The sequence below is a fragment of the Meriones unguiculatus genome, chromosome 2, assembly GCF_030254825.1.
Source record: "Meriones unguiculatus strain TT.TT164.6M chromosome 2, Bangor_MerUng_6.1, whole genome shotgun sequence".
Lineage (NCBI taxonomy): Eukaryota > Metazoa > Chordata > Mammalia > Rodentia > Muridae > Meriones > Meriones unguiculatus.
The window spans coordinates 181832351-181904439 of record NC_083350.1 but is presented as its reverse complement, the minus strand read 5'-3'; positions in this window follow the sequence as shown (position 1 = coordinate 181904439).

The window sequence follows — 72089 nt, the reverse complement described above, 5'->3', positions numbered from 1 at the left end:
ATGCAAATAGATCCATACATACACCCTGCAAAAAGCTAAATTGCAGGTGAATCAAAGACCTCAACATAAAACCAGAGACACTAAACTTTTTAGAAGGAAAAGAGAGGAAGAGCCTGGAACTCATTGGCACAGGAGACAACTTTCTGAAGAGAACACCAACAGCACAGGTTCTAAGATCAGCAATCAATAAATGGGGCCTCATGCAACTGAAAAGCAAAGGACACTGTCATCAGAACAAAATGACAGCTTACAGATTGGGAAAGAATCATCACCAAACCTATATCTGACTGAGGGCTAATATCCAGAATATATAAAGAATTCAAGAAGTTAAACAGCAACAAATCAAGTAAATCAATTTAAAAATGGGATAAAGAGCTAAACAAGAATTCTCAATATAGGAATATCAAATGGCAGAGAAACACTTAAAGAAATGCTCAACATCTTTAGTCATTAAGGAATTGCAAATAAAAAAATATCCTTAGTTTCCACCTTACACCCATCAGAATGGCTAAAATAAAAATCTCAAGTGATTACAGAAGCCCTGCACAGAAGTAGTCCATGGCAGCTCAGCCTACAAGTGGGTTCCCTAGTAATGGAAACAGAGACTGGTTCTGAGGTGAACTCAGTGGCAGGCTCTTTGATCACTTTGCCCTGAGTTGGGAGTAGGTCTACCAGGCCACAGAGGAAGACAATCCAGCCAGTCCTGACAAGACTTGCTAGGTTAGAGTCAGAGGGAAGAAGAGGAGGATCTCCCCTATCAGTTGACTTGGGGAATGGCATGGGAGGAGATGAAGGTGGACAGGTGGGATTGGGAAGGAATGTGGGAGGGGGCTACCTCTGGGATACAAAGTGAATAAACTCTAATTAATAAAAAATTAAAATATATATACACATTTAAAAAAAAATCTCAAGTGACAACACATGTTGGAGAGGATGGGGAGAAAGGGAAGCCTTTCTTACAAAGTGGTTGTAAACTTGTACAACCACTTTGGAAATCAATCTGGCTATTTTTCAGAACAGTAGGAATAGAACTACCTCAAGATTCAGCAATACCACTCCTAGGCATATATCCAAAATTTGCTTAAGTATACAACAAGGACATTTGCTCAACCATGTTTGTAGCAGCTTTATTCATAACAGCCAGAATCTGTAAACAACCCAGATGCCCCTCAGTTGAATGGATACAGCAATTGTGGTGCATTTACACAGTGGAATACCACTCAGCAATTAAAAACAAGGAAATCATGAAATTTGCTGGCAAATGGTGGGAATTAGAAAAGATCATCTTGAGGGAGGCATCCCAGAAGCAGAAAGACACACATGGCATATACTCACTTATAAATGGAATTAGACATATAATATAGGATAAACATACTAAAATCTGCACACCTTATGAAGCTAAGTAATAAGGAGGAAACTGGGTAAGATGCTCAATCCTCATTCAGAAAGGCAAATGGAATAGACCTCAGAAAAGGGAGAAAATGGGGAACAGAACAGGAGCCTACCACGGAGGACCTCTGAAAGTCTATCAAGCAGGGTATTGAAGCAGATGCTGAGACTCATAGCCAAACTTTGGGCAGAGTGCAGGGAATCTTATGAAAGAAGGGGGAGACAGAAAGAACTGGTGGGAACAGGAGCTCCACCAGGAGAACAACAGAACCAAAAATACGGCACAGAGGTCATTTCTGAGGCTGATACTCCAACCAATGACTATGCATGCAGATAACCTAGAACCTCTGTACAGATGTAGTCCACAGCAGGTCAGTATTCAAGTGGGTTCTCTAATAACGGGAATAGTGACTGTCTCTGGAATGAACTCCTTGGCTGGCTCTTTGATCACCTCCCTCTAATGGGGGAACAATTTTACCAGACCACTTAGGAAGACAATGCACTCAGTCCTGATGAGACCTGATAGGTTAGACTCAGATGGAAGGGGAGGAGGACCTCGACTATCAGTGGACTGGGGGAGGTGGATGGGAGAAGAAGAAAGAGGGAGGGTGGGATTGGGAGGGAATAAGGGAAAGGGCCACAGCTGGGATACCAAATGAATAAATTGTAATAAATGAAAAAAATAAATTTAAAAAATTAAAAAAATAATTGTTTTATGTTACTCCACCCTTATTTTCCCCTGCCACAGATGGCTTCTTTGCCATTCTTCTAAATCATTTCTCTATACCTCATGTACAGCTTCCATGGTCTACTATCTAATTTCATGTCCTATATCCACTCCAATGTTATTTTTCTGAAATTTTACCAGTAGAGTATGTTAAATGTACTATCTATTAAGTGTATATTTTGACACCTTTAACACTATATATTAATATATATTTTGACACTTTTAACAAATTCCATAGCCATAAGCTTGTGGATTTATTTTGGCATCATCCATTAATTCCATTGGTATGTATGTCTGCTTAAACTCAGTTAAATGCAGGCTTTGTCACTGTGGCTTTGTAGCATGATTTGAATGTTATTATTCTTTTTAATTGCTATTGATTTGATTATATATGTTTTATTTAATATAATGTTTTTGTAGTTCTGTGAAAAGTGGACTTGGACTTTAGAATTGAAATAAATTTATTCACTATATATGAAAACAGTATTTTCACAAAATTAATTTTGTCAATCAAGGAGAATAAAATTTATCTCCATTGTCACTACCTATTTTCTTTTAGTCATACTTCAAATACTTATTTGATAAGGTCTTTCGCACACATGGTAGGTTTATTTCTAGGTACTTTATTTTTGATAAAGCTAATGTGAGTGGAATATTTTCCTTAATTTCATTTGCATTAGGTTTGTTTTTGGTTGGATTGACAGCTACTCTTGTCTTTATGTTGATTTTATATCCTACAATGTAACCGAAAGTGGGTCTTAAATTCAAAATCTTTCTGATAGAGTCTGTAGAATCTTCCGCATTTAAAAAATCATGTCATTTGTACTAAAGGTAACTTTTTTCTTTTCCGATTTTTATCTCTTTGGCATCTTATTCTTCTCTTTTTACTCTAAATGTTCAAGAACAAGGTAGTGGATACCCATCTCTCATTATAAATTTTAAAGACAATTTTTCCATTTTCACCTTTAGCATAATATTGTTTATAGATATTTCAGTTATTATTTTGATGTATGTTCTGTCTATTTATGACATCTTCAGAAATTTTAATCAGGAAGCATTCTTAATATTTTCAAATGCTTTTTATTTTTATGTATATATCATGTGGTTTTGTTCTTTAAATTTATTACATTTTAGTTTTTTAGAAATAATTTATTTTCATTTTATGTGCATTGCCGTTTGCCTATGTTTATATCTGTCGGGGTTAGTTCTAGGATTTATGGACAGTTGTGAGCTGCTATATTCTGGGAACTGAACCCAGTTTCTCTGGAAGAATACTCAGTGCTCTTAAATGTTGAACAAGCCCCCTTAAATTTATTTTTATAGTAAACTACATTGATTTGCATATGTCAACCTATCTTGCATCCTAAGAATAAAACTTTCTTATCCACCACACTTTTTAATGTGTTCTTCCATTAGATTCACTGTAATTTCCAGGGAACTTTTGTGTTTGTATTCACAAGGGATATTACTTTTTCTTTTCTTCTTGTTTCATTTTCTTTTGATATTGAGATAGTATTGACTTCATCATAGTATTTCTTCTCTTGTATTTTAGGCTAGTAGCTAGAGAAGTTTTGAAACTATGCATTTCCTAAAATATGATAGCGTTTAGTAAAGAATCCATTTGGTTGTCAACTTTCATTTTGCTGGAGACTTTTAATTACTTATTTAATTTCGTTACTCATTGTCCTTCTATTGAAATCATTTATATATTATAGCTTTATTTTATGAAGGTCAGATATGTTTAGCAATTTATGAATCTCATTTAAACTTCCCAGCTTTTGGAATAAATGTTTTCCAAGTATACCTTAATGACCTTCATGGTTTTATTAGAGCTTATGGTAAGAACTTCTTATCCTTTTCAGTTTCATGAATGTTGGCATTCTCTCTGTTCCTCATGTTAGCTTGAATAGAGATTTGCTAACCCTTCTATAATTTTTATTTTTAAAATGTACTCTGCCTGCAGAAATATCTGAGTCAAGTGTGTGCCTGGTGTTCTTGGAGGTCATATGTGGACATTAAATCTATACTTATAGACAGTTATGAGAAACCATTTTGAATCTGAGAATTGACCAAGGAAATGCAAGCTGTGCTTTTAACTTCATCTCCCTAGTCCAAGGTTTGATAACCTTGTTAACCTTTTCCAAGAACTGAGTCTGATTGGTTTACTATATTGTTCTTTTAATCTCTAATTTAGTAACTGATGTTCCAAAGGATGTTCCTATTTTCTCAGAATTACCTAATTTGGTTTTGGTTTATTGTTGTTTTTCCATATTATTAAGGATGAATATTAAGCTGTTTATTTGAGATCCTTTTGATTTTAAAAATATATTATCTGTGCCAGCATATGATTTAATGTATTCATGTGCACTAATTGCATGCTGGTAATTGAGGAGGCCAAAAGAGGCATCATATCTCCTGGAAAAAAGTTAGAGGAAGAACTAAATCACTGTATTTGAGAGCTGGGAACTGAACTCTGCAAGGTCTTCTGCAAGAGCAATGAGTACTTTTAACCACAGAACGACTTCCCAATCCTGCTCATTCAATATTTTTTTTCAATGCAGTTAATTCAGGAACATTGAACAATCATTTGACCCTGGGGAAAGCCAGCCCACAGCTTAAATAGCCTCTGGGTAGCCAACCCCAGCATGCCACGTGGGCAATGCAGATAGGCCCACATACATGGAAGCAAGCCAGATCCTCAGCCTTAGTCAAATATGGAGTTGTTTGTGACAGAGAGCACTCACCATCGGGAAGGTGGAAGGCAGAAACCAGCTCCATCTTTAAGGCATAGCATTCCGCAGCTCTCTACAGTTCCCCCTTTTTGTTTTAGACGCATCAGGCAAGAGTAGAGGTCTGATCTCTGATATTAGAAATAAATTGGGACTTTGTACTGATGTTCATTTAGGTGTCATCCACCTAAAGAGAATCAGACCCGTCCAATACCTTTTTCTCAGAGGCGGGACCTGGGGCATCAACACATGCAATCAGACATGCTCTTCTCTGGGTCCAAAGCGGCTGACCCTGAGTGCAGTTCTTAGCCTCGCATCCTGAGCGTATCATTTTAGCTTTTTATGGTAGCCAACCATGCTTGGGGAGAATGTCCTGCTTCAATGGCTGTAAAGGCCTGAATGATCATGGCTGCATTACGCTGTTGTGAGACTCTAATCTTGCATATGTACCACAGGCAAACCAAGGAGACCAACACCAGAAGGCCTGCTAACACTCCCATGCCTGCCCATTCCTTCAGATGATTCATGGCTGCAGCAATCCATGTTGATAATCCTGTGGCTAGTCCTGCGTCCACTCTGGTAGAATTTACTGTGATAATGGCCACTCTCAGCTATTCCATCGTAGTATCGAATTCTCCAGTCCAATTACCTAAAATATAGCTAGACAATTGTTTAGACAGATTTGCAGCACAGGAAAAATTCTCATGTTGTATGCTAGTGACACAAAGTCCAGCATATTTTCATTGATAGCCAGGTTGAGCGATTTGCCATAGGGTATCAATTTGCTCCTGCACGAGGTCAATCCTCTGATTGAACACCATCAAGCCACCTTTTAGTTGAGCATTAATTTCTTTTTGTACATCAAAGGCATGAGCTACATTGGCTAAAAGATTATTCAGGGTCTGAGCAGTCTGCACAGTATGACTAATGGCTAATGCCGCCTTGGTAGCTCCAACAGCCACCAATGAGATGGCAGTAACAATGGCGGCTGTAATTCCAAGATCCTTTTTCTTTTTTTTTTTTTTTTACACTTTATTCATTCTGCATCCCCCCATAAGCCCCACCCTCCTCCCCTCCCAATCCCACCCTCCCTCCTCCCTCTGCTTGCATGCCACTCCCCAAGTCCACTAATAGGGGAGATTCTCCTCTCCTTTCTGATCTTAGTCTGTCAGTTCACATCAAAAGTGGCTGCATTGTCCTCTACTATGGCCTGGTAAGGCTGCTCCCCCCTAGAGGAAGGTGATCAAAGAGCAGGCCAATCAGAAGATCCCTTTTCTGTCTGAAGAGAGTCATAGCGTGAGGGGCATCAACGGGCACAGGCACCCAGCGAGGCATGCGAGTAACCAGCTAGTAAATTTACTAGCATTCCAGCATTGGGCAAAAAAGCAAGTATCATCACCACAATTACTTGGCTCTATCTGGCTAATAATGAATAAAAATGGGGGATATAAACAAACAGGTGTGGGCTTATAGGAAATATTATGAGAAGCCTTAACCCCCTCGTTGGAACATCTTGCATCAGTTCTAGAACTAGCAGTGGTGGTGTCCGAGGTCTGAGTAGGTTCAGGAGACCATTGCCCCCAGGCGCGAGACGTGCTCCATGCAAATTGACTAACTCCATGTTTTCCTCCACTTTTGAAAGTCATTTAAGGTTCTTAAATTATTTTTCCCTTTTTTTAAATTTTTCATCAATTACACTTTATTCATTCTGCATCCCCCATAAACCCCTCTCTCCTCCCCTCCCAATCCCAATCCCACCCCCCCTGCTTCCTCTGCATGCATGCCACTCTCCAAGTCCACTGATAGGGGAGGTTCTCCTCTCCTTTCTGATCTTAGTCCATCAGTTCACATCAAAAGTGGCTGCATTGTCCTCTACTATGGCCTGGTAAGGTTACTCCCCCCCAGGGGGAGGTGATCAAAGAGCAGGCCAATCAGATTATGTCAGAGGCAGTCCCTTTTCACATTACTATGTAACCCAATTGGACTCTGAATTGCCCTGGGCTACATCTGTGCAGGGGTTCTGGGTTATCTCCATGAATAGTCCTTGGTTGGAGTATGATTCACTGGGAAGTTCCCTGTGTTCAAATTTTCTTGTTCTTTTGCTACAGAGCAGGCCTCTGGGCTGGTGGAGCGTGTGCCCGCCTGCTAGTCTGCGGGAGCTGAGTTTCCAATCACTCTGTGCTCCCTGTTTGGGCCCAGATCTGTGATGGCTGGGCGTACTCACCTGTTTGAGATTTGCAGGCTGCTAGACTTTCTCTCGGTGAACCCAGCAGCATGGTTTCTTCCTTCCCTGTGGAGTCCTCTCTGGATAGGGGTTCCCAGTACCTGTTGTACTTGGGCGCGCAGCTTGTCTGTACCGCTGAGCTAAGCGCACAGCTCTCTGTGCGGCAGGAGCTCATTTGTATTGGAGAGATCAGGGATACAAGGCACATATCTAAATATAGTAAAGGCAATATACAACAAACCTATAGCCAACATCAAACTGAACGGAGAGAAACTTAAAGCAATCCCACTGAAATCAGGGACAAGACAAGGCTGCCCACTATCTCCATATCTCTTCAACCTAGGGTAAAAGCAAATAATATTAGTCTAAAATACAAGGAAAATGTTGTAATAAAATGTTATTTGTTATACTCAGATCAGTGCCTTTTTTGCCTATCATTAGAGAAGCTTCCTCCTGAAGCCGATGGGAACACATACAGAGACCTAAGCAAGACATTATACAGAGAGTGAGACCTTGAAACACTCAGCCCTAACTGGGATGTCTTTATCATAAATCACCCCTCAGAACTCAGAGAACCCCACAGAAGAGAAGGTAGAAAGGGTATGAGAGACAGAGAGGATGAAGAACACCAGGAAAACAAGACCATCTAAATCAACATGATCAAAGGTTATGTGAAGTCACAGAGATTGAAGCTTCACTCACAGGCCCTGAAGGGATCATAAGAAAATCCTCTGCACATATATCATGACTCCAATTAAATGCTTTTATGTCATTTTAAGCATATTAACAAGCATGGATCTGATTCTTTTGCCTTCTCTTGGGCTTTTTTTCCTTCTAGTGGCTTGCCTTGTCTAACCTTGATGTGATAGTGTTTGTATTATCTTTTATATTATGTTAATTACATTATAGTATATTATAGTATATTTATTGCATTACATTATAGTTTTCTTAAATAAAAAGACAGAATTACTGAAAAGTTATCTACTAGGGTAAAATTTAGCAACTGAATTGTTACTGTTACTTATGTGTCCTGGGAGAGGAGAAGTCAGTTTTCTACAATAGAGTGACAATGGTTATGTCAACCACACCAAGACAGAACCTGTGTTCAAGAGGAGCTTATCAACATATGATTAGATTCTATGATTTGTTTTTTTTTTGTATGTGTGTGTGTGTGCTCTTATTAGTACACTGTTTTTATTTTTCCTTTTCGTATGTTGTTTTATATTGTATTCTTAGGTTTTTCTTGAGAAGGCTTATTATGTATGTATGGGATTTTGCCTGTTGTTTGAGAAAAACTTAAAATTGGGTGGTTTGGAAGAAGGAGAAAAGTTGGAAGGCAGATTCAGGGGAAGGATATTGTAAAAAATATATTTAAGTTAAAAAAATGTTTAGAATAATAAAAATATGTTTTTTCAAAGAGTGAGAAAATGAGAAGTATGAAGAAAGCAGTAGTGGTATCCTCCATGAAAGAGACAGCAGGGATCAGAAGGAAGAAGTCCAGAGGATGCTCCTGAGAGAGAAGCCTTCAAGTACTTCCCTTAGGAGCACCGCCACCCCTGCTAAGTGGAAAGTCTGACATTTTATAATATGTTATGGGTGGTGAGTAGTTTCACACCACCACCCCTGTGTTACCATGGCAACATTGACAAAGAGCATGGAGAATCCAGGTAATGGTTAGGACCATAAATCAAGAGCTTCTATTAGGTCACGCACAGAATGATAGTTTCTTAACTGTCTGTCCCAGAATGATTAGCATGGAGGTGCTTCCCAATGTCTTTGCACTGTGAATTTTGGCCTTTTAAAATTGAATGGTGTCTTATAATTCCCTGCACTCTGCTGAAGGTTTGATTATAAGAAAGAAGGGAGATTTAATATGACTTAGAGAGGACAAGAGCTCCATAAGAACCAAATATATCTGGGCACAGGGGTCTTTTATGAGACTGTTTCTCCAACCAAGGACCATGTATGGATATAACCTAGAACCTCTGCTCAGATGTAGCCCATGGTAGCTCAGTATCCAAGTGGGTATCCTTAGTAAGGGGAACAGGGACTATTTCTGACATAAACACAATGGCTGGCTCTTTGACCTCCTCCCAACCCTCGAGGGTGGCGCAGTCCTGCTAGGCCACAGAGGAGGACTTTGCAGCCAGTCCTGAAGATACCTGATAAACCAGGGTCATATGGAAAGGAAGAAAGTCCTCTCCTATCAGTGGATTTGGAAAGGGGCAGGAAGGAGATGAGGGAGGTAGGGTGGGATTAGGAGGAAATGAGGGAGCAGGATACAGCTGGGATATGAAGTTAATAAAATGTAACTAATATTTAAAAAAAATTAAAGTTAAAAAAAGAAAGAAAAAAACAAAAAATAATTAAATATTATTTTTTAAGGGTAGGCTTGTGTTCTGATAAATGCATGGCAGCTGTATGGTTTGCAAATATCTTTTCCCAATATAGTCATTGTCTCTTTGTTTTATTGGCTTTTTATGTCAAGAACATCTCTAGTTCAGGAAAACAAACAAACAAACAAACAAAAAACAAAAAAACATGTCCTTTTTTTTAATTTTTAACTTTAATGGTTTTGCTCAACTAATTATGCCATCACTTGCTTACTGGGACATGATGGTTAAGTTAGGAGTGTCAAGGCATCCTCAAAAGCTGCCCCTTACAGGTCTAGGAAGAGACACAGTGAGTTTTGATTAATCAGGGGCTAGATGTCTTGCAGGATACATTTTTCACCTGGATTTTCTAGACTTCTGTTGATTTTTCCATCATGACTTTCCTCCCTACATCTTTATTGCTTTAGCAAATATTTTCATGTTTCATTTCACTTGATATTCTACAAATCTTTCTTTAAAAAGCCAGATTTAAGATTGAAAATTAAAAAAGGAAAGAAAAAAAAAGGAAGAAAGAAGAGACTCAAATCTACCAAGCTGTCCTCTGATCTTGACATGTGCTCTAAATTTTGGTGGCACTAAATGAGACTAAAATCACAGTTGGAATTAAATAAGCAAACCTTTAAATCAAGTTTATCCATATCTCATCTGTAAGTTATGCTGATTGTAGGCACAAAAGTTATTTGTGTTGAAAACTCAATAGAAAATCAACTAGAATGATCTCCATTCATTTCATAGCTGCCTTTACTGTTGTAAAGTAGTGCTGGATGAAAGATTAAGCCTGTTTAAATTCCCCTGGGATCCTGTCACAGAGCTGGGCCCCCTCACTATGTGAAGATACAGTATTAGTAAACAAACCAATTCTGATCTTAGCAAGGAACTTCACAGGGATTTTCAGAGTCAAACACATATAAGCCTGCCTTGGCTGCAGTGGCAAAAGGAACATCCCTCTGAAAGTTTCAAAGAATGGAAGCTTTCCATCACTAAAGTCATAGCAAGATGTGTGACAAACAAAAGCAGTATCTCAGGTAGGCCAGGAGCTTCTGAAGCTCAGGGGAGGAGTCAGCTGGCTCAGGGCTGGCCAATCAGGTAGGAATTACCAGAAGGACTGTTGTATTTGGCCTTCCAAGACTTGATAGCAAATAAAATCCTTGTTCCAAGACAGAAAATAATCACTCACTGGTACAGATGAAACGTGGTTTACTGTTCAGTTACACTAGCGATTCATTGCAATCTTAAATCTGGGGACTTTAAGCAAGATTTATAGAATATCAAGTGAAATGAAATGTGAAAATAAATATTTGCTAGCCCATGTCTATTTTTATTTGTTACTTAGTCTTTTAGGCCACAGACTCAAAAGCATTTTATGGACCAATATAAAAAACATTCTGTTTTCTTTCACAGGTTTGTATGTCTCAAATCTTGTGTTTAAACCCTCTGTCAGTTTGGACTTTTTTTTTTTTTTTTTTTTTGTATGTAATGTGAATTAAATGTCCAACTTGAATTTTATGCATTTCTTAGATTTCCAAACAGTGCTTATTGAAGAAGAATCTGTTACTTCAGCTCTTTTGTTCTTGGCACCTTCATCAGAATCAGTTGTATGTAAATGTGTTTTCTACATTTTGAGCTCCAATCCAATTTTATGTCATATCATGTTCTTTTTCAGTAAAATAACTTCATATTATTCCATAATAATCAGGAAATACAATGACTTCAGGTGTATTGTTTTGATAATTGTTTGGGAATATTTATGTTTTAGAATTTGGAACCATATAAAATTTTAGATGCATTGTTTTCTTCTCTGAGGAATATTATTAGTTTTTTGACAGAAATTGCATAGAAATTGTTGAAGCAAAACAGAGATTTTAACAATATTTATTTCCTAAACAATGAAGACTTTCTTATATTTTTATTTTATATTGTACAATTTCTTTTCTAAATGTACTATAATTTTTTAGATCTGAGTTTAGTCCGTATTTTTTTTTTTTGTAATTAAACTTTGTAATTTTATGTGTAATTTTGTAATTTTTGGTGATATTTCTCTTCTCGACTACACCTTTATGTACGACAAATGGTGGTTGCTTCCATAATTTTCTTTTCAAATTGTCAATTGTTAATACGGAAAACAATTAAAACATCTGTGCTAATTTTATAATATGAAACATTATTGGATTTATCTTTCAGTTCTGAAATTTGAGGACCTTTTAGACCTTTCTGCATTTAAAACAATGAATCAACCAGCAGATGATAATTTATCTTTGTTCCTTATATGACTTCTTTTGTATATGCTATTTTTGCCTAGTACCCTATTGCAACATATACAGAAAAATATGCACACATAAACACACACCTTACTTGAAAGCTATAGCATATTGATCATGGAGGGAATGATTTTTCAGAGCTAGTTAGCAAGGAAATGCCATTCTAAATAAACTGGTTAAAGTCACTGGTCTTCCCATAGTATCCCTATTATAATATACTTTGGTTATCTTTCACTACCCAAAAGTCCTGAAATCTTTTACTAGTTATTAGATAGATACATATACATCTATATTTGCATATAAAGAGAAAAGATTAAGCATGACTCCTGCTGGAACATAGCTTACAAATTACATTTTTGTAATTATCAAACATTTTTCTCTTTATTATTATTATAATTATTATAATCATTTATTACAGTGTATTCAATTTGTATCCTGGCTGTGCCCCCGTCACACAACTCTTTCCAATCTTACCCTCCTTACCTCTGTCCCCCTTGCCCGTCCCTATTTTTAAATACTAATTATTTTACTTTTTTAAAATAACTAGATTGTATATGTATTACCTGTAATACAATAGGATTTTTTTAATTTTAATTTTATTTTTCATTTTAGTTACATTTTGTTAACTCTGTGTCCCAGTTGTATCCCAGCTGTATCCTGCTCCCTCATTCCCTCCCCAACCCCAAGCTCCCTCCCTTGTCTTCTCCCTGCCCCTTTCCAAGTCCACTGTTTGGGGAGGACCTCCTCCCCTTTCATTTGACCCTGTTTTATCAGGTATATTCAGGACTGGCTGCAAAGTCCTCCTCTGTGGCCTAACAGGACTGCTCCTCCCCTGGGAGGTGGGGGGCAAAGAGCCTGCCCTTGAGATCCTGTTAGAAATAGTCCTTGTTCCCCTTACTTTGGAAAACTACTTGGTTACTGAGCTACCACGGGCCACATCCGAGCAGAAATTCTAGGTTATATCCATACATGGTCTTTGGTTGAGTGTCAGTCTCAGAAAAGACCATGTGCCCAGATATATTTGGTCCTTGTAGAGCTCCTATCCTTTGCATATCATACTAACTCCCCTTTTTTCATATGATTCCCTGCACTCTGCCGAGGGTTTGGTTATAAGTCTTAGTGTCTGCTTTGAAACACTGCTAGGTAGAGTCTTTCAGATGCCTTTTGTGGTAGACTCCGGTCATACGTTCAATGCACATCCTATTTGTCTTTCTAAATGAGGATTGACCATCTTCGCCTGTGTCCACTTTCTTAATTATCTTCTTTAGGTGTGTAGATTTCATTATGTTTATCATATCTTGTAGGTCTATATAAGTGAGTATATACCATGTTTGTCTTTCTCCTTCTGAGATACTTCACTCAGAATGATCATTTCTAGATCCCACCAATTGCCTGCAAATTTCATGATTTCCTCCTTTTTGATTGCTGAGTAGTATTCCATTGTGTAAATATACCACAATTTCTGTATCCACTCCTCCGTTGATGGACATCTGGGTTGTTTCAAAGTTCTGGCTATTACAAATAAAGCTGCTACAAACATGATTGAACAAATGTCCTTATTGTGTACTTGAGCAAATTTTGCGTATATACCTAGGAGTGATATAGCTGGGTCTTGAGGTAACACTACTCCCAATTGTCTGAGAAAGGGCCAGATTGACTTCCAAAGTGGTTGTACCAGTTTACATTCCAACCATCAATGGAGGAGGGTTCCCCTTTCTCCACAACCTCTCCAGCATGTGTTATCACTTGAGTTTTTGATCTTAGCTATTCTGATGGGTGTAAGGTGAAATCTCAGGGTCGTTTTGATTTGCATTTCCCTAATGGCTAATGAGGTTGAACATTTCTTTAAGTGTTTCTCTGCCATTCAATGTTCCTCTTTCAAGAATTCTCTGTTTAGCTCCGTTCCCCATTTTTTAATGGGATTTCTTGGTTTGTTGCTTTTCTGCTTCTTTAGTTCTTTATATATACTGGATATTAGCCCTCTGTCAGATAAAGGGTTGGTGAAGATTCTTTCCAAATCTGTAGGCTGTCGTTTTGTTTTGATGACAGTGTCTTTTGCTTTACAGAAGCAAATTTCTGTAAATTTAATGATTGTTGCTCTTAGAGCCTGTGCTGTTGGTGTTCTGTTCAGGAAGTTGTCTCCTGTGCCAATGAGTTCTAGGCTGTTCCCCACTTTTTTCTTTTCCAACTGATTTAGAGTATCTGGTTTTATGCTGAGGTCCTTGATCCACTTTGACTTTAGTTTTGTGCAGGGTGATAAATATGGATCTATTTTCATTTTGCTGCATGTAGACATCCAGTTGGTCCAGCACCATTTGTTGAAGATGCGGTCTTTTTTCCATTGAATGGATTTGGCTTCTTTGTCAAATATCGAGTATTCATAGGTGTGTGGGTTTATTTCTGGGTCTTCTATGCGGTTCCATTGATCCTCCTTTCTGTTTCTATGCCAATACCATGCAATTTTTATTACTGTTGCCCTGTAGTGCAGCTTGAAATCAGGGATGGAGATACTTTCAGATGATTTGTTGTTGTACAGGATCGTTTTGGAGATTCTGGGTTTTTTGTTTCTCCATATGAAGCTGAGAATCTTTTTTTCAAGGTCTGTAAAGAATTGGTAGTTTGATAGAATCTTTTTTTCAAGGTCTGTAAAGAATTGGTAGTTTGATGGGAATTGCATTGAATCTGTAGATTGCTTTTGGCATTATGGCCATTTTCACAATGTTAATCCTACCAATCCATGAGCTCCGGAGATCTTTCCATCTTCTGATATCTTCTTCGATTTCTTTCTTCAGAGACTTGAAGTTTTTCTCAAACAGGTCTTTCACTTGTTTGGTTAGTGTCACACCAAGGTACTTTATGTTATTAGTGACTATTGTGAAGGGTGTTGTTTCCCTAATTTCTTTCTCAGCCTTTTTGTCTTTGGTATACAGGAGGGCTTCTGATTTTTTTTTGAGTTGATTTTGTATCCTGCCACTTTGCTGAAGGTGTTTATCAGCTGAAGGAGTTCTCTGGTTGAATTTTTGGGCTGACGCATGTATACTATCATATCATCAGCAAATAGTGACACTTTGACCTCTTCCTTTCCGATTTGTATCTCCTTGATCTCCTTTAGTTGTCTTATTGCTCTGGTTATGACTTCAAGTGCTATATTGAAGAGATATGGAGAAAATGGGCAGCCTTGTCTTGTCCCTGATTTCAGTGGGATTGACTGAGTTTGTTGTTGAGGCTTGCTGTATATTGCCTTTACTATTTTTAGGTATGTGCCTTGTATCCCTGATCTCTCCAAGACTTTAAACATGAATGGGTGTTAGACTTTGTCAAATGCTTTTTCGGCATCTAAGGAGATGATCATGTGGTTTTTCTCCTTCAGTTTGTTTATGTGGTGGATTACATTGATGGATTTCCATATGTTGAATCACCCTTGCATGCCTGGGATGAAGCCTACTTGGTCATGGTGGATGATATCTTTGATGTGTTCTTGGATTCAGTTTGCAAGTATTTTATTGAGTATTTTTGCATCAATGTTTGTAAGAGAGATATGTCTGAAGTTCTCTTTTTTGTTGGATCTTTGTGTGGTTTAGGCATCACGGTGACTGTGGCTTCATAGAATGAGTTTGGTAGTGTTCCTTCTGTTTCTATTTTGTGGAATAGTTTGAGGAGAATTGGTGTTAGCGCTTCTTTGAAGGTCTTGTAGAATTCTGTGCTGAAGCCATCTGGTCCTGGGATATTTTTGGAGGGGAGACTATTAATGACTGCTTCAATTTCTTTAGTAGATATAGGACTATTCAGTCTTTCTTTCTGATCTTGTCTTAATTTTGTTAGATGAAATCTGTCAAGAAAGTTATCCATTTCATTTAGATTTTCAAATTTTGTGGCATATACGCTTTTGTACTATGACCTAATAATTGTTTGGATTTCCTCAGTGTCTGTAGTTATGTCCCCATTTTCATTTCTGATTTTGCTGATTTGGATAGTTTCTCTCTACTTTTTAGTTAGTTTGGTTAAGGGTTTGTCTATCTTGTTGATTTTCTCAGAGAACCAGCTTTTTGTTTCATTAATTCTTTGGATAGTTTTATTTGTTTCTAATTGATTGATTTCAGCCCTTAATTTGATTGTTTCCAGCCATCTGCTCCTCTTGGGTGTATCTGCTTCTTTTTTTTTTCTAGGGTTTTCAGTTGGACCATTAAGTTGTTTGTATGTGATGTTACGAATTTCTTCTTGCAGGCACTTAGTGCTATAAATTTTCATCTGAGCACTGCTTTCGATGTGTCCCATAAATTTGGGTATGTTGTGCCTTCATTTTCATTGAATTCTAGGAAGTCTTTAATTTCTTTCTTTATTTCTTCCTTAACAAAACTGTCATTGAGTAGTAAATTGTTCAGTTTCCATGTGCATGTCGGCTTTTTGTTGTTTCTGTTGTTGTTGATGTCTAGCTTTAGTCCATGGTGGTCAGATAGTATACAAGGGATTATTTCAATCCTTTTGTATCTATTGAGGCTTGCTTTGTGACCCACTATATGGTCTATTTTGGAGAAGGTTCCATGCAGTGCTGAAAAGAAGGTGTATTCTTTTGAGTTTGGGTGAAAAGATCTGTAGATGTCTATTAGGTCCATTTAATTTAGGGATTCTGTGAGTGCTTTTATTTCCCTATTTGGTGTCTATCTAGTTGATCTGTCCCTTGGTGAGAGTGGAGTGTTGAAGTCTCCCACTATTAAGGTATTAGGATCAATGTTTGATTTAAGCTTTAATAATGTTTCATTTACGAATGTCGGTGCTCTTGTATTTGGGGCTTAGATATTCAAGATTGTGATGTCCTCTTGGTGGATTTTTACTTTGATGAGAATATAGTGGCCCTCCTTATCTTTTTTGATTGACTTGGGTTGAAAGTCTAGTTTATTAGATATTAGGGGGGCTACTCCAGCTTGTTTTCTGGAACCATTTGCTTGAAAAACAGTTTTCCAGCCCTTTACTCTGAGGTAGTGTTTATCTTTGTTGCATAGGTGTGTTTCTTGGATGCAACAGAATGTTGGATCCTGTTTCCTTAACCATTCTGTTAGCCTGTGTCTTTTTATTGGTGAGTTGAGTCCATTGATATTGATAGATAATAGTGACCAATGCATGTTAGTTCCTTTTGTAATGGAGTTGGTGATCTTACCCTGTTTCATGCTTGTTTTCTTTTCATTTTTGCTGGGATATTATCTGTATGCCCTGTTTTCTTGGGTGAATTTGTTTTCATTGGATTGGAGTTTTCCTTCTAGTATCTTCTGTAGGGTTGGTTTGCTGTATAGATATTGTGTAAATTTAGTTTTGTCATGGAATATTTTGTTTTCTCCATCTACGTTGATTGAAACTTTGCAGGGTTTAGTAGTCTGGGTTGACATTTGTGATCTCTTAGAGTCTCCATGATACTTGCCCAGGCCCTTCTGGCTTTCATAATTTCTGATGAGAAGTCCGTTGTGATTCTGATAGGTCTACCATCATATGTTACTTGGCATTTTTCCCTTTCTGCTTTTAATATCTTTTCTTTGTTCTGTAGATTTAGTGTTTTGACTATGATGTGATGTGATGTGTTTCTTTTCTGGTCTAGTCTATTTGGTGTTCTGTAGGCCTCTTGTATATTTATGGATATCTCTTTCTTTAAGTTGGGAAAATTTTCTTCTATGATTTTCTTGAAAATATTTTCTGGACCTTGGAGCCTGGAGTCTTCTTTTTCATCAATTCCTATTATTCTTAGATTTTGTCTTTTCATAGCATCCTTGATTTCTTGGATATTTTGTGATTGGAACTTTTCTGATTTTACTTTTTCTTTGAGAGAAGTATGAATTTCTGCAAGTGTGTCTTCAGCTCCAGAGATTCTCTCTTCCATCTCTTGTATTCTGTTGGTGATGCTTACTTTTGTGGTTCCTGATCTTTTCTCCAAGTTCTCCAGCTCAAGGTTTTCTCATTTTGTGTTTTCTTTATTGATTCTAATTCTGTTTTCATGCCTTGCACCATTTCTTTCATGTGTTTGAATTTGGATTCCTGTCTCTCTATGATGGTCTCTATTTCTTTGTTCATTTCCTTTTTATATGCCACTAATTTTTTTCTCTACTTGTGCCTCTATTTGTTTGGTTATGTTTGCCTGTGTTTCTTTAAGGATTTTGTCTATTTCTTCTTTCTAAGAATTGACTGGCCAACTCTTTGAAAGATTTGTTCATTTCCTCCTTATGAGCCTCAAATAATTGGGCAAGCATGGCTTTATAGTCATTTTCCTGTGCTTCTGCTGAATTGGAGTATCCATCGATTTTGGGGTTTGCTGGTGAAGTCATGATGTCCTGATTTATGTTGGAAGTGTTCTTTCGCCTCCCCCTGGCCATTGGCTTATCTGAATCCTTCCCTGTTTGTTTTTGGATTCTGCAGATCAGACTGGTACTCTCTCTGGAGTCTGGAGAGTTCTTCAGGAAGCTGAGAGAGGTCCCTTGTCCTTAGCATGTGCTGAGGACTAGCTGTACCTGTGGGAGAAAAGTATGCAGTTGCAGATGGGGCAAATGCAAGTGTGTTAGTGTGTGTGTGTGTGTATGTGTGTGTGTGTGTGTGTGTAAGTGTGCGTGGACATGTGTCTCGAGGGACAGTGTGATGGCTAGTGTTGAACCCTTGAGTGTGTGGGAGGGGCTCTGCACTGTATATGTCGCAGGCGCTAATGATGATCACAGAGCAATTTCTGGCATTAACTGCCTTAACTCCTCAATTAGACCCACAGAGCAGGAACTTCAATGTCCCAAGTGCCCCTCTGTTTCCCAAAGTGGGTATATGGGTGGGAGGGGTTTCGATGCCTGGCTTCTGTTTTAGAAGGACCCAGGATCTGGAGATCTGCAGATTCTCAAGGGTGCACTCACTTACAGGCAGGTCTCTTGGCAGAGATCTTGGTATCCGGGGCTCTCTGCTTTCTGGTTTGGCCCTGCTTCTTTGATGTGCTCTGCCAGTTCCATGCTGCTGTCACTGCCAAGTTAGGAGGTCTTGCTGCAGCTGGAGATTTCAGGGTGGTCACGTCAGTAGGGATCGGGGTAATCAGGCTCTCTGTTCTCTGGTTTGGCCCTGGTTAGTCTTAAACTGGAGGGCTGATGTGCCCCGCCAGCTCAGTGCTGCTCCGCCGCCAGGTTAGAAAGTCCCGCTGTAACTGGAGACTGGGTCACTAGTCCCCATGCTTTCTGGGAAGTCCTGGGGTCTCTTCATTGTGCTTTCCAAGCTTGGGAGGCCCAGCGCCTGGTGTGCCTAGCTTGTATGGCATTTCTGCCTGGTTTTGGTGAGTATATAGCATATTCTCTGTCACTGTGGGATTGGGCGGGCCCTACTGTCAGTGATGGTGATCCTGTGGAGCTAGTATGGCGACTAGCAGATTCGTGCCCTGGGAGGATGGTGCAGCCGCCGCACGAATCTGGGACTCCGAGACACATACTGCTGGCCTTTGCTGATAAAGGGCTTAGAGCTCTGCCTCAGTGGCTGCAGGCCCCAGGCAGTTAGGTCTGAGCTGAGAAAGAGGAGCCCACTGTGCTGAGGAGGAGGGAGGTCTGGGGGAGGGAAGTGATCAGAGATCAAAGGATCGTTTCTCACCTTCCCCAAACAAGTCCCCGGGTGACCTGAGACCAAAGTTTTCACCTCCTGTGATGTTCCCTGTTGTTTAGAAAGCCTCATGTTTTCCTGGGTTAGAGGTCCTTCCACTCACCAACTCAGAAGATTAGCTCTTTCACAGTTCAGAATCTGTGTGTGCTAGTCACTATTTTGGCTCCACCCCACAATAGGATTCTTACACTTTGTAAAATCACACAGGTCAGTAACAAATTTATTTTGAATTATCTAAATTTCTATGCTTAATATTAATCAATTTCTGGAAAACCGTAGAGTTGGTACATATTAATAGGATACAAAATGAAGAAGTATAATATTACCCCAAATCTTGACTGCAGTCAGAGGAAACACCAATTTTGAAAACTGAATTGTATTGTGTGTTAATTCATTATGATGAAAATATCTCTTACATCCCAAGAGATTAGAAGTTTTGCCGGACAGCCAGAGTTATGATTATATCTTGAGTTCACTTAAGACTTGCAACTGGTATTCTATTATGTATTCAGCCTGTTTGTTTAACCTGCCTTTAAGAGAACATTATAACTAACAACCTTACTTTCCTTGGATTGCCTTGTATCAACTTCTGTAACCTAAGCTCATGCACATCACTTTTAAATTATGTACCTGCCTATGACCCAAGAGTGATACATTTATATTGCATGAGTGTGTGTGTTAATAAGATATGTAAACCTGAAAATATATGTAGAAAGCAACCATATAAAGTAAAATCCACCATAAACATTTAATGCAGTTTAGAGATATTGCTGGATTATTAATGTTTGTAGTGCTGTTTTTGTCTAGGTCAATGGGAGTCAGTGACATAATACCTTCTAAAATGCTGCCTATGATTTCTGTAAAAATGTTCCCCATTTTTTTCTCCAGGTGATGATTTCTATGCTGTTTAATAAAAGAGAGAGCAAAGCCTTTTGTTAGGAAGATACATATGCACAGATACTGACTCAAGAGACAGATTCACAAAAAAGCACAGCCTCCATTCAAGCACAGATGCAGACTTATACAACAGGCAAAGAGATAATATTGGAAGACACAAAGAGAGTGAAGTACAGAATTCAAATCTGGATTTGCTCTTGGCTAAATGATGTGCTAAATGAAGTGCTTTGATTCCTTTTCTTAATAAGAAACCTACACATTATTGGTGCTTCTGAGATATTATTATTATTAATGATTGTTAATTTTAAAATTATAATATTGTATTTCTCTCTTCCCTTTATTCTGTCTAAACCCTCCTATATATCCCTCTTGCTGTCTTTCAAATTCATGGCTTTTTAAAATTAATAGTTATTACATATAATGTCTCTATATATGAATTCATAAATATAACCTCTCAGTCAGTATAATGTTATTTTCCAGTCTAGGGCTACCAACCCAGCACTGGATAAGCAATGGCTGTGCTCTTCCCTGAGGAAGACTATTTCTCCTGCTCTCATCATTCCTTAGTTGCTTATGGTTTTTTTGTACAGTTTTGAGGTCTTGTTGGCTTTCCTCTTTCCACTTTCTCATGTCTGTTGGCATTGTCCTTTAGCTCATATCTTGGCAGTCATGTCAATGATACATTCAAATGGGTGCATTTTGTTTCCAATGTAAGAAATCATTAATGTGTTAAATTGTTTACACACCTGCAAAACAATAGGTAAGCAACTCATAATTTTATGTTTTAATTACATTTATTAAAATGGAATCTATGTACTCTAATATAAGAAGAGTTTTAAAAATCAGAATTGAACATTCTTAGTAAATCATTTATAGCAATAATATAAGCAGTGTATTCTTTATGTACTTGTACTATTCCTCTCCTTTAGTCCACTGATAGGTGAAGTCCTCCTCACATACTGTCTGACCCTAGCCTATCAGATACCATCTGGACTATATGGATCCTCTCCATCTTTTGGCTGAGTAAGTTCCCCTGACCAGGGAGAAGTGATCAATAAAAGAATGGATATAGGAATTATGGTACATTTACACAATGGAATATTACTCAGCTATTTAAAACAAGGAAATCATGAAACTTGCAGGCAAATGGATGGAATGAGAAGAGTTAGGTAACCCAGAGGCAGAAAGACAAGTTATGGTATATACTCCCTAATAAGAGGATGTTAGCCATATAATATAGGATAAACATACTAAAATCTATAGACCTAAGGAAACTATACAACAAGGAGGACGCTAGGGAAGATGCTTAATCCTCATTCAGATGGAAAAACAGGATAGCAATGGAAGTGGTAGAAGAGAGAGAACAGGAAAGGAGCCTTTCACAGGTCTCCTCTGAAAGACTCCACCCAGCTGGCAGAGATACACAGCCGAACACTGGACAGAGCACAGGGAGTCTTTTGTAAGAAGAAGGAGATAGAAATGTACTTTTCCTATTATCAACACGATGTTCCCCTTCTCTGAGAATGTGGGGTACTTACTTAAGACTCTTAAAAGCTTCAAAATGTGATCATGAATCATTTAAATTAGAAATTCAAATAAAATCACTGGGCTTTATAAAAGCTTTTGTAGTAAAGATGTTGAATAACATTAATATCTCTAACCACTTTGTTATTTATCTTTTTTCACCATTTTATTATGTGTAGAAATAGAACATGAAAAGAGAGCCACTTAGAAATTAATTCCTTATTATGGAGGTGAATGTCAACTTGAAAATGAGATTTTCTTTTCTGAACATATTCCTCCAGACTGATTTTCCTTTTTAGAAAATGCTTCGTGATGATGCTTTATGGTGACCACTTTGTGCTGATTAAATACTATAATCCTCTTATTTGTGAAGATTTCTGCAGGTCCCTTGTGCTTCTTCCTTGTATTAAACATGGATATAATGAAGCTCACACTGAGTTTGGGAGTAATTATTATCACAGTCTGAAGTGTATTTCCATCACAAGCCATTTACATTTATGTGCAGAAACTAAATGATTAATGTGGATTTTACAGATTTTTAATTTTTCTCAGCAGCAAAACTATAAATATTAAGCTCTCAGAATCTTCTTACCTCTCATTTAATTCAGTATATAATTGAGAACAAGCTTTTAGTATAGAAGGGAAGGATTCCTAAACTTAACTGCATTAGCGGTTGAGCCATACTAACACATGTGAAGCCAAAATCTGACTGACTGTGGAAAGAGAGAGGAAAAAAGAGAATTTGAAAATTAACAGTATTGTTTTCATAAAATGACAGTGTTTTTTCAAGACATTTTATGTAGCTATGTTAAATGAATTGATCATACCATGAAAAGTAGTTTCCTCTGATTTCTTTCTTTTTAATTTTTCTTCTCAACCTGCCACAGAGAAAGCTCCAGATTTCTTGACCTTGAGCAGAAAAATCATATTATAGTATTTATTTCTAAATAATTAGATAAAGCATGGACCTAAGTAAGCCTTTGTTTAAGCCTCTTTTATCCAACTGCTAAAGCATGTATAATTTAATTACTACATTTTAATATTATTTAATCAATTAATTATTCATAGAGAAACTCAGATATCCTAAAGCATTGTATTATCAACGACATAACTATTAAAACTTCTAAAGCATTACTTTTTAATAAACCTTAATTCCAGTCCTCTTTTAAAATCCAGAATGTTTTGAAAAGTACAGAGAGATATCATGAATTCTCTACCATCACCCACAGCCTTTCTGTCGCTGGTGCTCAGCAAGAATGAGACAGTTCTTAAAACATGACTCTACATTTACAGCCTCACTCATTTACCTCCCTGTTTGCATCCAGAGTTACCACTCAAACCATGCATTTTATGGGGTTTGACAGTATGTAATGACCAGCTTCCCCCACTTTGGTAGAATACTATCACAGCATCCCTACCCTGAAATAATTTATTTCTCCACATGCAAATGCTTCAGTTCCCTCAATGCCACGAGGACAATGACAGGTGTTTTTAAATGTCATCCTGGATAGTCCCTTTTTCAGAATGCCACATATTTAGTCTAGCGTACTCCACAGCCTCAGAGGGCACTGTTTCCCATGTGCAATAAAATCCTTTAAAAAATTTCCCAAACATGGGATATACTCACTTATATAGACCTATAAGATATGATAAACATAATGAAATCTATACACCTAAAGAAGATAATCAATTGAGCAGACATGGGGTAAGATGATCAATCCTCATTTAGAAAGACAGATGGGATGTGCATTGAACGTATGACAGGAGTCTACTGAGCGCATCTGAAAGACTCTAACTAGCAGTGTTTTCAAAGCAAAGACTCATGACCAAACCTTTGGCAGAGTACAGGGAATCATAAGAAAGAAGGGGAGTTAGTCTGATGGGGAAAGGATAGGAGCTCCACAAGGACCAAATATATCTGGGCACAGGGTCTTTTCTGAGACTGACATTCAACCAAGGACCATGTATGGATATAACCTAGAACCTCCACTCAGATGTAGCCTGTGGTAGCTCAGTAACCAATTGGTTTCCCAAAGTGAGGGGAACAGGGACTATTTCTAACAGGAACTCAATGACTGGCTCTTTGGTCTCCCCACCCCCGAAGGGAGGAGCAGTCCTGTTAGGCCACAGAGGAGGGCTTTGCAGCCAGTCCTGAAGATACCTGATAAAACAGGATCAGATGAATGGGGAGGAGGTCCCCCCTATCAGTGGACTTGGAAAGGGGCATGGTGGAGATGAGGGAGGGAGGGAGGGAGGGACTGAGAGGGAATGAGGGATCTGGACATGGCTGGGATACAGAGTTAATAAAATGTAACTGATAAAAAAAAGAAAAGAAAAGAAAAGAAAAAAAAAGAAGAAGAAAAAAAAAGAAGAGTAATGGAATAAAGTGCCTTCATTTTCTAAAAAAAAAAAAAAAAAAAAAAAAAAAAAAAAATTTCCCGTTTTCATTTGTTTTGAATTAAAAAAAAATGTTCCATTGTCTCAATGTACACAGCTGATTTGCTCATTTACTGAATGTTTCTCTTTATTCACTTGAAATGTTGCCATCATGCTTTTTGCATTAACTGAGAAGACTGCTTCTTTTTTCAGAATTTCTTCTTCTACATACACATAGAATGGTTAAGTACCTTGTTCACAGATGTTCAATAAATACCATTGTGTGTATATGCATGTAGAAAAAAGTGAAAAAAAACAATATGAAGACATTTTGATGTCTAGTGCATAACTTAACATACGGTTACCTTTCAATGCAGACATCATTTTCTTTGACATTAAACCAACCTAGATGAAAACTTATTCAATCACAAAATCCTTAACATAAATGTTTGAAGTAGAATTCCTCGTAATCATCAGAATATTGGTTTTTTTTGTGTCAGCGTTTTTGTTTTTGTGACACAAATTAGAATCAGCCAGGTAGGGAGCCTTGACTAAAGAATTGTCCTGATTGGTTTAATTGATGTGGGGAAACCATGCTCAGTGTGGGCAACAGATTCTGCTCTTGGCCCAGACCAAGAGAAGGCATAGAATGACGATTTACTTTTGCTTACTTGACCTTCCTTCTTGCCAGCCCGCCCCTATTCTTGCCAAGCTGATATGCTTGCTTCTGCTGTGGGTTTTCTCAATGATATCTGAAACTATGCTCCTGGGCTCCCATCATTGATGCTTGCTCTCCAGCAATCCTTCTGGTTTCATGTACCAGACTGCAATTCTTGAGGCACCCAGCCTTCTGGACTGAACAGCTATCATGAGTCCCTCCAAGGAAGAGACAGCGACCCTGTGACTATTCTGAACCACCCTTGTTTAAGAACCAAACAACTACCAGGTTCTCAGTATCACAGATATGATACAACTGCTGATCCCTTTCTAATGTAAACTGGTTTAACAAACTCTGAACTTGCCATGTAGTGTTATGAACATAGCATATTTAATGTTATGTGCGTGAGAGTTTTGTCTGAATGTATGTCTGCACCACATGGATGCTTTGTGCCTTCAGAGGCCACAAGAGGGCACTGGATACCCTGAAACGAGCAGTACAGAAAGTTGTGAGCTATCCTGTGGGTACTGGGAATCAAACCTGGTTCCTTTTGAAGAGCAGAAAGTTCTCCTATCCATCAAGCCATCTCTCCTGCCACACTATTATGCTTTAATTTGATTATATCTCACTTGTGTCAGGTTACACAGGAATGCCCTTTGCCGGAGCCAACTGGCAGAGTCTAATAGCACCTGAGTGAGGAGTGAGGACAAATCACACTATTCACAGGATCGGCTTGGGAGGGCTGTCAGTCTGCCTGAAGTAGGAGTGGGTTTATTCAGGGTTCACTATTTATAAGTAAAGCAAAAACAAGTCACATCAATACAGAAGAAAAAGGTATAGAAACCCCTAACTTTTCAAAAACTCCTTCCCCAGGTGAAAACGTAACAAAGCAGCTTAACAAGCAACTTTCCACACCACCATATGAGCCCTGGTGATCTAACTCAGCTCGTCAAGCTTGGCCACAGGTGTCTTGCTTTAGCAAGAGGCCATTTGTGCCCAGGTGCTGGAGACTTCCAACACCTGGAATTACCTAGAGCGTCCGGTACTATCCAGCTAAACTATATACTTGGAAACTAAAGGCAGACACACCTTTCCTGGATGTCTTCCAGTATCCCCCTGTGAGTTCAATATTAAGCTTCTGGGCCTGTCTCTCGGACTGGCCTGTCTCAGCGGGGTCCTACGTACGGCTCTCCACAGTCTTTTATGACATTCTTTTTCAATTTCTTTTTTTTTTTTTTTTCAATGCAGTTTATTCAGGAACATTGAACAATCCTCGGACCCCGGGGAAAGCCAGCCCACAGCTTAAATAGCCTCTGGGTAGCCAACCTAGGCGTGCCACGGGGGCAATGCAGATAGGTCCACATACATGGAAGCAAGCCAGATCCTCAGCCTTAGCCAAATGTGGAATTGTTCGTGACAGAGAGCACTCACCATCGGGAAGGTGGAAGGCGGAAACCAGCTCCATCTTTAAGGCATAGCATTCCACAGCTCTCTACAGTTCCCCCTTTTTGTTTTAGACGCATCAGGCAAGAGTAGAGGTCTGATCTCTGATATTAGAAATAAATTGGGACTTTGTACTGATGTTCATTTAGGTGCCATCCACCCAAAGAGCATCAGACCCGTCCGATACCTTTTTCTCAGAGGCGGGACCTGGGGCATCAACCCGCATGCAATCAGACATGTTCTTCTCTGGGTCCAAAGCGGCTGACCCTGAGTGCAGTGCTTAGCCTCGCATCCTGAGCGTATCATTTTAGCTTTTTATGGTATCCAACCATGCTTGGGGAGAATGTCCTGCTTCAATGGCTGTAAGGCCTGAATGATCATGGCTGCATCACACTGTTGTGAGACTCTAATCTTGCATATATACCACAGGCAAACCAAGGAGACCAACACCAGAAGGCCTGCTAACACTCCCATGCCTGCCCATTCCTTCAGATGATTCATGGCTGCAGCAATCCATGTTGATAATCCTGTGGCTAGTCCTGCGTCCACTCTGGTAGAATTTACTGTGACAATGGCCACTCTCAGCTAGACAGACCGCTCTTAGTCATTCTTCATCCTTTTGGTTTGATTGTTGTAAACACTGTTCTTATTTTGTTGAACTTTAAATTCATGTGTACTTAAAGAAAAATCTAGACACCCATTTATACAATTCTGGTTCCCCAATGGCAGCATCTTACAAAATTAGAGTCTGGTATAATAAGGAATATATTGACATTGTATGTAAACAGAATATGATTAGGTTATATAAATTTCTTAAAATGATAAATTGTAGAAAGAGAAAACAGATCAATATTCACCATGGACTAGGGACAGAAGCATGGAGAAATAGACAGTAAGTATTGCCCGAAAAGTTCAACCAAACAGAGCCTCTCAGTGACAGAACAAAACAGGTATTATAAAGAGTCAATAAGTTCCTCTAAAGAGAAGGTCAGTAGATCTGTTATCAGTAAATGTCACAAGCTTCAAAGAATCTCTCTAAGGGCAGCGTAGTCTTTCTGTACACAAAATTGGCTTATCAGATATATCCAGATGTTTGAATGTCTTCTATTGTTGAAAGAAAATTATCCACATAGAGTTAAGTGAACATGACTTTAATGTTATAACCTACCATTGAAGTAAGGAAATGTAAGTGGATAACAATGTTTTCGACACTAAAAATGGAAAAACCAGCCACCAATTGCTATAGAGAATGCAGTAAACTCATCAATGTCATCATATGTTAAAGAAAATGACTGACTACTTAGAATCATTTCTATACAATACATTATGATTTTATAGATGAATAAAGGTCATACTCACATATGCATAGATGTCAGGAGAACTAAGTGTTCATCATTGAATCATTCCAGTACACAAGAAAAAAAAAATGAAGAGGTTAGTTGTCCAATGAAATTTCTTTTTCTTGAAATTTATTCTTATATTCCTTCCTTTCTTCTTTCCTTCCTTTATTCCTTTCTTTCTTCCTTCCTTCTTTTCTTTCTTTTCTTTTACTTTTGTCTTGTGATGTTTGGCGGCAAATATGAAAGTCAGAAACGTGCATGCACTGCCCTCAGAAACCAGAATAGAGCAGTGGATATCCTGTAACTGGTTGCAAACAGCTGTGTGTCACTGTATGAGCTCTGAGAGCTTCTTTACTTTCCAAATTTAAAAAAGACAGGAGCCTACCATAGAAGGCCTCTGAAAGACTCTACCCAGCAGTGTATCAAAGCACATGCTGAGACTCATAACCAAACTTTGGGCATAGTGCAGAGAATCTTATGAAAGAAAAGGAGAGATAGTAAGACCTGGAGAGGACTGGAGCTCCACAAGGAACAACAAAAGGAATGATATTCCAACCAAGGACCATTTATTGATATAACCTAGAACCCCTGCTCAGATGTAGCCCATGGCAGTTCAGTTACCAAAAAGTGGGTTGCCCTAGTAAAGGGAACAGGTACTGTCTCTGACATGAACACAGTGGCAGGCTCTTTGACTCTCCCCACCAAAGGAGGAGAAGCCTTGCCAGGCCACAGAGGAGGACAATGCTGCCAGTCCTGATGAGATCTGATAAGCTAGGGGCAGATGGAAGGGGAGGAGGACCTCCCCTATCAGTGGACTTGGAGAGGGTCATGGGAGGAGATGAGGGAGGGTGACATTGGGAGGTAAAGAGGGAGGAGGCTACAGCTGGGGTACAAAGTGAATAAAATGTAATTAATATAAAAATATTTTTTAATTTTTATTTATTTTTATTAATTACACTTTATTCACTTTGTCTCCCCCCATAAGCCCCTCCCTCCTCCCCTCCCTATCCCCCACGGTCTTCTTCACAAATGCCCCTCCCCACGTCCACTGATAGGGGAGGTCCTCCTCTCCTTCCTTCTGATCTTAGTCTATCAGATCTCATCAGGAGTGGTTGCATTGTCATCTTCTGTGGCCTGGTAAGGCTGCTCCCCCATTAGGGGGAGGTGATCAAAGAGCAGACCAATCAGATTATGTCAGAGGCAGTCCCTCTTCCCATTACTATGTAATCCACTTGGACACTAAACTGCCATGGGCTACATAAAAATTTAATTATAAAACCTTAGAACATAGATTTTAGTATGTTTATCTTGTATTATATGGCTAAACATACTAAAATCTATGCTCCTAAAGAAGTTAAAGTACAAGGAAGATCCTAAGGAAGATGCTCAATCCTCATTCAGAAAAACAAATGTGACAGACATTGGAAACAGGAGAAGACAGGGAACAGGAAAGGAGCCTACCACAGATGGCCTCTGAAAGACTCTACTGATCGAGGTATCAAAGCAGAGGCTGAGACTCATAGTCAAACTTTGGGCAGGGTGCAGGTACTTTTATGAAAGAAAGGGGAGATAGAAAGACCTGGCGTGAACAGGAGCTCCAAAAGGAGACAGACAAAGCCATAAAAACTGAGCCGTGGCGGCCCTGAAGAGAATGATAACCCAACCAAGGAGAATGCATGAAGAGGAACTAAAATCCCAGCTAAAATGTAGTCCATAGACTCAGGCTCCAAGTGTGGTCCTTAGTAATGGGAACAGAGGCTTTCTCTGACATGAACTCAGTGCCTGGCTCTCTGATCACCTCCCCCTGGGGGGTTCAGCCTTTCCAGGCCACAGAGGAAGACCAGTCCTAATGAGACCTACTCGCCCCAGTGGACTAGGGAAGGGGCATAGAAAAAAAAAAGGAGAAAGAGAAGGATTGGGAGGAGTCAAGTGAGGGGGTCACAGCTGGGATACAAATTAAATAAATGATAATAATAAAAAAGAAAAAAACCAAAAAGTTAGAAACACACACACAACCTTACAGCACAGAGAGAAATGAGGGTGGAGATCAGACCTGGGAAGAGCAGGTATGTGAGAATAGAGGGTAGAGAGAAAAGAAAGAGTGGGCAGGGACAGCTCTGTAACAAGCTGGAGACCTACAACAGAGTAGGCTCCTGGGATGATGTGCGGGTTACTCTAGCTGAGCCAGGGCCCAGGCAGGCCTGTGGAGACTGAAGTACCATCCAAGGACCATGCTTAGACTAGATGTAGGCTCCCTACACAGAAATAGCCTATGGTGGGTCCTCATATGGGTTCCCCAGCAAGAGGAGCAGGGGCTGGCTCTGACATAGACTCTTCCCTAATTTTTGATCACTTCCCCATGGCGGGACTGCCTGTCTGGCTTCAGTGCAAGAAGATGCACTCAGTTCTGATTTGACTTGATGTGCTGGGATAGGTTTATAAGGAGGTGCTCCCCTTCTCTGAAGTGTGGGGGAGGAGGATAGGGCGAAGAGGGAAGGAGGAGAGTGGGACTGGGAAGAGAGGAGGGGGGAAGCTGCAATTGAGATGTAAAAGGATTAAATTATATATGTGTGTGTGTATATGTATAAGTAAATGGAATATATATAAGCTTAGCCTTATCCATTTGCTCACATTTTAAAATGTTTATATGAAAGTTTTTTAATTAATCTTTATTTTTGTATTAATCACAGGTTATTTACTTTGTATCCCAGCCGTAGCCCCCCTCCCTCATTCTCTCCCAATCCCACCCTCCCTCCCTCATCTCCTCCCTGCCCGTTTCCAAGTCCCCTGATAGGAGAGGTCTCCTCCTCTTACATCTGACCCTAGCTTATCAGGTATCTTCAGGACTGGCTGCCATGTCCTCCTCTGCGGCATAGCAAGGCTGTTCTATTAATAAAAATCAATACGAATAATTGAAAGCAACAATAGCATAAGTACTCATAGAAGTATTATTTAGTGAGCTTCAATTATTTCACTTGGTATCTGTGGAGTTATAAACAACTCCTGCTTTTGTGTCAGATTTCCAATGAAAAATATAAAAGTAATGTATTTTTGAAGGTTAATGAACTTAACCTGGAAAGTCATTAGAATAGAATTCTGCTTGATACTTACGTGCAATATGTGTGTGTGTTTGTGCATATATTAGTCATACATAATAATGTAAGATTTATTTCATATGTATTTGTTTTGCCTGCATCTATTTTATGCTCTTCATGTGTTATCTGATGCACCCAGAGGTCAAAAGAGGACATTATTTGCCTAGACTGGAGTTATAGACAGTTGTGAGCCACTATGTAGATGCTGGGACTGAAACTGGGTCTGCTTCAGGAGTACTAAGTACTCTTAACAGCTGACCCATCTCTCTCCTTAGATACATTTAAAATCAGAACTATAACAACTTCTATTAAAGTGTATAAATTAAATAAATTTAAATCTTTTGATTTTTCATTAGCTATAAAAAATTCCCATACATTATGAACTCATACAAAATATACTAAGACATCATAATTATTATTATTAGAACATACCAAAATTTATATAATAAATAGAAAGTTAATTTTTGAAGTTTTCTAGTATTTTGGAAGCCTTTAGACACATCTAAACCTGTTTTACCTAAGCAAACAATAAAACAGCTCATCTTGAAAGGGTATTCTTCAATTATTAGATTATTTTTTCTCTAAGTATGAAGTGACACTCCAGTGTGTGAGACAATACTCCTGGGCAGATGTGGAAAATTCACCTAAACACCCCAGACAGGCCAAGGAACCAACACCTCCCAAGTCCAACTTGATGAGCCAACAATGTTATTTGGGTTCCTTACAAGAATATGCATAGGGGGTAAATGAGAGGATCCAAAATGACATGAAGACATATGTTTCATGGAAGCCCACCCTAGCATCAGTGATGGGTTTGGAAAGCAGAAACACACTGTACCATCTGTACATATTTCAGATGGTTGAAGAATGTCCTTTGCAAGTAGCTCAGTCTCTTCTTCCAGGCAGCTGACATCTCCATTCTCCATTCTCTTAACCTAACATGATATTTATGTTTCTGGGAGAAATAGGCCAAAAAAAAAAAAAAAGAAAAGGAAAAAAACATTGATCTTCTCTTGCCAGTGACCAGTAGAGGGGGTCTAAAACCTGAGGACAGATGTGTGGTGATGACAAAAGTGGAGAAGCTGATTACCTGTTGATGTTCAAGGAACAGCCCCAAATAACTTGAGAAGTCTTTATTTATACAATTGAAATCCTGCTAGCCTGAGCAATGACATCATTGGTTATTTTATTGAAGAAATTCATAACATGAGCACTACCTAAGCCTCCACATTAGAAAAAGCCTCCAATAGTTTTCCTTTCCCCCTTCTGTGGAGTCATTTACCTCCAATCTTATTTTACACTAAAAAGCAAGCCAAAAATGAATGTCTTGTCAGGCATGTCCCGGGGGCCTGAACATATGCCCAGCACTTACAGAGTTATGCAATTTGAGAGACAGATCAACTATCTGTGAGTTCATGTCCATTCATCAAATAGCACTCCTCTGTCTTCATACTTTTGTAACTGTAGGCTGAGGCATGCCCATTGTACCGAGCGACGTTTCCTGAGATTCACCTATCAGTTTCTGATACCATCTTTCAAAGAACCATCTTGTAAGTCTGCAAGGTAATCTCTCTTTGGCGGAGGTTACCTTACTCTCACACTCAGGCATGTAACATGGCCGCTTTCACTGTTAATCCTACTGAGCCATGAGCATGGGAGATCTTTCCATCTTCTAATATCTTCTTCAACTTCATCATAGTTTTTTGGTATATCATATTATTTTGTGAATAATGAAAGAAAATTATGATGTTTATCTTAACTTTCTTCTGAATTTTGTGTAATTGTTATTTTTCTATATTTTATAAACATCAAACTATGTCTCAGTTTTTGTTCTAAGTAGTATCTTTTTCTGATTATTCACAATGAGAAAACATCAGTTTAATTTTTAGTTATGTACATACCTGACAATAATCCAGTTTAATATGTATAATGACACAGTTAATGAGCATCAAGAGGTTAACAAACAGTTAATCAATAATGACTATGAATTAAAGACTGCAATTTTGTTCACACTTTAAATTATACATAACTTTAAATTATACACAAAACAAAGTACATGAAAAGCAAAAACAGAAGGCAGAAGCAATTTTAAACTGAGTAGTAAGTTTCTAATGATCTTATTTTGATTTGTTGGAAAACATTTTATGAGACTGTAATATGTAATTCCTGGAAGAAAATTCCAAAATTTATAACAAGATGGCAATGCTAGAAAACAATAAAATATTAAAAAAATTATACATAAGACAATTAAAGACAAAAATCACAGTGTACATACCAGTACACTGTCTGTATAAAGTAGATAAGATATATACATATTGGAAGGGAAGAAGTTAAACCACGCTGATTTAAAGAAACCATAAAAGACCCATGTACCATACCCCACAACAAAACAAGCAAATAAACAAATAGAATAAAGTTTCTGGGTATGATACAGAGTTTCACCAAAGTAGCAAGATTAAAAAAAAACCATACAGAAACTAGTAGATTTTTATGTATGCCAATGACAAATTTGCTGAAAAATTTACTATCCACAATAGTCTATAAATATAAATACAATATCTAGAATAAATTTATAAATATATCAATATGATATTTGATTTTTTCTACTATAATTACATTGTTTTACCCTTCTTTTTCCTCCCTCCAAGTCTTCTCATGAACCCACCTCCTTATTTTTCTCTCAAATTAATGACTTTTTATTTTTAATGGTTCTTGTTGGTGGTGGTGGTTGTGTGTGTGTGTGTGTGTGTGTGTGTGTGTGTGCGCGCGCGCTCCTAAGTACATTGATACAGCCTGCTCAGTCTTCATAGTACAATGTTAATTTTATGTAGACACTTCAGGGATTATTTGATATTAGATACCAATTGGTGCGTTCTTCCCTGAGGAATATCTCACATCGCTCCCCTTCCCTAACAAGAGGCTCCTCTAAGTTTTTCCATTTTCCTTTTGGATCAGTTTTGCCTTGCTATTCCACTCTTCATTGCTTATCATCTAAGCCTATCCCTAGCAGTGGTCCCCTTTTCCTTTCCTGGTTTCTGTAGTTACCCCAAGTTATGTACTCCCATCTAAGGTGTAGACTGGGATTCACAGAGGCCACAGAAGATGGGATTTCTGTCTCCTTACACAGGATTTTGTTATCTCACTAATATGATTTTTTTCAGTTCCATCCAGTTATCTCCAAATTTCATGATTTCTTTTTTCTTTGCAGCTGAATAGCATTCCATAGTTCATATGAACCTCATTTCTTTATCCATTTGCCAGTTGAAAGGCCTTTGGTTTTTTTTGTTGTTGTTGTTTTGTTTTGTTTTTTTTTTTTTCTTTTTCTGTTTCCTAAATATTGTGAATAGAGCAGCAATGAATATGGTTGAATAAGTATCTGTGGAGTAGGAAGTCCAGTCTTAAGACATATACCCAGTAATAGTATGGGTTAGTCATATGGTATATTTATTTTTAGCATTTGAGACTTTCCCTAACTGGTTTTCCCATGGTGTCTGTACAAGCTTGCAATCCCACCAATAGAGAATGTGTGAGGGGACTCTTTCCTCACATCGCCTCGATTATTTATGTCTGTTGTTTGTTAATCTTTGTCACTGTGACAAGGCTAAAATGGATTCTCAACTTGTTTCCATTTGAATTTCACTAATTAATAAGGATGATTTTTTTCTTAGCCATATTTTTCTTTGAAGAGTTGTCCAGATTGTAAGTATGTAATTTTAAAATTGTTTATTTGCTTGTTTGACTATTTTTTTATTTTTTGACTATTTTTTGTATTCTGAATATTAATCCTCTTTCAGTTGTATAAGTGGCAAAGATTCTCTCCCACCGTGGACTTCCTCTTTATTTGAATGATTGTTTCTTTAACTATGTAGAAGCCTTCTTAGTTTTATGAAATCCCACCTGTCAATTACTGCCCTTAATTTTTAGGCAAACAGATCTATTTAATAAGCCCATTACTATGTCTATAATATGTAGGGTATTGCCTATGCTTTATTTTTGCAGTTTTAGTGTTGCATAATTCTATAAGGGTTTTTAACCCCAATGGAACTTAATATAAGGAATGTAGATAAACACTCAACACTACGATGCCTAATATTTTTACAAAGGTGCAGAAAATATCAGCTGGAAAATATCTTTATATCTTTCCTTTATAAAAGGAAAATATCTTCCTTTTACTGGGTATCTTCCTGCAGAAGAAGGAAAGTAAATGCACATTTCTCACTCCACAAAAAAATAATTTGGAACTAGACCAAAGATTTCAATTTAAGACAAATACTTTAAATGGATGGAATTATAATGTAAGGATAATATTCCATAAAAGCCAAAAAAAGAAAGCTCTATGCAATGTAAATTTTGAAGCAAAGTCAAGCTGTTCTGAGTATTTTATCACAGTAAAAGGAAAAGCCACTTTGACAGACAGCAAGTTGACATCCAAGTATTCAGTCTGATATAATTAAGTTCTCAGAGGGAATGTTTAAGCGGCTGATAAAGCTTAGCAATCTTACCATATTTCTGTCTGGTTATATGAAATTCGATTCAATCACTAAAGAGTAAAGAGCAAACCTTGGATGAACTAGCACTGTATGACAATAGAGAAATGTACACTCACCAAAGACATTAAGACATAGCTAATGAGGTCTAGTAAAGTGAAGAGAAATACTGTTTTGTAATCTAAGTAGGTAAAGACTTCGGAGAACAAATTGCCATCAGTAAATTCAAAAGTGCTGACAAACAATTAGGATATGAACTCTGTGCTAAAATGTATATCATAATCAAAATCTCAGTCAACACATTGAAAGTAATAATATTAGCACATTCATTTTGATATAAAAATTATTTTCTCTTTCTGAAAGATAAGAAAAATATGTCTAATTTTGGAAACTGTTTTAAGTGTAGATGAGAAAACACATTTCTGGAAGTGCATATGTTTCTTTCATTAAAAATTATTATTTCTTTGATAATTTCCTACAATGTTTTTGATCATTTTACCACATCTCTTAACTCCTTCCAGACCTATCTCCTTTCCCTATCTCCCCAAATTTATATTTTTTCCCCTTTTAGCCCACTGAGTCCATGCTGTGCTGTCTATATATATTTGTGAATGGTGAAGCAACACATATTTACCAAAGAATACATCCTTAAAGACACATTATTCTCCCTCCCCAGTTATCAATTGCTAATTGTTTCACAGGTAAGAGTAGAAGTTCATCTATTCCACCACCTTATTCATGTTGGGATTTTGTCCTGCTTGAGCTTGCTCATATCTTTTTTAATTCTTTATTTATTAATTACACTTTATTCACTTTGTATCACCCCTATGATTCTCTCCCTCCTCCTGTCCCAATCCCTCCCTTGCTCCACCCTTTACATGCATGCCCTCCCCAAGTCCCCTGGTAGGGGAGGTCTTCTTTTCCTTCCTTCTGATCCTAGTCAATTAGATCTCATCAGGAGTGGCTGCATTGTCTTCTTCTGTGGCCTGGTAATGCTGCTTCCCCCTCAGGGCGGGGGGGGGAATTAAAGAGCAGGCCAATCAGTTGATGTCAGAGATAGTCCCTGTTCCTATTACAATGGAACCCACTTGGATACTGAACTGCCATGGGCTACATCTGTGCAGGGGTCTTAGGTTATTTCCATGCATGGGCCTTGGTTAGAGTATCAATCTCAGAAAAGCCCCCTGTGCTCAGATTTTTTTGATTCTGTTGCTCTCCTTGTGGAGTTCCTGTCCTCTCCAGATCTTACTGTTTCCCACTTCTTTCATAAGATTCAGTGCACTCTGCCCAAAGGTTGGCCATAAGTCTCAGCATCTGCTTTGATAGCCTGCAAAGCTTGCTCATATCTTAAGCATGATGTCACAAATATTATGACTTCATATGTCGCTGCCATGCCATGTCTGGGAAACAATTTTCTTATAGTCATCTATTGCTTCTGACTCTTACAGTCTTTCACACCTATTCTGTGGCGATCTCTGAGAAGGAAGTGTGATATTGATCTTCCATTTAGAGCAGAGCGCTATGTAGTATCTTATTCTCTGCACTTTAAGCAACTGTGGGTCTGTATGTTAGATTCCACCTATGTCAATAAAAACTTCTTTGATGGGTGTTGAGAGATGAATTCACCTATGGTATTAGTGATAAATAATTGGATGTCGGTTAATTACGATGTGCATTGATCATAATAATAACAGCATGATATCCAGTAGGACCCATGATGCCTTAGCTGTAGGTTCCTGACCTGTCAATGGCCACAGATATGGGCCTCTTTTGTGGAGTATGTCTTAAAGCCCATCTGAAAGTGTTTGCTGACTCTTATGATGTCCATGCCAATATTGCATCTACAGACATGTATTACAAGACCAGTCAATATGGAAGCTCACAGATTTAACACTGGGTAAGGCTGATAATTACTTTTTTGATAGCATCATTAGCACCTTCCAGAACTAGGCAAACCTACCAGTAAAGATAAAACTTTGAAGCCAGTACCAACTTTCTATCTCCACGTTCTATGACTCAAATTTGTGATATATTTTCAATTAATGTTTTACTATCAAGACACTGTATCTGACAAGCACCGATGGGGTAATCCTAATAGAGGGCATCCGTGAAGGCGGTCACATGTAGCCTGTCTTTTCATGGCAGACGGGAAGGCAGAAGGTTCCCTGGGGTGAATGTCCAAACATGTGAAAAATCACAAAAACGTGCCATGAAGCTAACAGTATGTCAAGTAACCATGAGGTGACTATGGTGGAAGGGGCTGTAACAGGAGGCACCAGCTTACCAGGTCTCCGTCCCATGTGCCAGCCCTTCATAGTCAAGTGAGTGTTTAAAGACAGTTCATTTGGAGTAAAGTGCAGAATACTAAAACTTATTTATATTAAAATACATCCAGATTGTATCAGAACTTGTAAAGAAATATTAAAATAAATCATTTAGGTAGAAATCACTACTATGTACCTCTACAACTTATATTATTTTAGAGATAGGTGTCCTCTGATAACTGAATTCATCATGTTTTCCCCAAACCTACTTTATCTTATCTTTCAGTCTTTTATAATAATAACTGAAGGCAGCCATGTAGTAATGAAAGGTAAGTAGCGAACCATCTGTTTTGTGAGTCTTGTGTGGAGTGTACGATTCAGGATACATAGATTTATACATACACACAAACTACCGTGAAGTCTAGAAATACTCAAAAAATAAGAAAATGGATGCATAAAATATATGTAGTTGTTAGTCTAATTTTATCACTTAGTACCATGAACAATTCACAAATATATAAGGTTAGAATTTATCAGCATTTGTGCACTTCAGGACTGATCATATTTGGCACCACTCATACTCAAAACTACCCTAAGCAAACATTTTTTGTGAGTTTAAGAAGACATTATTTTATACAGTGAGATGTAGTTTGCATAAGAAATGTCCTCTATAGGCTCATATATTTGAACAGGCAATTCCCTAGTTGATGGTGCTGTTTTCAGAGTTTAGGAAACCTTTAGGTCATGGGTCCTTGCTGGAGGAAGTACATGGCTGGAAGAGAACTTTGTGAATTTATAGTCCATCCTAATTCAAGTTCATTCTATATGTCTTCCTTTTATAGTTGAAACGTTATTTCTCAGTTTCCTGCTTCTTTCTAGGTGACTTCCTCACCATATGGACATCTATTCTCTGAAAACTTAAATCAAAAGAAATGGATTCTTAAGTTAATTCTTGGTCTTGTTATTTTATTGTAGTAAGAGAAAAATAACGAATAGTTTTTACAAATAGTTATAATAATGTTGGAATTTCGGTGCTGTTATGATGAGAATTCAAGTATGTCAAGTGTGCATGTTACCTACGCTGGTGTGGGTCCTCTATGTGAGCACATCCTTTCTCCAGTGACTGGGGTGTCAAAAGAGATCTTTCTGTTATCATGGCTTTTGTTGCCTATGCTGCATTTAGAAAATGATAAGGTTTCAGGTTTAGAAAAGTCTATAAATAGTTGAGGTTTGCAGAAGCTGAAAATTATACAAGAATTATTATTATTTTTTGAGATCCATTTTATTTTTCCATTTGTATATATATATATATATATGCATATATATATATGCATATATATATATATATATATTTCAATGCAGTTTATTCAGGAACCTTGAACAATCATCGAACCCTGGGGAAAGCCAGCCCACAGCTTAAATAGCCTCTGGGTAGCCAACCCCAGCGTGCCACGTGGGCAATGCAGATAGGTCCACATACATGGAAGCAAGCCAGATCCTCAGCCTTAGCCAAATGTGGATTTGTTTGTGACAAGAATTATTTTTTAAAAGTATGTTTATTATTGTATTTTTTAATTTGCATATTCACTTAACATCCCAATAGTAGCTCTCCTCCTCCCAGTCCCTCCCTCCCACTCTCTTCCTCTTATTCTCTCTCTCCTCAGAAAACGGGAGCTCCCTCCCAGCAACCCACCCCCGTACATTAATTCACATCAGGACTGAGTTCATCCTCATCCACTGAGTCCAGGGAAGGCAGCCGCGTTAGCGGAAAGAGATAGAAAAGTAGGTAACAGAGTCTATGTCACAGAAAGCACCGCTCAACTTACTAGCAGACACACATTAAGATCAAATTGCCTTTCGGTTACATATGTGTAGGCGCCTACAGCCAACCCATGCATGCTCTTTGGCTGGTGCTTCTGTTTCTGTAAGCCCCCTTGTGTCTAAGTTAGTTTATTGTGTTGGTCTTCTTGTGGTGTTCTTGTCCTCTCCAGGTCCTTCTACACTTCCCCCTCAATATCCAGCAATACCACTCCTAGGCATATATTCTAAATTTAACTTTGATTTCTCCTGGCTTTTAATATTTTTGTTGTTGTTGATGTTTCCTGTTTTGCTTGTACTCATTATTCCTCTTCTTTCTGCTACAGAGTTAATTCTGCTGATAGAATTTCAGGTTACAGTTCTGCTTGTGTCAATTTTACATTCATCCAATTCTCAGGATTGACAACATACATTCATTAGTTTACATTAATTGATCATTGCTAAGTTGTCTAGAAAGACCACACAAAGCCAGGATAATGGATAATTTTCATTGTTAATACAACACCATCTAAGAAAATAGCCTCCATGGGGAATTGTCTAGACCAGGGTAGTCTGCGGAACATCCATGGAATACTGTCTCTGTTACGTTAACCAACGTGGAAATCCAACCCAGAGCGTGTTTGAGACCATTGCCTGGTATGGAACCCAAGACTGTATAAGAACCTAAAGTGCTGGTTAAGTGCCAGAGCGTTCATTTCTTTCCGCTCTTGAAATGTGCATGTAATAGGACTAGCAGCTTCCAACTACAGACACAATGACTCTCATAAGACAATAGGCTGTAAGCTGGAATTGTGAGCCAAAATAAGCCTTTTTTTTCTAAGGTGTTTTTGGCAGGATATTTTTTCTCCCAGCAGCAGAAATAAAACTAGAACAAGAAGATATCACATTGGTGCACTTCATCAAGTAATTAACCTGGAGTGTGGTCCCTGTGTTAATTGTGCCTAAAAAATATTCAAGTCTCACTACAGTGCTTCATAGAATGGAATTCAAATATCTGGACAGAAGGATAGCCCTATGTAGCAGGGCTGCTCCTCCTTCGGGTGAGGGGGGGAAAGTCAAAGAGCCTGCCATTGAGTTCATGTCAGAAATACTCCCTGTTCACCTTACTAGGGTACCCACTTGGATAGTGAGCTACCATAGGCTACATCCAAGGAGAGGTTCTAGGTTATATACATACATGGTTTGGTTATGAGTCTCAGTATCTGCTTTGATACAATGCTAGGTAGAGACTTTCAGAGGCCCCTGTGGTAGACTCCTTCTCCTGCTTCCAATGTCTATCCTGTTTGTCCTTCTGAATGAGGATTGAGCATCTTCCTTTTTGTTTAGCTTCTTTAACAGTATACATTTTAGTATATTTATTAGTATTAGTATTATAGTATTAGTATCCTATATTATGTGGCTAATATCCACTTATGAGTGAGTATATACTATGTGTGTCTTTCTCCTTCTGAGATATCTTACTCAGAATGATCTTTTCTAGATTCCACCATTTGCCTGAAAATTTCATGATTTCCTTGTTTTTAATTGCTGAGTAGTATTCCATTGTGTAAACATATCACAAATTTTGTATTCCATTACTCTGTTGATGGACATCTGGGTTGTTTACAGGTTCTGGCTATTACCAATAAAGCTGCTACAAACATGGTTGAGCATATGTCCTTGTTGTGTACTTGAGCATCTTTTGGATATATGCCTAAGAGTGGTATATATATATACCTGGATCTTGAGGAAGCGCTATTCCTAATTGTCTAAGAAAGTGCCAGATTGATTTCCAGAATAGTTGTACAAGTTTACATTCCCACCATCAATGGAAGAGGGTTCCTCTTTCTCCACAACCTCTCCAGCATGTATTGTCACTTGAGTTTTTGATCTTTGCCATTCTTTTGGGTGTAATGTGAAATCTCAGGGTCGTTTTGATTTGCATCTCTCTGATGGCTAAAGACTTTGAGCATCTCTTTAAGTGGTTCTCTGCCATTTTATATTCCTCTTCAGAGAAATCTCTTTTTAGCTCTGTACCCCATTCTTTAATTGGATTACTTGATTTATTGCTTTTTTTGTTTTTTTTTTAAATTTTTTATTAATTACACTTTACTTACTTTGTATCCCCCCTGTAGTTCCCTCCCTCCTCCCCTTCCAATCCTTTCCTTCCTTCCCCTTCTCCACTCATGCCCCTCCCCAAGTCCACTGGTAGGGGAGGTCTTCTTTTCCTTCCTTTTGATCCTAGTCTATTAGGTCTCATTAGGAGGGGCTGCACTGTCTTCCTCTGTGGCCTGGTATGGCTGCTCCCCCCTCAGGGGGAGGTGATCAAAGAGCAGGCCAATCAGTTCATGTTAGAGACAGTCCCTGTTCCTATTACTATAGAATCCACTTGGAGAATGAACTGCCATGGGTTACATCTGTGCAGGGGTTCTAGGTTATCTCCATGCATGCTACTTGGTTGGAGTATCACTCTCAGGGAAGACCCCTGTGCTCAGATTGTTTGGTTCTGTTGCTCTCCTTTTGGCACTTCTCTCCTCTCCAAATCTTACAGTTCCCCACTTCTTTCATAAGATTCCCTGAATTCTGCCCAAAGTTTGGCCATAAGTCTCAGAATCTGCTTTGATAGTCTACAGGGCAGAGCTTTTCAGAGGCCCTCTGTGGCAGGCTCCTAACTTGTTCCTCGTTTTCTCCTTCTTCTGATGTTCATCCTCTTTGCCTTTGTGGATTTATTGCCTTTTAACTTCTTTAGTTCAATTAGTTCTTTATATATTTTGTATATCAATCCTCAGTCAGATATAGGATTGGTAAAGATCCTTTCCACAGTCTGTAGGCTGTTATTTTGTACTGATGACAGTGTCTTTTGCTTTGCAAAAGTTTTTCAGAGTCATGAGCTCCCATTTTTGATTGTTGCTCTTAGAGCCTGTGCTGTTGGAGTTCTGTTCAGGAAGCTGTCTCCTGTACCAATGAGTTCAAGGCTCTTCTCCACTTTTTCTTCTAACAGGATTAGTGTATCTGGTTTTAGAAAACAAAATTTTTATATTATATTCTTTCAGCCTAGTCTAAGAACTGAACTGAAAATGGGAACTTCTGGAAACAGCTTTAGTCCCAGAATTCTTTCTTCTTGCTGATTCATCTTTCCAAACAGAATCCCCTCAAAACCATACTGACACAGTAGTATAGAGCAAAACCTTGCCTTTGCTCCATCCATTTGATGTGAGTTTATGTTTTACTAAGGGTAAATATTACATCATTTTAAGCAAACAAAGTTATAGTGCCAAGATGGCACTTTATTTTAAGCAAACAAAGACTATAACTTTGTTTGCTTATAATGATGTAATATTTACCCTTAGTAAAACATAAACTCACATCAAATGGATGTAACAAAGGCAAGGTTTTGCTCTATGCTACTATGCCATAAAAACCTCTGCTTGGATGTAGCACTTGGCAGCTCAGTATCCAAGTGAGTTCCCTGGTAAGGAGAACAGGGACTGTCTCTGAAATGAACTCAATGGCAGGCTCTTTGATCCCTGCCCCCCCCCCCCCTGCTCCCAAGGGAGGAGCAGCCTTGCTAGGCTACAGAGGAGGACTTTGCAGCCAGTCCTAAAGATACCTGATAAGCTAGGTTCCGATGGAAGGGGAGGAGGTCCTCACCTCTCAGTGGACTTGGAAAGGAGCAGGGAGGAGATGAGGGAGGGAGGGTGGGATTGGGAGGAAATGAAGGAAGGGGCTATGGCTGGGATACAAAGTAAATAACATGTGTTTAATATAAAAAAACTATTAAATGAAAAAAATTATAGTGCTTTGCTCTCTGGGTAATTTTCTTTTATTTATTTATGATAAAGATTCAGTATGGCCTAGATCACTGACTACAACCAGCTTTTCACATTTAAGCAAACATAAAAAGGGAAATAAGCACATAATTGGTGATCTATAGGTTAACAGTATGTGGGAGAGGTCAAATTTTATAGAAGCAATTATTTATCAGAAGAAAGGAGAATAACAGAAATCATCTGCAGGTAGGATTAAATATTGTCTCTCTTCCTGGTGGACTTTGAGAAATACAAATGCAATGGTTTGAATTTTACCTGTATTTCTAATGTTGCAATTTTGTTTACTTTCTTATTGAATAATGATGTATATTTGTCCCAAAATTGTGATGATTATATAAGAACAGGGAATCTTAAAAATATTAGTAACAATGATACTCCTCTTTATGTGGTGGTGTCTGAACATTGAATTTTCTGTGGGTCATCTTTCAGCTTCTTCTGCATGTGTAGCTTTGATAAGCTCCAAATCCAGAGCTACAGTCATCCCAACAGCAGCATCTTTGCTGTGGGAAGCAACCTGCAATGATTGGTACTAAGGATTTTGATTGGCTAACATGACATTCCCAGAGCTTGACATATTTCTGTGGTTCTTCAGGACAAACAGATACAATTAAAAATGGACCTAAGAATCATGAACAAAATCTCTCAGGTTGAAATAACATTAGTTACATGGATAGATGCTACCCTTGAGGAGTTTCTGATGGGAACTATGACCAGTCCAGTCCATCTGGACCATATAAAATTATAATCACTCTACTATTGCTCTTATGCTGGTTATAAATATTTCATTAAATCTATTTGAAACAAAATAAAATTTATTTCAAGGAGATTTATTTATTTGTTTATTTATTTATTTAATTCAAGAAGTTTTATTTCAAGGAGTTTCCTGAGAGAAATAGACAAGAAAGTAAATTGTAGATAAGCTTTCTCCGTCCTGTCCCTTGTCATGTGGAGTCTGATACTGGTAACTTAAATATTCCACAATCACTTAAGCAATGTTTATTTGTTCAGTGAAATAAATGTCAACCCCAATTTAAAACATTTTCTCCAGTTTCTAAAAGCTCAAAGATATATGGTTATGTTGAGCTCAGGACAAGTTCTGTTTGTTCCCAGACACTGGTGGCATTAAATAGAATCCATTGATTTTGTCACCCCTGTATAAGCTCATGGATTGAGCCAGAAGAAAAGCACTTTGTCTGGATGAAAAGGGCAATCCATTGCATGCTCTTGTATGCACTGAAATCTACAGAGAATTCACAAGATGCCAGACTTTGATTAAAGCCCTCTGAAGTTGAGAATACAGCCCATGAAGTCAATTGTTGCTACTTAAGTGGAGCTGTTTCTGCCTTTTTGTGGTCATTATTAAGCATCTAAAGATCTATGTTGAAATAGAAGCACTGAGAACAACTGGGAAGAACATGACATGGAAATAATTAATTGTGTGCAACCACATGGAAGTGGGACAAATAAACACAGAGTCAGAACTTAATAATGTGAATTTAAATTTGTTCCTTGTGACACCAGCATCTAAGGCAATGCACCAAGAGGCAGAGAGTACTCAAAGTGTACACAAAATGAAGGGGACCTCATTTACTAAATTTTACTTTGCCAAAAAGCAACAGCTGGGGTATAAGAGTGAAAATCAGAGGGACAGAAGTGTTCAAATGGTCACACAGTTCTCTGTCTAGAATGCCTTTCTGAAGTCTTCTGGACTGCTTGAGGAATGTCTCAGTATGCTTGACAGAAGCACATCATATAAAATATACTTATTCATTTTGTGTGCATGGATGTTTTGCTTGCATGTATGTCTGCAACACACATGTTCAGAACCTGAAAATACCTTAAAACTAGAGTTGTGGAGTGTTGTTAGCTGTCATGTAGCTACTAGTAATATAACTGTGGTCTTTTAAAAGGTCAGACTAGCACACGTTGATACAAGGAAATAGTTTGGGACTCCCATAAATGATTTTATAATAAGCTCATTTGGATACGTTTTCTTGAAATTTTCTGCTTAAAAATATGTGTTAAATTTGGCAGTTCTATGTCTAATTGCAGTGACTGAAACTTTATTTTTATTTTAGCATGACATGTTATATCATGTAAACAGATCCAAAATTCTTATGTGTAGGACAAATGTCATAGATTTTAAACTATAGTCAAAATGTTGTGAACTGAAATTGTATTAATATAATAAATACATCATAAAATACATCTAAGTATATTCTAGCATATACCTACCCAGAAAGCTTTCTGTTAAAATATGTAGCAGGCAAAGGTTATGGCCCCAGTGTCAAACATTCTAACAATAGCACACTAGAAGCCATAGTGAAGAAAACACATGACCTAGAAAACATGATATATATCCTTCTAGCTGATTATCACTACTGTGTTATAAAATTATAATTATATAATTATATATAATTATATATATACATATATATGTATATACATATATATAATTTGCTTATAAATATATCTAAGCCAAGGCAAAAACCAATTAGGATACTAACTGAAGAGGTGAAAAACAGTACTTTGCTTAATTTAAACATAGATATCATCAAATTCTGAAAGTATAAACTATACAAATATTAAAAATCAGCCTAAGTATATTTTATTAATTGTTATGAAAAAGTCAAATATCCAAAAGTTAACATGAACAAATATAGCTGGTGATATTTTACAAATAACCCTGTATGACAAAGAAAAGAACAAAAAAGATGGCTCCCTGTTCCAAACTCAATACACAACAAAGAACTGTCTATCACTCGTGTGTGTGTGTGTGTGTGTGTGAGAGAGAGACACCAGTCACACTGGACAATCAGTCATCTTAAGAACTCATTTGAAAATGTAAATTGTAACTACAATTATTACATCCAAGCTATTAAAATCACAACAAAATTTATTTTTAAACATTTTAAACCTCACTACAATGTTTCCATTTTTTGTACATTTTTTGATACTCTTATATGTGAATGTGCATGTGAGCATGTGATCGATCGCATGTGTGTGCACACGTGTACATACCTTTGCGTGAATACATGTGTCTGTTCATGTGTGTGCATGTGTATCTAGGTGTGTGTATATGTGTGCATGTGTGTGTGAATGTGTGTGCTTGTGTTCCTGTACGCATGTGCTAATCTATATGTAGATGCTGTCCATGAGTGTGTGCTTACACAGAGGCAAGAAAGTTATGTCAAATATCCTCCCCAGCTGCTCTCCACTTTACTGTTTTTAAGCAGGAACTCTCCTGTCCTCCCACCCCTAGCAATAAGATTTGGAAATACATGAGTTCTAGGGATCCAAACTCATGTCCTGATGCTTTCACAGTATATATAATAAAGCCACACTACTAGGCCAAAAGCAGTCGTTTATGTTATAGCTCCCATTCTAAGGCATGATGTCACTTAAAGAAGCCTTAGACAGTATTGTAAAATGATTTTTAATTTTATCTGTTATATAAACATCAAAGTCACAAATATCAGTAGCCAATGTGTAAAATTTCAGCTTGTATATTGCACAGTATTTGTAATGGGTTTAGAATTTATCGGTTCTTACATTTATTACATCAACAAATCTTTCTTCGAATTTTATAATCGGATAGTATATTATTGCTCTCTGTTGGTGCCTAGCATGTAATTGCACATCATGGTTTACTGTTCTTATGTAATTTAATATCCCAATCCTCCATCACCTGATCCTTGCTCAGTCTTGCTAGCATACAGGGTACACTGCTACGGTTCTACTCTCAGGTTTCCATGAGATTAAGGTATTGAACCACTTCTTACATTACATGGCATGATGTCTTTTGTTTAAAATTCATTAATTGCCAGCTGTGATTATATTTGTAAAAATGCATTAAGACAACAAGTACACTGTCTGATGTATGGTTGATTACTTAGTTTCTGGAGATCAGCTAAATAAATGTAACAAAACACGTTTTTAAATCCCTTTTCATTGTGAAGGCTGGGAAGGTAGATCAGTTGTTCAGATCCTGTGAAAGCCCAAGGTTCTGAGCTCAGTCCTCCACACCTGTCTGACACACATGTAATTCAGTACAACTGGATGTGCTGCAGACACTTTTAATACCAGAAGTGGAGAAATGGAGACACGCAAATCCTGAGGGTTTTCTGACCAGCCAACCCAGATTAACAGAGAAGCCCAGGTCCTAGGGAGATACCCTGTCTCCTGAAGAGCAATAATTATGGTGGACATCTAACTTCACTTGCATATGGACATATGTGTTTCTGCATCCACTATAATTGCACACACCTGCAAACACGTACATATGCGTGTCCGTGTACATGCAACAGACATAGTTTTGATTTATGAGTTTTACTGAATTTTCAATAAATTCAATAAAATTTGAGAGTGCTTTTGGGAAGGCCAGTCTTTCTTCCCTAAAGAACGACTTAATTATAATTGGAAGAGGAAATGAAAATGCCCCTTTCATTTCTCATGTGTCTGAAATTCATGTCATCAATTCTTGTTTTCAGTTTGTTTTTGAATATGCTCCTCATCTGACTCTGCTTTTTCCACTGGTGTTGGAATTTCATGTAAATTTTATTTTTAACTCCTGATTTCCACGAATCCTCAGTCTTTTATCCTGCTTTTTGTTTGTTTGATTTTTGTTTTTGTTTTGTTTTATGCTATAGTTTTGTTTTGAACTTCTATATCTGAAATAACTAGAGCAGTATCTTACTGGGAAAAAAATCAACCCCAAATACATCACGGAGGACAACGTACAACTTCAAACTCTGAAACTGCTAGAAGAGCAGTAGAGAGTATCCTGTAATATACAGGCATGGACAAGACTTTCTTTTTTATTGAAAATAGATTTTTCTCTCTACACTCTATCCCAAACACAATTTCCCCTACCTCCACTCATCCTAGCTCACCCCTACTTCTCCTCTTCCCCAGGTATATTCCTACTCTATTTCTACTCAGAAAAGAGCAGGCCTGCATGAGATGACTGTCACATAAGAAAAAACAAGAAACAGTAAGAGAAGGTGAAAGCCTCATATGGAGGCTGGACAAGGCAGCACAATAAAAGAGAGTAACAAAAGCAGACAAAGGAGTAGAGATATACTTATCCCCACTGTTAGGAGTCTCCCCCAAACACCACGCTAACAGACATAACTTGCATGCAGAGGACCTTGTGTGGACACATGCAGGCCCTGGGAGCTCATGTGAGACTTGTTTAGTTGATTTGGTGAGTCATCTTCTCCTGGTGTCCTCCATCCTTTTTGATTTCTACAGTCTGTCTTTTCCCTCTTCCAAGGTATTCACTGATGAAGAACTCCAGTTTAGATTCTCTCATAATGCATAATGTCTGGCTGTGGGTCCCTTGCACATATGTCCATCTGCTGCCAAAAAAAGATAATGATGAAGACTGGACAAGACACCAGTCTATGATTATAGCACAATATTATTAGGAATCATTTATTTCCCCTACTCTTGTTTGGTTTTAACTTAGGCCCCTCTGTTATGGGATCTCTACTTCCTGGCCATCTAGGCAGTGCTGGTCATGGAATCCCTTTTCTGGAGTGGGCCTCAAGTAAAATCAAACATTTTTTGGCCACACATGGTGGTTCTGTATCATTATTGCCCCAGCACATCTTGTGGGGAGGATAAATTACAGATGCAGGTTTTGGTAGCTGGGTTGGTGTTCAGGTTTCTCTTTAAGTGAGGCACAGAGAACCAAACAGACTGAAATATAGGGATGAAGGCTCCAAGCCAGCACTTGCTCAACCTCTCAATGACCTTTGTGGAAGTTCTACTTAGGATATTTTCAGAGTGTCTGTCTGTCCTAGCATCAGCTTTTGTTGCTTAGGGATCTTCACATGACCTTCTCAGCCAAGAACTCAAACCAATGTAACCTAGATCCACCATTGGGAGACTTTCTTGGCCACAAAGGATTGACAGCTCAGACAGTGTCCTTCATTACAAGGAGTCCTCACTGGGGTCATGCTCATAGATCTGGGAACGTTTCCATTGTACTCTGTTTCCACACAGCTCCCTAAATGTCTCCTGATTCTAATCGTCTCTTCTTGTGCTTTCTCCCTCCATGTGTCCCCTCTATCTCCATCCACAGCTGCCCTAGCATATCAATAGAATCTATTCTAGTTCATCTTCCACAGGCTTCCACCACAGGCTCGTCTTTACCTAACCTGTCTGGATTTGTGGATGTTATACTGACTGTCATTTACTTAACAGTTAATATTCACTTGTAAGTGAATACATACCATGTTTGTCTTTCTGGGTCTAGGTTACCTCATTCTTGATGACTTTTTTTTTCTAGTTACATCCATTTGCCTGCAAATTTTATGATGTCATTTCCTTTAACTACAGAGTAATCATTCATTGAATAAATGTACCATGTTTTCTTTATGAATTCTTCATGTGAGGAACATCTAGGTTGTTTCCAGTTTGTGGCTATCATAAATAAAGTTTACAGTGAACATAGTTGAGCAAGTGTCCTTGTGGCAGGATGGAGTATGCCCACGAATTGTATGATGGGGTCTTTAAGTAGATCAATTCCCGGTTTTCTGAGGAACTACCATAATGATTTTCATAGTGGCTGTACAAGTTTGCACTCCCACCACAAATGGAGGATTGTTCCCCTTGCCCTTGCTCCAGATCCTCAACAGCATGACCTGTAAATTTTGTTATTGATCTTAGCCAAATTGACAGGTGTGAGATGAAATCTCAAAGCATTTTTGATTTGCATTTCCCTGATAGCTAAAGATACTGAACATTTCTTTAACTGATTCTCAGCTCTTTTAGGTTTCTCTGTTGAGAATTTTCTGTTTAGCTATGTTCCTCAGTTTTCAACTCCATTACTTGGATTTTTAATATCTAGTTCCTTGGGTTCTTTATATATTTGGATATTAGACTTCTATCAGATTGGAGTTGGTAAGTTTTCCAATTCTATAAGCTGCCTCTTTGACTGATTGATGGTGCCTTAGGCAAGAACTTTCTAAAAAGCAGTACAGCCACTCAGGAATTAAGGCCAACAATTTACAAATTGAATCTCATGGAACTAAAAATGTTTCTATACAGCAAAAACACAATGTTTAACTGAGTAAAGAGTTTGTCTATAGAATGAGAGAAAATCTCTTTTTGCTAGGGGCTTAGCTGCTTATTTTCTAATGCTGTGATAAGATGCAATGACAAAGGCAACTCATAACAGAAAGCATGTAATTTGTGGCTCATAGTTTCAGAGGGGTAGAATGCTTGACCATCACGGTGAGAGCATAGCAGCAGACAGGCAGGCAGCCATGGTGTGGAGCAGTAGCTGAGAGCTCACAAGCTGGTCCACAAGCATAAATCAGTGAGAGAGCTACGTTAGAACATCAAGGGCCTTTGAAATCTCAAAATCCATCCCTACAAAATCTCATCCTCTGATCCTTTTCAAGTAATTCAATCAACTGAGGACCAACAATTGAAAATTATAAAGTATTACAAATAAAGCTGCTACAAATACGGTTGAGCAAATGTCCTTGTTTTATCCTTGAACATATTTTGGATATATGCCTAGGAGTGGTATAGCTGGCTATCGAGAAAGAACTATTCTTAATTGAGAAAGAACCAGATTGATTTCCAAAGTAGTTGTGCAAGTTCACATTCCCACCAACAGTAGAGTTGGGCTCTCCTTTCTCCACATTCTCTCCAGCATGTGTTGTCATTTGAGGGTTTGAACTTAGCCATTCATATGGGTATAAGGTGAAATCTCAGGGTTGTTTTGATTAGTATTTCCCTGATGGCTAAGGATGTTGAGCAGCTTTTTAATATCCAGAAGCTGGAAACAACCCAGATGCCCCTCAGTTGAGGAATTGATACAGAGATTGTGGTATATCTACATAATGGAATATTACTCAGCAATAAAAAAAAACAAGGAAATCATGAAATATGCAGGTAAATGGTGGGAACTGGAAAAGATCATCCTGAGTGAGGTATCCCAGAAGCAGAAAGACACACAGGGTTATATACTCACTCATAAGTGGACATTAGATATATAATATAGGATAAACCAACTACAATCTGTACACCTAAAGATACTAATCAAGAAGGAGGACTCTGGCTAAGATGCTCAATCCCCATACAGAAAGGCAAAGAGGATGGACATCAGAAGAGGGAGAAAACAGAGAACAGGACAGGAGCTTACCACAGATTGCCTCTGAAAGACTCTACCATGCAGGGTATCAAAGCAGAAGCTGAAACTTAGAGCCAAACTTTAGGCAGAGTGCAGGGAATCTTATGAAAGAAGGGGGAGATAGTAAGACCTGGAGACGACAGGAGCTCCACAAGGAGAGTAACAGAACCAGAAAATCTGGGCACAGGCATTTTTTCTGAGACTGATACTCCAACCAAGGACCATGTATGGAGATAACTTAGAGCCCCTGCACAGATGTAGCCCATGCCAGTTCAGTGTCCAAGTGGGTTACCTAGTAATGGGAACAGGGACTGTCTCTGACATGAACTGATTGGCCTGCTCTTTGATCACCTTGCCATAAAGGGGAGCAGCCTTACCAGGCCTCAGAGGAAGACAGTGCAGCCACTCCTGATGAAACTTGATAGACTAGAATCAGAAGGAAGGAGAGGAGGACCTCCCTATCAGTGAACTTGGGGAAGGGCATAGGTGGAGAAGGGGGAGTGAGGGTGTCTTTCTGAGGGGAGGTGGGAGCTACAGGTGTGGTACAAAGTGAATAAACTGTAATTAATAAAAAGAAAAAAAAAGAAATTGATAAACTATTGGGGCCATTTTCATTCATACAGCCACAGTTGTACATCTTGCAAAGAATTCACCTTTAGAATTCACAAAGAACCAAATAAACTAAACACCAAGAAATTAAATAACTCTAATGTCTTGGATATTTTTATAAAGTTATTTAAGTTACTCAATATCAGCTTCCCCCCCCTCCTCTCTTACCAGTCCTTCCCTCTCCCCTCCCCTCCTGCCCACATCTGAATCTATGCCTCCTCTTGAAACAGCCTACAGTCACCTTAGAAGCAAGCTTCAATAGAGGAATTGCTGTTATCAGACTGGCCCTTGAGCATATCCATAAGGGACTGCTTTGTTCCTAAAGGAATGCTGGAGGGCACATTCCAGGGCTGGTGGCACCATCTCTCAGCAGGAAAAATTGGAATGCATGAAATGCTAGCTAAGCATGATGCAGTCAGACAAGCAGCAAGCTGGATTCCACTACGGCTGCTGGTATAAGTTCCTGCTTGAGTTACTCTTCTGACTTCCCTTAATGTGTCCAGGAAGGCTAACATGAAATAAAATGTGCCTTCTCTGAATTTCTTTTGGTTAGGAGGTTTTATCATACCAACAAAGTAAAACTATAACAGCAATGAAAAAGTGGCCTATGATTCTGAAGAGCATTCTCAAAAGAAGCAATAGTTCTTGCTACTAAATATTTTCAAAAGCATTTAACAAACTTGGCCATCAGAAGATTGTACATTAAAATTACATTGAGATTTCATCTCCCCTCAGTCAGACTGTCTATCATCTAGGAATTAAATGAATATGAATGTTGATAAGTATATTGGGGAAAGGAATTCTTATTCATTGTTGTTTGGAGTATACACTGGTATTCCTATTACAGAAATCACTGTGAATGTTTATACAAATGCATGAAAATTGAACTACCAGATGACTCAAACATAACAGCCTGGACATAAAAACCTCATAAACTCTGTAAACTACTAGAGAGATACTTGATCACCCAGAGTCACCTAGAGAATACAGCAAGGTTAAGGATTAAAAATTATACTTCAGAATCATTTTGATTTGCATTTCCCTGATGACTAAAAATGTTGAGCATTTCTTTAAGTGTTTCTCTGTCATTTGTTATTCCTCTATTGAGAATTCTGTGTTTAGCTCGGTAGCCCATTTCTTAATTGGATTATTTGTTTTCTTGCTTTTTAACTTTTTGAGTTCTTTATATATAATGGATATCGGCCCTCTGTCAGATAAAGGGTTGGTGAAGATTCTTTCCCAGTCTGTAGGCTGTTGTTTTATTCTGATGACAGTGTCCTTTATTTTACAAAAGCTTTTCAGTCTCATGAGGTCCCATTTATTGATTGTTGCTTTTAGAGCCTGTGCTGTTGGTGTTCTGTTCAGGAAGTTATCTCCTGTGCCAAAGATCTCAAGGTACTTCTCCACTTTTTCTTCTAACCAATTTAAAGTGCCTGGTTTTATGTTGAGGTCTTTGATCCACTTGGACTTTCGTTTTGTGCAGGGTGATAAATATGGATCTATTTGCATTTTCTACATCCAATTAGACCCAGCACCATTTGTTGAAGATGCTTTTTTTCCCATTGAATGGTTTTGGCTTCTTTGTGAAAAATCAAGTGTCTGTAGGTGTGTGGGTTTATTTCACCTTACATCCATCAGAATTCCTAAGATCGACAACTCAAGTGAGAATATATGCTGGTGAGGATATGGAGAATGGGGAACCCTTCTCTATTGCTGGTGGGAATGTAAACACTTTTAAACATTTTGGAAATCAATCTGGTCCTTTCTCAGACAATTAAGAATAGTTCTTCCTTCCTCAAGTTCCAGCTATATCACTCTTAGGCATATAACCAAAATATGCTCAAGTATACAACAAGGGCATTTGCTCAACCATGTTAATAGCAGTTTTTTTTTTTGTTGTTGTTTGTTTTTTGTTTTTTTTTAATAGCCAGAATCTGGAAACAACCCAGATATCCCTCAACTGCAGAATGGATACAGAATTGTGGTACATTTACACAATAGAATACTACTCAGCAATTAAAAACAAGGAAAACATGAAATTTGCAGACAAATGGTAGGAACCAGAAAAGATCATTCTGAGTGAAATATTCCAGAAGCAGAAAGACACATATGGTTTATAATCACTTATAAGTGGATATTAGACACATTATATAGGATAAACATACTATAATCTGTACAACTAAAGAAGCTAAGCAAGAAAGAGCACTCTGGGTAAGGTGATCAGTCCTCACTCAGAAAGGGAAATAGGACAGACATCTGAAGAGGGAGAAATCAGAGAACAGGACAGGAACCTACCACAGAGGGCCTCTGAAAGACTCTATCAAGTAGGGTATCAAAAGAGATGCTGAGAATCATAGCCAAACTTTGGGCAGAGTGCCGGGAATCTTATGAAAAAAAGGTGGGGGGGGGATAGGAAGACCTGGCAGGGATATGAGATTCTCAAGGAGAAAAACAGAACCAAAAAATCTGGGCCTAGGGGTCTTTTCAGAGACTGATACTCCAGCCAAGGACCATGCATGGAGATAAACTAGAACCCCTGCACAGATGTAGCTAATGGCAGCTCAATATCCAAATGGGTTCCCTAGTAATGGGAACAGGACAGTCTCTGACATGAACTCAGTGGCTGGCTCTTTGATCACTCTCCCCTGATGAAGTTCCAGCCTTACCAGCCACAGAGGAAACAATGCAGTCCTGATGAGCCCTATTAAGCTAGGATCAGATGGGGGGGAGGAGGACATCACTTATCAGTGGACTTGGGGAGGGGCATGGGAGGAGATGAGAGAGGGAGGGTGGTATTGGGAGGGGCTGAGGGAGAGGGCTATAGCTGGGATGTAAAGTAAATAAACTATAATTTATTAATTAAGGAAGAAAGAAAAAGTATAGTTCAGGCACGGAAATAGATCATTTATGTTTGTGACCTTTGTTCATGACCACAATTAACTATTAATGTGCAATAATGAAACAGGGCAATCCCAAAATGATGAGGGCAAAGGAGAGCGGATACTGAAACCTGACACTTCCTTGATCTACTTCCTTCGAGGCCTAGAATTGACTATCTGCTGTGGTGAATCAAGATTTACTCCAGCACTCCCAGTGATGCATTCAGTGGAGAGTACTCGCAATGCACGGCATTAAAATGCACAAAATGGTTTATTTGGAGTCGGACCCTTCAAGACACGTTTGCCTACCACACATTAAACAAGCTTCTGATTTGCTGCATTTTTAATTTGTTTATTCATTGCTTACTTTATACTTTATATTTAGCTTTTCATAAATAACATTTGTTTTTCTATAAAGATTAATTCATATTAATTTGAATCACTTATTTCTATTCACTTATTTTTACTCATGCATACTATTTCTTTATCTTATTGTCCTATGTTTTATTAATACTACTCTTGTGGATGATAATCAAACATATCTCAGGATTTTTAAATTATATTTACTCTTTCAGTTTGTTAACATGGTGGATTACATTGATGGATTTCCATATACTGAACCACCCCTGCATACCTGGGATGAAGCCTACATGGTCATAGTGGATTATATCTTTGATGTGTTCTTGTATTCATTTTGCAAGTATTTTGTTGAATATTTTTGTATCAATGTTCAGAAGGGAGATTGGCCTGAGATTCTTTTTCTTTGTTGAGTCTTTGTGGGGTTTAGGTACCAAGGTGACTGTGGCTTCATAGAATGAGTTTGGTAGGGTTCTTTCCGTTTCTATTTTGTGGAATAGTTTGAATAGAATTGGAGTTAGCTCTTCTTTGAAGTTCTGGTAGAATTCTGCGCTAAAACCCTCTGGTCCTGGGCTTTTTTTGGATGGGAGACTTTCGATGACAGCTTCTATTTCCTTAGGGCATATAGGATTATTTAATTGATTTACCTGGTCTTGATTCAGATTTGGTAAGTGGAATCGATCAAGAAAATTGTCCATTTCATTTAGATTTTCAAATTTTGTGGCATATAGACTTTTGAAGTAAGTCCTAATGATTGTTTGGATTTTCTCAGAGTCTGTTGTTATGTCCTCCTTTTCATTTCTGATTTTGTTGACTTAGATAGTGTCTCTCTGCCTTTAGTTTGGTTAAGGGTTTTTCTATCTTGTTGATTTTTCTCAAAGAATTAGCTCTTGGTTTCATTCATTCTTTGAATTTATTTTTATTTGAGGACAGAGACAGATCCTAAAAGTCTGGGCACAGGGGTCATTTTTGAAACTGATACTCCAGGCAAGGACCACTTATGGAGATGGCCTGGAACCCTTGCAGAGAGGTAGCCTATGGCAGTTCAGTATCCAAGTGGCCTCTATAGTAATGGGGACAGTGACTGTCTCTGACATGAACTGATTGGCCTGCTCTTTGATCACCTCCCTCTAAGGGTGAAGTAGCTCTGCCAGGCCACAGAAGAAGACAACGCAGCCAGACCTGATGAGACCTGATAGTCTAGGGTCAAAGGGAAGGGGAGGACATTTTAGTCGACTAGGAGAGGGACACGAGTGGGGAAGAGAAAGGGTGGGGTCGGGAGGGGAGGAGGAAGGGAGGTACAGGGGGGATACAAAGTGAATAAACTGTAATTAATAAAAATAAAAATAATTAAAAATAAATATATATATTTCACTCATTTTATGTGTATGAGTGTGTTACCTGCATGTGTGCATGTGTATTACATGGATTAACTACCCTCTGAGGACAGAACAAAGGATCAGATCGCCCAAACAGTGGTTATTTCTCTCTGTGTGAGAACTTGGAAGAGGAACTGCAAGTAATCTTGATGGCTGAGGTATCTATCCAGTACCTTTCCTCTGGATCTTTATGTCATAAAATGTTCTGCAGTTTTAGAATGTCTGTTAACTGGGATACATGGAGATGATATCTTCATTAATAACTCTGTTAGTATTATTAATGTCTATAACACCGTCGTGGAAATCTTTTAGGAGTTTATACTTATGTATAATGATGTTCATATCCCAAAATATTTAAACAATTGACATGGTATTTAGAAATTGTGTATTTTATAGTAGAACTTTAGAAAAATTCTCCTCATTTTCAAAAACATCTGACAATAGCAATTTTGAACATAGGTATTTTCCATACTTTACTTTCTAAAAGAGGACTCCTTCTACCTGTGGCTGCAGCCCTCAGAAAGTTTTAGCATTTCAGTGTGGAACTTCTCTCCTGTGGTTAGACTCACTCTACTCATACTTTCCTTTGCACGAACTGCATCAATGTGCAATACTTTGAAGCTTCAATATATATTGAAACCAAATGTTTTATAACTGAACTGATATTATATAAATTTGGGGAAAAAAACCACATCTTTTTGAAACTCCAGTGTAGTTGATCCAAAAAACACAGTCTGTTTCATTCACACACACACACACACACACACACACACACACACACACACACGCCACCCCCATTTTTTCATAAACAAATTCTGAGCTCTTTTGTGTACTTAATGCAAGCACTTTTTCTCACACAATTTTCTCATCATTGTAAATTTACACAAACTGTTGAAAATATAAAACTATGTGGCTGTGCAAACAAGACATTGAATTATAGTATATTAAATGTTATAAACCTATGTAATCTCTACTGTATACTTTATAATAATATAAATTTAATTATTTATAAAACATAATAAAAAGTCATAGTTTTCATACTTAGCTTCTGTAATCTAATTTGTGTCATTAACTTAATGACCTGAAATTATTAAGTAAGTATAGTGAAATCTTTGCATTAATTGTGCTCTTTGGTTAAATACTCAAGATAAAAACTGCAAGCTCTGCAGGAGCTATATTCAGGGTGTAGAATACAAATATTTTGTAAACATAGGTTTATTGTTATTTTATACATTAAGAATGCACTTGAAAAGTACTATGTCTTAAATGAGGTTATTTATACTTAGGTTTGCAGATTTATGTACTTGATGGTATGATTTGAATACATGTTTGGCTTTGTAGAATTAGACAATTCAATGTGTAAGTACATTATTTACTTGGTTGTCTCTCAAAAAGTTTCACACACACACACACGCCACCCCATTTTTTCATAAACAAATTCTGAGCTCTTTTGTGTACTTAATGCAAGCACTTTTTCTCACACAATTTTCTCATCATTCTGAGAAATACATGGTTATATTTTCCCACTTAAGGTATAGAAACGATGATAGTCTCTTTCATTCACAAGAAAGCTGGACATAGCCACAGAAAGTTTCATAGAGAGATAACTATTCTGATTTCACTTGGATGGAGAATATAAAAAGTTTGATCTCATGGAAGTTGAGAACAGAGTGTGTTTGCCAGAGGCAAAAGAAGGTAAAATTCAGAAATGAAAAGACAGAAGAAAGCTGGCTAATCTGTACCGAGTTTTGCAGTTGGACAGCAGTTGGAAGCTGTGATGTGCTATCATAGACTAAAGATAGATGGCAATTATTTACTGAGCGCTTTCAACAAGTTAGAAGTAAATGTTTTAAATGTTTTCATGTGAAGTGATACATGTTTGAAGCGATGAGTTTCCTTAAACTAAACATTGCACAGCACACAAATAAAGCAGGTACTGCACAGGGTGCTGCTGACACTCTTGGAAGGCATTCAGTTTAAATTAGAAAATGCTGCCTTTTGCTGTTCACTGTCCTGCCAACCCAACTTCCTGTTTTTATTTATTATGTGAGCAAATATAAATTTCAGAGAAGTGTTATTCTGAAAAGAAATCTCAAATGGTCCACAGTCCTTGATTTTTATGCATTTTACTGAATTGTTTTATACCTTTTGACTGAAATCTGACTTATAATCTATGTCTTGGCCCTCAGTAATGTTTGCATCAAGAACCTGAAAGATCCCTTTGAGTTCCTGAGATTCCTGTCAGGTTAAGGGGACAGTGAAAGCATCTGAGACAGAATCATTTGAATCAGGGACGTCAGGAGGGTACACTAACTTCTCATGCATGCTGGGGAATGGGTCCAGCTAGAATTATCCAAGAAAGGATCTATATGCTGCTGTCTGCTAATGCTGGTTACATGAAGAGAGAGCAAAGAAAGCTTGTCTCCTCCAACTTAGTATAACTTTATCATTCCACCTCCATAAAAGATTCTTGATCCAGCTATGGCCACTGGGTCAGAGCAGTACAGTAGAGGTGAGTCTCCTTAACTTTGCATGCGGTTCCAAGTCCAGCCCACTGGAAGGACTGTTAGTCTACTAATGTCTGAACATTCAACATGGGTAGGGCCAGTATTAGCCTACCCTCTAGGAAGCTTCAACGATCCTTTTCTCTCTCGTGCATTTCCACATGTTTCCATAGGTCTCTGAGCAAGCTAGCTTTACTTTCCTAGCAGAGCTGAGTTGGGAAACAACTAAGACACAGAAGAGGACATTGCAGGCAGTCCTGAAGAGACTTGATAAGTTAGGGTCAGATGGAGGGGGAGGAGTTCCTCCCATGTTAGTGGCCTTGGAAAGGGGCAGGGAGAAGATGAGGGAGGGAAGGTGGGATTGGGAGGGAATGAGGGAAGGGACTATGGCTGGGATACAAAGTAAATAACCTGTAATTAATATAAAAAATAAATAAATATAAAAAATAAATAAAAAAGAAAAAGAAAAAAAATAATGACCACATACATTCAGAGCTTTACTAATTCATTCTATTTCACAATATTCCAATTTTGATTAGTCATATAATCATTTTTTATTGCAACATTTTAAATATTTTTTCTTGAAACTTGACATCTATTTTAAGCACTGGGTTTAATTTACAAATATTTGAGCATTTTCAAAGTGATTAATGTGACATGGGCTTCTAGTTAAATAGAAGAGTGGACTGAGGCTATATACTGCATCATTTCTGTTCTCTCAGTTATTTTAAAGATAGTGTTTTGCAGCCCAGAATGTGGCCTTTTCTTGTTGAATGTTGCTTCAATGTTGATACACCCACAAACTCTTTGCTATTGAAAAACCGTTGTTGAAGTATCCTCTCTCTATATTAATCAGATCAAGTTGACTGAAGGAGCAATTCATATCAACTTGATGTAATGAGTTCCTTCGTGGTTGATCTATAATTACTGGAAAGAGTTGTTGAATCCCAAAGGTAATAACTGGGTGTGTCTATTTCTTCTTGTAACTTTGTCAGTTTTGCCTCCCACATGCTGACGTGTTGATAGTAGGTGCACACACATTCAAGACTGTGATGTCTTTTTGAAGAATTGACCCTCTGTTTTAGTATCATATCCTATTATTCTTGATCATCTTAATTGGACTGAAATGTAATCTCTCTGAAGTTAGCAAGGCTACTCTAGGTTTCTTTTGATTGTGTGTATAGCTGAATACACACACACACACATATAGGTGATATATAATTTTTTCTTATTCCTTTTCTTTTATATGTATATTTTTAGCCAAACTTTTTGCAGAGTGCAGGGAATCTTACAAAAACAAACAAACAAACAAAAAACAAAACAAACAAACAAACAAACAAAAAAACCAAAAAACTGAGGTGATAGACCAGGAGGGAACAGGAGCTCCACAAGGGAAGCAACAGAACAGAACCAAAATCTCTGGGCACAGGGATTTTTTCTGAGTCTGATACTCTAAACATGGACCATGCACGGAGATAACTTAGAACCCCTACAAAGAAGTAGCCCATGGCAGCTCAGTGTCTAAAGGGTTCCTCAATAATAGGAACGGAGTCTCTCTGATATGAACTCATGGACTGGCTTTTTGATCACCTGCTCTGAGGGAAGAGCAGTATTACCAGTACCTAGAGGAAGACAAAGAAACCAGTCCTGATGAGACCTGGTAGACTAGGGTCAGACAGAAGGGGAGGAGGACCTACCCTATCAGTGAACTGGAGAGGAACACAGAAGAAGAGGGAGGGAGCATGGGATTGGGAGGGGATGGGAAAGGAGGCTACCACTGGGATACCAAGTGAGTAAATTGTAATTAATAAAAATTAAAAAAATTAAAAATAAAAGAATAAAATATACTAGGAGTATTTCCAAGATGGTGGTGGCCATGGCATTCTGTATCTGAGTGGCAGAAGTTCAGAGACTGCAGTTATTTAAGTAACCTAGTGAAAGACTCCAAAACACTGACATTGGTGTTTCACCCAGAAGGGAGGAGATATACGGGGTGTAGCTCTTTCCACCTATCTGAGTGCAGGTTCCAGATCTGCTTCAGCAAGCAGACCAGGGATCACTCCACTGCCTTGCCCCCTCACAGCCAGCATGGAAACCTTAATTCACAGGGGCCAAGCACAGCCCTGGGCTCCCTGCTTTACCCAACCCAGGCACAGACAACAGAGAGTCCTCTAGTCTGTGGTTCCCAACCCTGTGAAGGCCTGAGTCAGGAAGAGAAACATTTGTTTTAGAGCCTGTTCCCTGGTGACTCCTGATCTACCTTATCCAACTGGGACAAGGCAGGAGAAGCGAGCTGCAACCCATATCATCTCTTTCACCCTGGGGAGGCCAGTGTGGGGCTCTTGAGCAACATTCAATGTAGAGACCTCTCCACTTACTGTTGAACTCTCGGGCTATAAGAGACTACCAGACCTGCTAACTCCGGAGACATCAGACTGGCTAGAGGTCAGAGTAAGAACATAAGCAACAAATCCCAGAGCTATTAGACATCACCAGAAACTAGCCGTCCTACCTGGCAAGCTCTGGAGATATGATCACACCCGAAGCACAAGAAAAATATTTTAAATCTGATGTTATGAACATGATAGAGGCCTTAAAGGAGGAAAATAAAACCCTCAAACTAGCAAAGGAAAATATAACCACACAGGAGGTAAAAAAATGCAACTAGAAGCAATAAAGAAAACAAAGCCTGAGACAATCCTAGAGACTGAAAACCTAAGAAAGAGGACAGGAAATATAGACAGAACTATCACCAGCAGAATACAAGAGATGGAAGAGAAAATCTCAGGGAAAGAAATATGGTAGAAGAAATCTGTACATCAAAGAAAATGTTAAATTTGAAAAGCTCCTGACACCGAACATCCAGGAAATCTGAGACACTATGAAAAGACAAAACCTAAGAATAATAGGAATAGAAAATGGATAAGACTCCCAGCTCCTAGGCCCAGAAAGTATTTTCAAGAAATCATAGAAGAAAACTTCCTCAACCTAAAAGAGAGAGAGAGAGAGAGAGAGAGAGAGAGAGAGAGAGAGAGAGATGCCTATAAACATACAAGAACCTTACAGAACACCAAATAGATTGGACCAGAAAAGAAAATCCTCCTGCCACATAATGGTCAAAACACTAAATTTACAGAACAAAGAGAGAATGTTAAAAGTTGCAAGAGAAAAAGGCCAAGTTACATATAAAGCCAAACCTGTTAGAATTACACCTGCTTTCTTATAAGAAACCCTAAAAGCCAAAAGAGCTTGGACAGATATTTTACAGTCACTTAGGATCAGTCTTGACCATGACCAAATGGCATAAATCAGTACCCAAATTGTAAATTTTTATGTGACTATGTTATGAAAATCATCTTTAATCAATATTTATTTGCTAGGCAAGAGTTAGCAGTGTACAATCCAATACTATTAAGACTATTACAAACCCACCCCGCCCACCTCTTCTGTTATTGGTGTCATTAAGTTAATTGTTTATGTGCTGTTATTACCCAGTATGTTGCTAATACTATTTCAAACGGATATTGATCAAGAACTAGAAAATAAAATATTATTTGTAATTATTTTTATCACTTTGGGCAACACTTTTATTTGCACACTATTATGACAATGGGAGCAAGACTATTTTGGACTGTTTCTCTTAAACTGAATTGCTTCCTCCAGCCTCTCAATATGAGGGCTTAGGCCCTGAATTGTCCCATTTTGTGTTCTCATGTTTAGCTGTCTTCTCCTGGATGCCTGCTTTCTGCTGAAGAGGAAATGACCTGGGAGTGAATGTGGGGGAGAAATTGGGAGAACGGGAGGGAGAGGAGAGGAAATTATAGTCAGGAAGTATTAAATGAAAAAGGATTTTATTTTCAAAAAAAAAAGGAAAATAAAAAAGAAGTTAAACTAGTATTAATCTTCCGTGTTAGATGTCAGAGTCTATGGCTTATTTGTTTTCAAACATAATTCTGCATATCACCTTCTAAATTTGTCTTTTTCACTATGAACATGCCTTGAGACTATTTTTTTTTTGTTTTAGGTTTTGTCTTTAAACCCTGAATATTTAATTTTCCTATCTCACAACTCTCCTAAAGGAGGAGAATGTAATTCCTTTCCTTGTTTACATGAATCTAAGCTTCAATTTTTTTTCTGTTACTTGCAAGATTTTCATCTTTTTATGCAATGTAACCAGGATATTGTGTGTATTTATGTTCTCTGTGTGTGTGTACTTACATGTATTAAATGTGTATGTGTTTATATTTACTCTGTGTATACCTGTATTAATATTCTTCAAAAGTTTTCCAATGTATCTGTACTGTGGCCTTCTCAATAACTTTAATTTTAAAACATACTAAAAAACACTATTTCTTTGGCTGGTGATATTCTCATTCCTTTATTTTTCTTTTTGTGCTTTCCTTACATATGAGGTCTATGCTTTAAAATTGTGTGCTTTCATATTTCATCTATTTACTTATTATTATTATTATTATTATTAATTTTTGTATCTTCATCTGAACAGTTTCTAAGTATACCATTCCAGCTCCCTCCTGTTCTGTGATAAATGTGTACTAGCAGTTTTCTTGGGCTCTCTTCTTACCACAAAGCCCATCTGATCTTGCATTAAATGGAACCTTCTTACTTAAACTTTGTTATTCCATGTTTTCATTCAGATGATTCCAATACTTATTTCATCTCTGAGTCTACTTTTTGTTTGTCAATTGAATCCTCAGAATACATATTTTCATCAACACAAGCTGTAAGATTGTATTAAAAGCTGATATTAGGTAAAGGGGAACTGAGTTAAATAGGCTATTTTCTTGCTCTTTCTTTCTTTCTTTCTTGTTTTTGGTGGGGGCAGTCTTCTGATTTTTAGATGTTGGAAGAATATTTTTTAAAACAATTTTTTTCTACTGCACTTGTTTTCCTCATTACCACTTTTCTCAAAGTCACTCTTCTAAAATTGAATCTTGCTTTTGATGCTCTTTCAACTCTCACTGTCAATATTCTGCAAACAACTGTGTAATCCTGTGATTATTTTAGTTTTCCATGTACTTATCTTTTGGATCAAATCTTTGCAAGTATTTTCTGGGCTGGCTTTTTATATTTTTTGAGAAAACAATGACAGCCATGTTAAAATCAGAATTCTCTTTAGATGTCTGTGTTGTTGAAATATAAGCTTTGCTATGAAAATCAGTTGCTTTTTTTAAAATATTGTCTTCTCTCAAAAGAAACCGATATTCCTCAAGGGGAAAACCAAGCATCCTTGGGATAGAATCTAAAACACAGGGTCCTGAAAATTGGAATTGCACAGTAAGGCCATTTCTGTCTTCAGAATTCTGTTAGTCATAGTTGTAACCATGATCTTATGCAGTACTGTATAAGTACTCCTTAGTACAGTAACTAAGGAGGCAATCCAGTTGTGTCTCTGTGAGATTACTGAAAGAGCAGATATTAAAGAATTAAAATATCCATAGGATTCCTATCTACGGGGGTATATCAGGGAAAGGTTGAAGTCCCTGTGCAGCCAAAGGAGGAATTGACCTCCTAGGAAGAGATATCACACAGTTCTGATAAACTATTCCCAGTTAAATTTGTAGCACACGCACCCCCCCAACACACAAATATGCTTCTTCATCATCTGTGTAAAATTGTAGCAATGTTACAGTAAAAACAAAGAAAGGAGGCAGAGCTTGACCAAACCATAAGTAGATCCAATTTTCTTTAAGTGTCTCATAATAGCTGAAAATCATTCAGGATATATCCTAAATGGTCCTATTTCGCTCACATTTTCTGGCCTGCAAATTTCAAGGATTACACAGTATTCCAGGAGGGCACTGTGTGAGATGGAACTGGGAAAGCCAGAGACAAAAGAGGCTAAACAAGAAAGAGGACCCTGGGTAAGACAATTAACCCTCACTTAGAAAGATAAATGGGATGGACATTGGAAATAGGAGAAAAAAAGAATCAGGACAGGAACCTACCACAGAGGACCTCTGAAAGACTCTACCCAGCAGTGTATTAAAGCAGAGGGTGAGACTCATGGCCAAACTTTGGGCAGAGTGCAGGGAACCATATGAAAGAAGGGGGAGATAATAAGACCTGGAGAGGACAGAAACTCCACAACGTCCAAATATATCAGGGCACAGGGGTCTTTCCTGAGACTGATTCTCCAACCAAGGACAATGCATGGAGATAACCTAGACCCCCTGCTCAGACTTAGCCCATGGCAGCTTAGTATCCAAGTGGTTTCCCTAGTAAGGGGAACAGGGACTGTGTCTGGCATGAACTCTATGGCTGACTCTTTGACTTTCCCATTAACGGAGGGAAAAGCACTCTAGCTAGGCCACAGAGGAGGACATTGCAACCAGTCCTGTTGAGACAAGATAAGCTAGTGTCAGATGGAAGGAGGATCTCCCCTATCAGTGGACTTGGAGAATGGCATGGGAGGGGATTCGGGAGGGAGGGTCAGATGGGAAAGGAATGAGAGAGGGGACTACAGCTGGGATACAAAGCAAATAAACTGTAATTAATATAAAAATAACAATTTAATTTAAAAAAGCAGTGGCAAAGAAATTTACAAAAAGACAGGACAGGATTTATTAGAGAACAAACAGCACCCTAACTCAGAGAGCACACTCCATGACTAAGCATAAATGGGAAGGTTTTATAGAAATTGGGGGAGAATCAGTTGGTCTTATAATTACGTGCCATTTGTGTGGTGTCCATGTCTGAATACACAGTGGAGATTCACCATAATGAAAATAATAAGCTTATGGTGCTTACTATTAGAGAAATTTTAATCCAGCAACATGACTGCTTTGGCTGGAATACAGACCCACCTTTTATCCAGGAGACACAGCCAAGCAGATCAAGGTCAGTCTGGTACAGAAGAAGCTACAGGTGTGGTGGTTCATGACCTAAACCACAGCTCCTAGGAGACAGATTGCTGTTCAGGCAGTTCAGTTGAGTCAGTGAGTGGAGAGTCTGTGCACTGGAGTTGAGTTCAATTAGAGGAATTCAGAGGCAGTTTTTCTGGGAGATTTTTTTAAATTAATTAATTAATTTTTATTAATTACAGTTTATTTACTTTGTATCCCAGCTGTTAGTTTTACAGAGACAGGTTGAAGGGAGAACAAGCTAGAAACAGGTGAAGACAGAATGAACCAGAGAAGGAGAAGGAGCCAGAAGATTAGAACTGATTGCTAGAGATAGTTTGAGCCAAGCGGAGCAATTTAGTAAGAAGCTGAGGGAAGCCAGTTTGAATCAGTCAGCATGGAAAGGACTTTGATCCAAAGTGGAACCAGCTAAGTCCAAACAGACAACCAGAGTTTAGAAAGAACTAGAAAGACTGAGCTTATTCAGCAGTAGGTGTCAGAGGCTTAAAACATTGTAGAGGCTTGAAACTACCAGAATTAGGCCTAGGTTAGCAAGCAGAGGGAGTAAGTTCCCGAGACAACAATTAAACAAAAGAATAAAAGTCAATTTAATAGGTGCATGTTTGTTTTTTTTTTTTTCTTTGAGACCCTCATTTGATAGCAGGGCATAAGATTTCCTTTGAATATTTATATGAGAAATCACTTGTTACAGGGATCAAGATCCAAGTCATGGGGCTGGAGAGATGGCTCAGAGGTTAAGAGCACTGTCTGCTCTTCCGGAGGTCCTGAGTTCAATTCCCAGCAACCACATGGTGGCTTACAACCATCTATAATGAGATTCGGTGCCCTCTTCTGTCATGCAGATGTATATGCAAAATAGAGCACTCATATGTAAAATAAAGAAATAAAAAAAAATTAAAAAAAAAAAAAAGATCCAAGTCATGGTTGAGTAGTTAAAAGTTAAAATGTAGAAGAAGCTTTTTTTTTTTAATTTTTGTGCTTTTTATTTTCTCATATAAAGGAGAGATTTATTTAGTTTAGGAGTACTATTTGTGAGTAAATAGGTACTTGCAAGGAAATATTTTTCTTTTAATTGAATGTTCAAAGTATCAGTTCTTTCATTTCCAGCTAAAAATTTAGCTGAATACATCCTCCATGCAGAGGACAGGCTTACTGAATAACTGCAGACTTACTGAAAAATGCCTCCTTTTTCAAAGAGGACATTGTGAAAATACTTCCTATAACCTCCTTGCCTGCTGCTAGAAAAAAAAAAATCTTTCTCCATTTTTTATCAGTTTGTTGTGATAATTTTACCTTATTCCCCCCACAATGTGATTCCATTGTATTTGATTACAGGAGGACGTGAAACAAGGTCCCATAATTTTCATGTTCTATTCTAAGCTGCCTTCCACCCTTGCTTATTAAACAAACAAACAAACAAAAATATAGTTAAATTATTTCTTTCAGTGCACAGTTAGAGAAGCTCTTAGGTGAGCTGAATTTAGATGTGGTTTTCTTTATATTCTTGTACCAGAACTCTGGTGTTCTGCTTTTCCAGGAACTAAAATTCTATATGGTTTCAGTGCATGCTACCTTTATGGCTTACATATGCTTTCGTTCTTAGTCCTGAAAATACATGATTTTTGTTAAAGGATAGTTGGTAATCTTTATTATTAGAGAGACTTCAAAATTATTTCTTTCAATGTCAATAATATTTCAGTTAAAGAAAATAACGTTTTGATAATTAAATATATCTAAATAGAGATACAATTCTTGAGGAAAGCTTTGCAAAAGTTAGATAAGTTAATATACAGTACATATATTTTGATACCTGGAAAATTCAGAATTTTCAACTATATCTTAATGCAACACACATAATCACCTAGAACTTATATTTCTTCATCCCTCTCATGTTATAAAACAGTTTTGTCGTAGAGTTGTTACAGAATATTTTCTACAAATGAAACTTCACATTTCAGAGACTGAATGATAAGAAAAGCAAATAGTAAAATGTGGGTCTTGACAAAATCGCATAGAACTTAAAACAATAGCAAGTGCTCTTGCAGGGTAGCCATAGTCGATTTTCAGCTCCATGTTGCAGTTCACAACTATCCGTAACTCCAGGTCCGGGGAACTGACACCTCTTCTTGCTTCCACCTGTACTGCATGCACATGATGCACAGACATACTTACAGGCATAGCCCCATACACATAAATCACAAAGACAGATCTTTTTAAAAATAATAGAATATACTTATCATCAAAGTTCAACTTTGGACAGAGTGCAGGGATGCTTATGAAAAAGGAGGAGATAGAAAGAACTTGAGGGGACAGGAGCTCCAAAAGGAGAACAATAGAGACATGAAAACATAGCCCTAGCAGCCTTGAAGTGACTGATAACCCAACCAAGGACAATGCAAGGAGGGGACCTAAACCTGTGCTCAAATGTAGCCCATAGACTCAGCCTCCAAGTGAGTGCCTAGTAAGGGGAGCAGGGATTCTCTCTGGCATGAACTCAGTGGCAGGCTCTCTGATTGCCTCCCCCTCAGGGGTGTAGGCTTGCCAGGCCATAGAGGAAGACCATGCAATCAGTCCTGATGAGACCTGATAGAAAGGAAGGAAGACCTCACCTATCAGTGGACTAGGGGAGGAGCATAGGTGTAGAAAATGGAGGGAGGGAGGGGTTGAGAGGAGACAAGGGAGGGGGCACAGCAGGGGTAAAAATTGACACAGGACTAGCCACAGGATTATCATCATGGATTGCTGCAGCCATGAATCATCTGAAGGAATGGGCAGGCATGGGAGCGTTAGCAGGCCTTCTGGTGTTGGTCTCCTTGGTTTGCCTGTGGTGTATATGCAAGATTAGAGTCTCACAACAGCGTAATGCAGCCATGACCATTCAGGCCTTTACAGCCATTGAAGCAGGACATTCTCCCCAAGCATGGTTGGCTACCATAAAAAGCCAAAATGTTATTCTCATGATGCGAGGCTAAGCACTGCACTCAGGGTCAGCCGCTTTGGACCCAGAGAAGAGCATGTCTGATTGCATGCGGGTTGATGCCCCAGGTCCCGCCTCTGAGAAAAAGGTATCGGACAGGTCTGATGCTCTTTGGGTGGAAGACACCTAAATGAACATCAGTACAAAGTCCCAATTTATTTCTAATATCAGAGATCAGACCTCTACTCTTGCCTGATGCGTCTAAAACAAAAAGGGGGAACTGCAGAGAGCTGCATAATGCCGAAAAAATGGAGCTGGTTTCCGTCTTCCACCTTCCCGATGGTGAGTGCTCTCTGTCATGAACAACTCCACATTTGGCTAAGGCCAAGGATCTGGCTTGCTTCCATGTATGTGGACCTATCTGCATTACCCACATGGCACGCTGGGGTTGGCTACCCAGAGGCTATTTAAGCTGTGGGCTGGGTTTCCCCAGGGTCAGATGATTGTTCAAGGTTCCTGAATAAACTGCATTGAAAAAATAAATAAATAAATAAATAAATAAAATAAAATAAAATAAAATAAAGTATTGTTGCCTGAAAAAAAAATTGAACACATTGTAATAAATGATAATGATAAAAAATAAAACAAAGAAGTTTATGGCACTGTGTTTTTCTGAATCCAATGCTTGGCTTATTCTCTTATTATTTAATACTTTTCATTTTAACATTCATATGTAGGGAATTCGTATGTAGAAAACATCCAGTAAAATTAATTATTTTTGTCATATGTAAAGGATTGTTTACTGCACATTATCCATTAAATATATTCTAAAATATTTGATTTCTTCTGCTACTAATAATAGAACAAACATGCTAGTTGCTTTTTTTTTTCCAGTGAGGAAATTTTTTATTTCTGCTTATTGTTTACAGTCCAATATCACGGAAAGCAAAGGCAGGAAGCAAGAACCTGAAAGTGAAGCAGAGGCCACGGAGTAACACTACTTTCTGCCCTTCTTGGCTTCCTTTGTTGTATAGTCCAGGTCCATTGTCTGCCGAAGGTGGTACTGTCCACAGTGGACTCAACGCTACCATGCAAATTAACAGTCAAGAAAATGCCTCATGGATACTCTCAGAGACCAATTTGATTGATAAAATTTCTTTTTTTATTTTAATTTAATTTAATTTTATTATTTTTTTAAATTTTATTTTTTTTATTAATAACACTTTACTCACTTTGTATCCCCCCTGTGGTTCCCTCCCTTCTCCTGTCCCAATCCCTCCCTTCCTCCACCCTCTGCATGCATGCCCCTCCCCAAGTCCACTGATAGGGGAGGTCTTCTTTTCCAACCTTCTGATCCTAGTCAATTAGGTCTCATCAGGAGTGGCTGCCTTGTCTTCTTCTGTGGCCTGGAAATGCTGCTTCCCCCTCAGGGGGAGGTGATTAAAGAGCATGTATTAAGTCACTGACCGTCTCTGCAGCTTTAGTGACCAGTCTTAATTAGATCAGTTTTGCTTCACCTACACATTAGTATCTCTGTCAAAACCCATTCAACATCAGAAACAGGCTGCATATCAGATCTTGCTCAATGTAACATTAAAAAAGATATGTGTTATTAAAAGAGATTCCCTTGTATTTGACACAAAATTGACATTTGAAAAATATTTTAGAAGTTTAGAAGAATATTTTAGAAGAATAAGTGAGAAGTTTTCTTACATTAATTAATATCAGATTTATATTGTTTTACAACTTGATATGTTGTTAAGTTAACAAGTCATGCTACAATTTCAGTATCATAAAGTCAACAGCAAAAGTTATTCAAATAATCTGAATTCCTGAATCACCTAGTGTGTTTATTCTGAGAGATGAAACTGAGAAGTGAGGACTTCCACAGGTGGGCATGATTGGTTCAAGAGGCTATGACATTCCTGTGTGATGTGACTGCTCTTGCTTAGGATATTTGTGGAAGGTTGTTTGTTGTTGATTATCCCTTATGAGAACTCAGAAGCATGGTTCTGAGTAAGAAGTAGAGAGCTCCTTCCCTGACCGAATCTGATAATTTTGGACTTTCTGGATTCTTGAATTATGAGCATTAAGTTTCTGCATATAAATTATTCTATTTAACATGCCTTTTAAAATACTCTAAATGTACTGAGACCATTACTAAATATAGATTTTCACTAAAATACTGTATTTTTACAGTTTTCATATAATGAAAACTTATATTTGCCTCTCTTCTCTTTCCATTCTCCGTTCTTCATACTTTCTCTTCTACCCATAACTAATTTGTATGGACAACCCCCTCCTTACTATGTATCATTACATTTTTCTGAATTTGTAATGGAATGAAAGCCCTCAGTAGTCAATAAATATAATGTTGAGTTTTCGGGCTTTTCCTGAACTTTGAACTGCCTTTATATGATATAATACTCTCATGTTACTGAGCAGGACCAGTGAGCCGCAGGTCCTAGGCAGTTACCAGATTAGGAAAAAAAAAAAAAAAGATTATATAATGTATCACTTGTTAAACTACAATGTTTGACATGCGAGCAGCATGAAATGCATCTTCAATTATGACATTTTTGAAAGGCTGATATAGTTTTCATTCACAGAGTGTCTGTAAAGGAAAAAAAACAGATTTCATGTTAAATTTGTTAAATTTCATGTTAAATGTTTCGTATTTAATAACCTAAGTATATTGGTTATATTCTAGATTGTGTGGAGATTATTGTTATTTTCTCTGTGACTTCTCATCTTCCATACTGTTTTCTTATAAAATAATTCTACCAATTATCTTTCTATTTTTTTCAATGACTTTAGTGTCTTGAGTATCAATAATACTGTAAGCTGTGATTTTTCCCCCTTGGTTTTACATGTTGTTTTTCTGAAGGAAGAAAGTAGAAAATATTAATAGTTAAAATGTCTTTCATTTACTTCTGCTTTGTTGTTATCTAATTTTGGGAAACAAATATACTGTGTAGCTCATTTAAATCATAAAAATTTGAAACAGTAATCAAAGCAAAATTAGTTATGATGAATAAAACTTAGTGTAATGGTTAAATAATATTTATGTGGAATATTTAATATATATCTTATTTCCATTTTAACAGAATATATGTACGCAATGTGCCTGAGTATGTGAAGTATGCCTTCAAGCTAAAATATTAGCCAAAATTTTTAATCAGTTTGTTGTGTTCATCTAAAATAATGAGGTATTTGAGGTCATCTGTGGTTCAAATATTACAGAATAATGGAGTGGAATAAAGATCCATAGACATGACCCAAGAGAATAGTCCTCTTGTAACAATCACTCAAGCAAGGTCTAATAAGCTCCAATCTACAGGCCAAGTGACTGCAAGAACACACAAAAAATGAAATGACCACAGA